This window comes from Haliotis rubra, unplaced genomic scaffold (genome assembly GCF_003918875.1).
Source record: "Haliotis rubra isolate DU_JTF1 unplaced genomic scaffold, ASM391887v1 Scf43, whole genome shotgun sequence".
Lineage (NCBI taxonomy): Eukaryota > Metazoa > Mollusca > Gastropoda > Lepetellida > Haliotidae > Haliotis > Haliotis rubra.
In genome coordinates this window covers 905,818-957,328 of record NW_025767113.1, presented here as the reverse complement: position 1 = coordinate 957,328, position 51,511 = coordinate 905,818, and the positions used below count along the sequence as shown (strand labels likewise).

Here is a 51,511-nt window from a genome sequence, read left to right as displayed (position 1 = left end):
ATGTCACAATTACTCTTTCAATGGAATTCGGTTTTAAACGCATATACAACATGGGGTGTTTACGTGGGGATCATGTGTGTATGTGAAACAACGATATGTCCCAATGCTTCACAACTAACGGAGAGATCATGTGTATATGTGAAACAACGATATGTCCCAATGCCTCACAACTAACGGAGGGATCATGTGTGTATGTGAAACAACGATATGGCCCAATGCTTCACAACTAACGGAGGGATCATGTGTGTATGTGAAACAACGATATGTCCCAATGCTTCACAACTAACGGTGGGATCATGTGTGTATGTGAAACAACGATATGTCCCAATGCTTCACAGCTAACGGAGGGATCATGTGTGTATGTGAAACAACGATATGTCCCAATGCTTCACAACTGGGAATGTGTATGTGAAACAACGATATGTCCCAATGCTTCACAACTAACGGAGGGATCATGTGTGTATGTGAAACAACGATATGGCCCAATGCTTCACAACTAACGGAGGGATCATGTGTATGTGAAACAACGATATGTCCCAATGCTTCACAACTAACGGAGGGATCATGTGTGTATGTGAAACAACGATATGTCCCAATGCTTCACAACTAACGGAGGGATCATGTGTGTGTATGTGAAACAACGATATGGCCCAATGCTTCACAACTAACGGAGGGATCATGTGTGTATGTGAAACAACGATATGGCCCAATGCTTCACAACTAACGGAGGGATCATGTGTGTATGTGAAACAACGATATGTCCCAATGCTTCACAACTAACGGAGGGATCATGTGTGTATGTGAAACAACGATATGTCCCAATGCTTCACAACTAACGGAGGGATCATGTGTGTATGTGAAACAACGATATGGCCCAATGCTTCACAACTAACGGAGGGATCATGTGTGTATGTGAAACAACGATATGGCCCAATGCTTCACAACTAACGGAGGGATCATGTGTGTATGTGAAACAACGATATGGCCCAATGCTTCACAACTAACGGAGGGATCATGTGTGTATATGAAACAACGATATGTCCCAATGCTTCACAACTATCGGAGGGGTGATGTGTATTTGAGAAACAGACATTTGTTTTAAACACTCTGCAGTACGGTATATGGAATTCAGCTCGAGAAACGTGGTAACGTAGACAACATTAAGCTTTCGCATTGAATGTCGCACCTCGTGTCAGTGGCAGGCGATAAACCCACATCGGGTGTAAGCTTGTATATCTAACCATCAGGGGGATATATCAGGTAAAGAATGCGTGCATTGATTCCGTTCTGTCTTTTCTTATATGTATTACATCCTTATGAACGACATCTTGTAAAGATTCTCATTTCATTTCCCGGACGCCCTACTCGTCTTATATCGCGGCATCCCTATGGGTTGGTCCCCAAGTTTGGTCTTATATTGCGGCATCCCTATGGGTTGGTCCCCAAGTTTGGTCTTATATCGCGGCATCCCTTTGGGTTGGTCCCCAAGTTTGGTCTTATATCGCGGCATCCCCCTTATATGGGTTGGTCCCCAAGTTTGGTCTTATATCGCGGCATCCCTATGGGTTGGTCCCCAAGTTTGGTCTTATATCGCGGCATCCCTATGGGTTGGTCCCCAAGTTTGGTCTTATATCGCGGCATCCCTATGGGTTGGTCCCCAAGTTTAGTCTTATATCGCGGCATCCCTATGGGTTGGTCCCCAAGTTGGGTCTTATATCGCGGCATCCCTATGGGTTGGTCCCCAAGTTGGGTCTTATATCGCGGCATCCCTATGGGTTGGTCCCCAAGTTGCCATGTCAACGACTTTGTTCCACATTCACGGAATGAAGCTGATGTACGCACTCGCCTAGAAGGACCTCCATTTCTGGAACATCAGTGTTGTTACTCCATATGTAACCGCCTGTAAATCACAATGCATCAAGAACGATAACTCATATTTTGGTAAGGAAAAGTTATCGTAAGCTTTATATGTTCTTTTGTACAGCTGCATTCTCCTCGTTCATTCTTAGCTGTGACTGACTTTCATTCAGAACGTGTTGAAAAACACACATCTAAAAGGTGTGCACATTCTTAGGTACGTCAGTGTATATACTGACACAGTAGAGGGGCCACGTCAGTTTATATACTGACACAGTAGAGGGGCCACGTCAGTGTATATACTGACACAGTAGAGGGGCCACGTCAGTTTATATACTGACACAGTAGAGGGGCCACGTCAGTATATATACTGACACAGTAGAGGGGCCACGTCAGTTTATATACTGACACAGTAGAGGGGCCACGTCAGTGTATATACTGACACAGTAGAGGGGCCACGTCAGTATATATACTGACACAGTAGAGGGGCCACGTCAGTATATATACTGACACAGTAGAGGGGCCACGTCAGGTATATATACTGACACAGTGGGGCCACGTCAGGTATATATACTGACACAGTAGAGGGGCCACGTCAGTTTATATACTGACACAGTAGAGGGCCACGTCAGTTTATATACTGACACAGTAGAGGGCCACGTCAGTTTATATACTGACACAGTAGAGGGCCACGTCAGTGTATATACTGACACAGTAGAGGGCCACGTCAGTTTATATACTGACACAGTAGAGGGCCACGTCAGTTATATATACTGACACAGTAGAGGGGCCACGTCAGTTATATATACTGACACAGTAGAGGGGCCACGTCAGTTTATATACTGACACAGTAGAGGGCCACGTCAGTTTATATACTGACACAGTAGAGGGGCCACGTCAGTTATATATACTGACACAGTAGAGGGGCCACGTCAGTTTATATACTGACACAGTAGAGGGCCACGTCAGTTTATATACTGACACAGTAGAGGGGCCACGTCAGTTTATATACTGACACAGTAGAGGGCCACGTCAGTTTATATACTGACACAGTAGAGGGGCCACGTCAGTTTATATACTGACACAGTAGAGGGGCCACGTCAGTTTATATACTGACACAGTAGAGGGCCACGTCAGTTTATATACTGACACAGTAGAGGGCCACGTCAGTTTATATACTGACACAGTAGAGGGCCACGTCAGTTTATATACTGACACAGTAGAGGGGCCACGTCAGTTTATATACTGACACAGTAGAGGGCCACGTCAGGTATATATACTGACACAGTAGAGGGCCACGTCAGTTTATATACTGACACAGTAGAGGGCCACGTCAGTTTATATACTGACACAGTAGAGGGGCCACGTCAGTAGATACTGACGACACAGTAGAGGGGCCACGTCAGTTTATATACTGACACAGTAGAGGGGCCACGTCAGTTTATATACTGACACAGTAGAGGGCCACGTCAGTTTATATACTGACACAGTAGAGGGCCACGTCAGTTTATATACTGACACAGTAGAGGGCCACGTCAGTTTATATGACACTGACACAGTAGAGGGGCCACGTCAGTTTATATACTGACACAGTAGAGGGCCACGTCAGTTTATATACTGACACAGTAGAGGGCCACGTCAGTTTATATACTGACATAGACACAGTAGAGGGCCACGTCAGTTTATATACTGACACAGTAGAGGGCCACGTCAGTTTATATACTGACACAGTAGAGGGCCACGTCAGTTTATATACTGACACAGTAGAGGGCCACGTCAGTTTATATACTGACACAGTAGAGGGGCCACGTCAGTTTATATACTGACACAGTAGAGGGCCACGTCAGTTTATATACTGACACAGTAGAGGGGCCACGTCAGTATATATACTGACACAGTAGAGGGGCCACGTCAGTATATATACTGACACAGTAGAGGGGCCACGTCAGTTTATATACTGACACAGTAGAGGGGCCACGTCAGTTTATATACTGACACAGTAGAGGGGCCACGTCAGTTTATATACTGACACAGTAGAGGGGCCACGTCAGTTTATATACTGACACAGTAGAGGGCCACGTCAGTTTATATACTGACACAGTAGAGGGCCACGTCAGTTTATATACTGACACAGTAGAGGGGCCACGTCAGTTTATATACTGACACGGTAGAGGGCCACGTCAGTTTATATACTGACACAGTAGAGGGGCCACGTCAGTTTATATACTGACACAGTAGAGGGCCACGTCAGTTTATATACTGACACAGTAGAGGGCCACGTCAGTTTATATACTGACACAGTAGAGAAGGGCCACGTCACGTTATATATACTGACACAGTAGAGGGCCACGTCAGTATATATACTGACACAGTAGGGGCCACGTCAGTTTATATACTGACACAGTAGAGGGGCCACGTCAGTTTATATACTGACACAGTAGAGGGCCACGTCAGTTTATATACTGACACAGTAGAGGGGCCACGTCAGTTTATATACTGACACAGTAGAGGGGCCACGTCAGTTTATATACTGACACAGTAGAGGGCCACGTCGGTATATATACTGACACAGTAGAGGGCCACGTCAGTTTATATACTGACACAGTAGAGGGGCCACGTCAGTTTATATACTGACACAGTAGAGGGCCACGTCAGTTTATATACTGACACAGTAGAGGGGCCACGTCAGTTTATATACTGACACAGTAGAGGGGCCACGTCAGTTTATATACTGACACAGTAGACGTCAGTTTATATACCACGTCAGTTTATATACTGACACAGTAGAGGGCCACGTCAGTTTATATACTGACACAGTAGAGGGGCCACGTCAGTTTATATACTTTGACACAGTAGAGGGGCCACGTCAGTTTATATACTGACACAGTAGAGGGGCCACGTCAGTTTATATACTGACACAGTAGAGGGGCCACGTCAGTTTATATACTGACACAGTAGAGGGCCACGTCAGTTTATATACTGACACAGTAGAGGGCCACGTCAGTTTATATACTGACACAGTAGAGGGCCACGTCGGTTTATATACTGACACAGTAGAGGGGCCACGTCAGTTTATATACTGAGTAGAGGGGCCACGTCAGTTTATATACTGACACAGTAGAGGGCCACGTCAGTTTATATACTGACACAGTAGAGGGCCACGTCAGTTTATATACTGACACAGTAGAGGGCCACGTCAGTTTATATACTGACACAGTAGAGGGGCCACGTCAGTTTATATACTGACACAGTAGAGGGCCACGTCGGTTTATATACTGACACAGTAGAGGGGCCACGTCAGTTTATATACTGACACAGTAGAGGGCCACGTCAGTTTATATACTGACACAGTAGAGGGGCCACGTCAGTTTATATACTGACACAGTAGAGGGCCACGTCAGTTTATATACTGACACAGTAGAGGGGCCACGTCGGTTTATATACTGACACAGTAGAGGGCCACGTCAGTTTATATACTGACACAGTAGAGGGCCACGTCAGTTTATATACTGACACAGTAGAGGGGCCACGTCAGTTTATATACTGACACAGTAGAGGGCCACGTCAGTATATATACTGACACAGTAGAGGGGCCACGTCAGTTTATATACTGACACAGTAGAGGGCCACGTCAGTTTATATACTGACACAGTAGAGGGCCACGTCGGTTTATATACTGACACAGTAGAGGGGCCACGTCAGTTTATATACTGACACAGTAGAGGGGCCACGTCAGTTTATATACTGACACAGTAGAGGGGGCCACGTCAGTTTATATACTGACACAGTAGAGGGGGCCACGTCAGTTTATATACTGACACAGTAGAGGGGCCACGTCAGTTTATATACTGACACAGTAGAGGGGCCACGTCAGTTTATATACTGACACAGTAGAGGGCCACGGTTTATATATACTGACACAGGGCCACGTCAGTTTATATACTGACACAGTAGAGGGCCACGTCAGTTTATATACTGACACAGTAGAGGGCCACGTCAGTTTATATACTGACACAGTAGAGGGGCCACGTCAGTTTATATACTGACACAGTAGAGGGGCCACGTCAGTTTATATACTGACACAGTAGAGGGGCCACGTCAGTTTATATACTGACACAGTAGAGGGGCCACGTCAGTTTATATACTGACACAGTAGAGGGGCCACGTCAGTTTATATACTGACACAGTAGAGGGCCACGTCAGTTTATATACTGACACAGTAGAGGGCCACGTCGGTTTATATACTGACACAGTAGAGGGCCACGTCAGTTTATATACTGACACAGTAGAGGGCCACGTCAGTTTATATACTGACACAGTAGAGGGGCCACGTCAGTTTATATACTGACACAGTAGAGGGGCCACGTCAGTTTATATACTGACACAGTAGAGGGGCCACGTCAGTTTATATACTGACACAGTAGAGGGGCCACGTCAGTTTATATACTGACACAGTAGAGGGGCCACGTCAGTTTATATACTGACACAGTAGAGGGCCACGTCAGTTTATATACTGACACAGTAGAGGGGCCACGTCAGTTTATATACTGACACAGTAGAGGGGCCACGTCAGTTTATATACTGACACAGTAGAGGGGCCACGTCAGTTTATATACTGACACAGTAGAGGGGCCACGTCAGTTTATATACTGACACAGTAGAGGGGCCACGTCAGTTTATATACTGACACAGTAGAGGGGCCACGTCAGTTTATATACTGACACAGTAGAGGGGCCACGTCAGTTTATATACTGACACAGTAGAGGGCCACGTCAGTTTATATACTGACACAGTAGAGGGCCACGTCAGTTTATATACTGACACAGTAGAGGGGCCACGTCAGTTTATATACTGACACAGTAGAGGGGCCACGTCAGTTTATATACTGACACAGTAGAGGGGCCACGTCAGTTTATATACTGACACAGTAGAGGGCCACGTCAGTTTATATACTGACACAGTAGAGGGGCCACGTCAGTTTATATACTGACACAGTAGAGGGGCCACGTCAGTTTATATACTGACACAGTAGAGGGGCCACGTCAGTTTATATACTGACACAGTAGAGGGGCCACGTCAGTCTATATACTGACACAGTAGAGGGTCCACGTCAGTGTATATACTGACACAGTAGAGGGGCCACGTCAGTTTATATACTGACACAGTAGAGGGGCCACGTCAGTTTATATACTCACACAGTAGAGGGGCCACGTCAGTCTACTACCCCCTGCAGATTCCTGTGTATCATCTGATTCTAACCGGTTACATAATGGACGTACTCCCTGACTTGGCCGACTTAGAGGACCAGATAATAACCCATGTAGTATACATAGCAACCAGCTTGGAAATTCACACAAGTGCCCCCGGACTGACTGACTGAGTTTGGTTTTACGCCGCTTTTAGCATTATTCCAGCAACATCACGGTGGGGGACACCAGAAATGGGCTTCACACATTGTACCCATGTGGGGATTCGAACCCGGGTCTTCGGCGTGACGAGCCAACGCTTTAACCATTAGGCTACCCCACCGCCCCAGTGCCCCCGGAGATAACACGATGACAGTTACGTGAATATTTTGAAATTGAAACATGTTTTCAACTCTTGGTATATTGTACAAAAGGATATCACAGTGGCCTCCTTCTAGGGGACCACCGCCGTGGTGTAGTGGTTATAGAGCGTCCGCCCGGAGAGCGGAAGGTCGCGGGTTCGATACCCGGACGCGTCATACCAAAAGATGTTAACATATGGTACTTGTTGGTCCTTGTCTGGCGCATTAATGGGTAAAACAAGGAATAGTCGGCTCGGAGTCAGTATAATGTGCCTGAGTGGGGTATTCATGCTTAACTGCGGCATGATATTTCAGTGAGCTAGCACTATAAAGCCAGCTTAAGTCTGGGCTTGTACAAACAGCCACAGGCATGCACATCGTCATATGAGCGAAATATTCTTAAGTGCGACGTTAAACCCCATTTCACCTCACCTCACCTTCTAGGGAAGACGAGTCTACTTATAGCTCAGACGTTTCCTGAATGTAAACAAACACACGTGTACATTTGTCCTTCCACACAGCCCGACAATTAGCATCACCCACAAGACACTTTCTCACCACAGGCCCTCGTGTCTTTGCGAGGATTAAAGATTTTATAAAATATATACAAAAATTTGAGATGACCCCGACTCGAAATGCTTCACAGTTCAATACTTTATGACAAGGCCGGACACTTCGGTATACCCCACCCGCCTGCTTTGAGGATCGCTACGCTACCATCGCATGCACTCGATTAAAACTTCATGTGAACATAATCATGGATGATTGGCCTATCGATCATCACTCATGACACCTACCATTTCTTTATTGTCATTTCTGAAGTCGATTGAATCGCGATTTTGACTCTCAACTAAACGATCTTGACACCAATGGATGACGATATATCCGCACAAAATGGGGGTGCGGTCGAAGCAAGCCCTCTGGTTGGTTGATGTTTGTTAAGGAGATATTTACAAATGAAACTTTCTTTCGAGAAGCCATTGCTGGAAAAGAAATCTTACATTTCTTCCAAGTCAAGCAGTCGATGAAAGTAAAAATTCCCGAGAATTTATAAAGAATGTGCAGATTTAGCAGCGTTGACCAACCAGAGGGCTGGCTTAGACCACACCGATAGCGCAGCGATCGGCAAAGCAGTCGGGTGGGTAGTCTGTCTCGCAGTCCCTGAACCACATTAATTTCCCTACTGCCAAGCCCTCTCTGCAGTGCTAAAGCCCTAAATAAAGCAAGTCTAGATTTCCTCAGGTTCTGAATCTCTGGTCTCCCTAGGGCTCCTTTTCAATATAAATGGGCTTGTTTGTTACTATCAAAATTATATATATTCAGAGACTAAGCCTTAGTCTATCGGGTGGGGTGCACCGAAGTGTCCGGCCTTGTCATGATGTATTGTACTGCGAAGCATTTCGAATCGGGGGTCATCTCAAAAACAATATTTTTTAAAATCATTAATCCTCGCAAAGACACGAGGGCCTGTGTTTCTCACATCCGTACTCACTGCAGACTAGGGATGGAGATCTGTAGATTCACAGTATTTTAGAAAACCCGCAAAGAGCTAACATTAATGCAGATATACACGTGATTAAATTGGAGGAAATAACCGGGACCTGACGTGCATTAAGATTGGCTTGCGCCGTTGAGAATGTTGACAGAGAAAGAAGAGACTTCATCGGTTTTATTGGAACATGAATGTGATGACGAATGGCCAGTTTTGCAACGCTGAGGGATAAAGGCAAACATATTAAACAAGTTATATGTGTAATATAGGCATGCAGTGTGGTCTATGTGAGCCTCAGTTTCTAGCAACAGCTGCTTATCTTTGTAATCAGTCTAGAAGATGCACATTTTCCTCCATCGACCGCCAAGTCATTGGTTAAGCGACGTATGTGTGATGTAACAGGATATACGTTGTACAGCAACCTGCACTCGAACCGACTCCTAGTCAATGTTACCTCTGTCAAAAGTGCAAACATCCTTATCGAAGACATGACAGCCCAAATCAGGAATATATCACTGCTGACCCCATACAAAGTGATCCCTCCAATCTTAATGTAAATAAACGCTTAACACCACCTCCCTCACCCCTGGTCACCCCTGGTGCCAAAACCCACCCCTCCCGGCCCATTAATCCACCCTCCTTGAACATCTTCACCAATCACATTCTCCTCATCATCAACAAGTGAACGCCACGGCTCTGACGCCCTATGCTCTGGTCTGCTGGTCTGCGCATGACGAGGGGACCATAGGTTCCCAGGGACCTGTGGGTGCAAACCCTTCCTCACCCCCTAGCGGCGTCCTGGGAGAATTCGTCGGTCACCGATTCATTTACCCCTACAGCCTCAGTCTGGTTCGTGACCCACATACACGCTACCGGTCCCATTCCAAGGTGAGCGTGGTTGCGACAAGAAACCTGTCCGGAGTCTTTGTGGAACACAAGGTAAGATTCCAGTTAAACTCTCCCCTCGATCATTGCAACAGAGGAATCTGCAATATTTACTGGACTTATAACCTGCAGTGATTTCACTGTAGAAATACAAGATCCACATACTACATATCATCACCTTAGACTCAAGACATGTTTATCGTTACACTGGCAGGGGCAAGTTGTGTCGCTGTTTTTGTTGTTGTTTGTATATAAATATTTGCAGCACTGCAAAAGTCATAGCGCATGTGATATTAAGATTATCAGAGTAATGGAGACGTACAGTCAGTGGTATTGCGACAGTTAAACTTCTCCCAGTCCTACCAGTGGCACATTCCGTGAAGTGTATAACAGATGGTTCTTTTCACATTGATATGGAATATCACCAGTTTGAGTTGTCGCCAGGGACTGTGTGTGGGAACGCCAGAGTTTGGGTGTGGAGCAGACTAACGCTTAGTCTCTAAATATATATGATGTTGATAGTAACAAATAAACCCATCTAAATTGAAAAGGACTCCAAGGAAGACCAGGGATTCAGAACCTCGAGAAATCTAGACTTGTTTCACTTAGGGCTTTAGCATTGCAAGGAGGTTTAGGCTGTAGGGAAAATAGAAATAGTTCAGAGACTGTGAGACAGACTAGGTGTGGAACAACTGCTCCCGACGGTTTAACACATGGAGCATCCATAGAGTTGACCCATCTAGCACTTGACAATTACGCGACGATCTGTCCCCGCAAATGTTTTGGGAAGTGTGCCCTTGGTGTCAGCTTAGTTGGATCCCACTGGTGAGCAACGAACGATACACTCATGATGCAGAGTTATCTATATAGACAGAGAAGAAACAACTTACTATGTTTGATTATTCCTAGTAAGTGCTGCGTGACTCGCCTAAATCACGGACTGATCATTCAATAGGTTGGAAATCGATACTGTGCACACACGAGTTGTTTACAGGTCACAATGTTTACATTGCTCGCTGCTCTCAAGGCTGACCTCTGACCTTTGACCCAACCCCCGATGGCAGGTGTGGATGCCCTAGAACAAGTTCCCGCGTTCCCCGTCCCGCATTTATCAGTGTCGTTTACTGATAACAAGTGTTTCTCTCCCGTCTCAACCCTGTCCCCAGCTGGTGGGCTGTTAGACCGTCACAGTTTACAAGGAATGAAAGACGCGACACTTGATACTCTTATTGGTACTACTTTTAAGTTGATATGTCAGTGACAGTATACCATCACGAAGGATCACGTGACAGGCGTAGTTATCTGACCAGTACTAGCTTCTGTCAACCCCGCATCTGTCCGAGTACAGAAGCTGCATACCGAGTAATTAACGATAGAATCAAACCATGAGCACTGTTTAGAAGGACACAATGTGTATGTAACTAACTGTCAGTATAACGCTGAATATTTATTGCAAACTGCTAATAAACCCATTTTAGTTGTACACATTGATGTGAAACAATATGTAAGTACATGTACACGGGACACTGCGTGTGTGTGTGTGTGTGTGTGTGTGTGTGTGTGTGTGTGTGTGTGTGTGTGTGTGTGTGTGTGTGTGTGTGTGTGTGTGTGTGTGTGTGTGTGTGTGTGTGTGTGTGTGTGTGTGTGTGTGTGTTATCCCTGGACTGTTAATGCAGACTGGAGATTCAAATGAAATATTATATAAAACAATATCTGGCTCTGATATCTCTGGCATGCTGCCGCCTGGACTAGCAGGCACCGGGCTGGTGAGTGAGTGAGTGTTTCCCCACTGTCTCGGAGCAAGGTTACCTACTCGTGTCCTCGGTGAAGACAGACAGGTCCATCTATCTGTGCACATCACCATTGATCAAGCATTAATGTTGTATATGCTTTGGAAACTTTACTCTAATTAAAACATAAACAAAACTGAAATTAGAAACAATTTACTTGCAATTTGAGACGATCACAGAAGGCGTGAAATTGAACAATGCCGGAACCTATTGTCACCATGCCATCGATTTGATTGTCACACAAGCAAACTTAAATCCACACAATCAAGTTCTGAAATAGTGATTGTTGTGATTATATGAACCGCGACCACATCACTACGTTTTATAGCCACCCCTCGCACAGATAACATCTGCATGTCGCACTGTCACACTATCAGCGCCGGCACCGTCTGCCGCTCCTCATAGAGTGGCTGTGTCTGTTCCTGAATTTTTAGAATAGGCGGACCTCCAGTTCGAATTTGGCGTCCAGGATAGTCCCAAAGATGTTCGATGGGGTTCATATCTGTGCTGCCTGTGAAAGATGGTTATGTTTCGATGGAGTAGTTCTGCAACTGGGCTATGGCGGCTCCAGAACGGTCAGGCGGTGCCATACATGGATATTTGGAGATCTGACAAGGGAATGATTATCAAAGTGTTCACGGTATACCGTACTTCCTGTTGATAACGTTGACCATATTTGAGTGTCCCGGTTAGTGTTATGAGATCCTACTTGCAGTCATAGGAGACGGAGCCCCACATCATCACTGATCCACCACCACCAGTAGGTTCAGCTGCGTGGATCTCCTGGTGATATAACTCGGTAATCGACAACGGCTTGAGGTAAGGTGTAGAACACAGCGACTGTCGTCAGCACGATGAACCATACCTTATATCCGCAAGTTGCCGTTTTCTCAGAGTCTGCACCGCGTCAGACGTTTCTGCGAGAGCCTGTCTGTGAGGAACGGACGACAGATCGGACAACTTGCCCTGAGATGAGCAGCCTCTTCTGGTGGTAATGGATGAGAGTCGGACTCTCACTGTTCAGTGCTAGCGCACTTAGGTCATGGGGCTGCGTCTTGAAAGACGAATTAGGACTCGGTCTTCACGGTCATTGGTCTTTCTCGGACGATTAATAACTGTGTGATTAATGTTCAAGTACCGATGCTTTCTCATGCATACCAATAACTAATCATCGTGTACTTTCTGAAAATCTACAGTAATATCAAAGATTACCTGTGAATTCCGGTGTGCGCAATGTGTATATTTGAATAGCAAGAAAGGGAATTAATGAACTCAATAACGTTTGTGGAACTGCTGGAACAAAGGCTGTTTTCAGTGTGATATGAATGGTGTAAAAGCGGTACACACTGGAATCACTGCACAGTGTACGGAACCGAATGCAAGAGCAACCGAACACATTCGGTGGATTCCGTTGAATTACACGTCGATTTATTATTGACATATTAGGGCTGATAAAGCAAGCAACTAGCATATGTATTTCATACACAGATACCATTACAAAGTCATAATGTGTTATGTGGACTACCACACCGTTGTCAGGTATGCTGAGTGGAAGGACCGATATGTCAGACAGTCAACTCGACCATTCCATAAACTCAGTCTTGTCCGACCTGTTCGGAGACTAAACCCGACTGCTGCCCGTATCTCACGCGTTAGATATTAAATCTGATGCACGTGACGTTAGTTCAATGTCATGGCCGACGTTATGCATTAAAGTCAAAATTTCGCGTGAAAAGGGAATTTCAAACTAAAGAGAATTTCTTGTTTTGTGGCTTTTGTTTGTCCCGCAATTTTTCCCCCCAGATATGGTGGTGGTGTTTATCGTCAACGATCAGTTTGTGTTGGATACAGCCACTCACCGACTTTCACATACAGTCTGTGTATGTCCAATACACGGAATATTTTCTTGATATCCTAGAAGCATTTTACGGTATCAGTAATTCTGTTTTCGATATCCTAAATTAATAAAAGATATTTTTACTGATATCATACAAAACATTATTGATAACTACAAATACGATACAGATATCTTTAAAACAATTGATGTATTAGTAAATGTGAAAACGGCTTGCCATGAAATCACACGTTATGCAGCTATCTCGGATTCAGTTGAATGAATACATTGCAAGTTTTCATTCAAAGAGCTAAGCAGCGTGGCAATGGTGGTGGTAGTGGAGGTAGGGATGGTAGTGGTAGGGTAGTGGGGATGGTAGTGGTAGGGTAGTGGGGTTGTCTACATCAATCCGGCATTAGTCGTGAGATTCCTTTGTCTACATCACCCCGACCTCACCGGCGGTGTACATACTGGGTTATGTTCCCCCTGAGTCACCGACAACACGATGGACGCTTGGTGGGACGTGTATGGCGGTTATCTCTACAACATGTCAGCTAAACCCCTTTAGTATCTGCTTGAGATACATCTGGCATTTTACCACATCTGAGTCATCAGTTAAAAGTCAGATACTCTCGTCGTTGATTCATTCTTTGAAGGATTCTGTATCATCAAACGTTTTTGTGTTCTATTTTTTATCATGTATAAAATATATAGCTTGAACGCTTTCCAACACACAGTGTCCTTTTAAATGACCTTCACGGCACGAGAGGGTTTTGCAATGAAAGGGAATGTATAGATTGTGACCTTCATGGTGCTGTATTATATCGTGAATGTATAGATTATGACCTTCATAGTGGTGTAGTACATCGTTTATAGTGCTGTAGTACATCGTGAATGTATAGATTGTGACCTTCATGGTGCTGTATTATATCGTTTATAGTGCTGTAGTACATCGTGAATGTATAGATTGTGACCTTCATGGTGCTGTAGTACATCGTGAATGCATAGATTGTGACCTTCATGGTGCTGTAGTACATCGTGAATGTATAGATTGTGACCTTCATGGTGCTGTATTATATCGTGAATGTATAGATTGTGACCTTTATGGTGCTGTATTATATCGTGAATGTATAGATTATGACCTTCATAGTGGTGTAGTACATCGTTTATAGTGCTGTAGTACATCGTGAATGTATAGATTATGACCTTCATAGTGGTGTAGTACATCGTTTATAGTGCTGTAGTACATCGTGAATGTATAGATTGTGACGTTCATAGTGCTGTAATATATCGTGAATGTATAGATTGTGACCTTCATAGTGGTGTAGTACATCGTTTATAGTGCTGTAGTACATCGTGAATGTATAGATTGTGACCTTCATAGTACTGTAATATATCGTGAATGTATAGATTGTGACGTCCATAGTGCTGTAGTATATCGTGAATGTATAGATTGTGACCTTCATAGTGCTGTAGTATATCGTGAATGTATAGATTGTGACGTTCATAGTGCTGTAGTACATCGCGAATGTATAGATTGTGACGTCCATAGTGCTGTAGTACATCGTGAATGTATAGATTGTGACGTTCATAGTGCTGTAATATATCGTGAATGTATAGATTGTGACGTTCATAGTGCTGTAGTACATCGCGAATGTATAGATTGTGACGTTCATAGTGCTGTAGTATATCGTGAATGTATAGATTGTGACGTTCATAGTACTGTAATACATCATGAATGTATAGATTGTGACGTCCATAGTGCTGTAGTATATCGTGAATGTATAGATTGTGACCTTCATAGTGCTGTAATATATCGTGAATGTATAGATTGTGACGTCCATAGTGCTGTAGTATATCGCGAATGTATAGATTGTGACGTCCATAGTGCTGTAGTACATCGTGAATGTATAGATTGTGACGTTCATAGTGCTGTAGTATATCGTGAATGTATAGATTGTGACGTTCATAGTGCTGTAGTATATCGCGAATGTATAGATTGTGACCTTCATAGTGCTGTAATGAATGTATAGTGAATGACCTTATAGATTAGTCGATAGTGCTGTTACATGAATGTAGCTGTGACCTTCATAGTCTGTAATAATCGTGAATATAGATTGTGACCTTCATAGTGCTGTAGTTTATATGCTGTAATACATCGTGAATGTATAGATTGTGACCTTCCATAGTGCTGTAACATATCGTGAATGTATAGATTGTGACGTTCATAGTGCTGTAGTATATCGCGAATGTATAGATTGTGACCTTCATAGTGCTGTAATATATAGTGAATGTATAGATTGTGACCTTCATAGTGCTGTAGTATATCGCGAATGTATAGATTGTGACCTTCATAGTGCTGTAATATATAGTATATCGAATGTATAGATTGTGACGTTCATAGTGCTGTAGTATATCGTGAATGTATAGATTGTGACGTCCATAGTGCTGTAGTATATCGTGAATGTATAGATTGTGACCTTCATAGTGCTGTAGTATATCGTGAATGTATAGATTGTGACCTTCATAGTGCTGTAGTATATCGCGAATGTATAGATTGTGACCTTCATAGTGCTGTAATATATCGTGAATGTATAGATTGTGACGTCCATAGTGCTGTAGTATATCGCGAATGTATAGATTGTGACCTTCATAGTGCTGTAATATATAGTGAATGTATAGATTGTGACCTTCATAGTGCTGTAGTATATCGTGAATGTATAGATTGTGACCTTCATAGTGCTGTAATATATCGTGAATGAATAGATTGTGACGTTCATAGTACTGTAATATATCGTGAATGAATAGATTGTGACGTCCTTAGTGTTGTAGTATGTCGTGAATGTATAGATTGTGACCTTCATAGTGCTGTAGTATATCGTGAATGTATAGATTGTGACCTTCATAGTGTTGTAATATATCGTGAATGAATAGATTGTGACCTTCATAGTGCTGTAGTATATCATGAATGTATAGATTGTGACGTTCATAGTGCTGTAATATATCGTGAATGTATAGATTGTGACGTTCATAGTACTGTAATATATCGTGAATGAATAGATTGTGACGTCCATAGTGCTGTAGTATATCGAATGTATAGATTGTGACCTTCATAGTGCTGTAATATATCGTGAATGTATAGATTGTGACGTCCATAGTGCTGTAGTATATCGTGAATGTATAGATTGTGACGTTCATAGTGCTGTAATACATCATGAATGTATAGATTGTGACGTTGATAGACGTGTAGTACATCGTGAATGTATAGATTGTGACGTTCATAGTACTGTAATACATCATAAATGTATAGATTGTGGCGTTCATAGTGGTGTAGTACATCGTGAATGTATAGATTGTGGCGTTCATAGTGTTGTAGTATATCGTGAATGTATAGATTGTGACGTTCATAGTACTGTAATACATCATGAATGTATAGATTGTGACGTTCATAGTGGTGTAGTACATCGTGAATGTATAGATTGTGGCGTTCATAGTGGTGTAGTACATCGTGAATGTATAGATTGTGGCGTTCATAGTACTGTTATACATCATGAATCTATAGATTGTGACGTTCATAGTGTTGTAGTACATCGTGAATGTATAGATTGTGGCGTTCATAGTGGTGTAGTACATCGTTCATAGGCTGCAAGGTTTAGCTGTGTCATTCCACTGTAGTGTGTCATTCATTATACTGCAAGGTTTAGCTGTGTCATTCCACTGTAGTGTGTCATTCATTATACGTGGAATGAGGAGGACAGCGATTAGACTGCAAGGTTAAGCTGTCATTCCATTGTGTGTCATAACCCGTGAGTCCACTGCATGTGTGTCTCGACACCGTTGTAAAGTTTCTCGAGAAAATGTATTTAGCAACAAAACCTAGTGAAATTGGACGTGCAGCCTCGCGTTGCCACCAGTTATCATCAGGAACGTCATACCGATTATGGAGTCATGTCCGTGACTCCTCCACACCTTGACCAATTCATTCAGGGTATGTGTGCATGTGCGTGTGCGTGCGCGTGCGTGCGATCATGCGTGCATGTGTCTCTCTCTCACCTCATATTGAATACGGTGGCCGACGTGTGTGTACGTATGTGTGTCCATGTGTGTGCTTGTCCGTTCCACTCACATTGAATTAGGTGGCTGACGTGTGTTCCTGTGTGCGTGTGTCTGCGTGCGTGCATGTGTGTGTGAGTGTGTGTGTGAGTTCATCTCCAAGTGAATATACTGGCTTATGTTTGTATTTGTATGTGTGCGTGTGCGTGTGCGTGTGCGTGTGTGTGCCCCTTACACTGATCGTGCATATATATACCGAGACCATATTCTCAGTGGTGCTGAGGCGAGGACAGGTGTATATATTCACAAGCTTGTTAACAATGACACATCAAAATATAACCTTTGATTACAATAGTTAAATAGCCTGACTTGGATACATAATCTAATCTGCTGTACGTCCGCCCGGTGACAGTCCCTTGTGATACCCGCTCTCAGCGACACAGGCGCGCACAGCCTCAAACATCAGTGACTATTTGTGGTAAGTCTGCCGAGCAAGTTTACATGCAGATTGAGGTCAGTTGTTAGCCTGTGAGTATTATGTATAAGACAAGGTATATATAACTGTACGCGTGCAACTGTAATTTTGATATATTATATAGATACCGAAAGGTACTATCATGTCGACATGGCTCAAACATACGGAGGAAGGCAGAACAAACACTTTCAAAGAGCCACCAGCAGGAATACTGAATCTCAGCAAATACGGTTACCTAAACAACAACAACTACTGCAACAACAACTACTACAACAGCAACTACTACCACACTAATTACAACCACTGCCCCAACCGCTACAGTAAACTCAACACATCCGCTACAGTAAACTCAACGCATCCACTACAGTAAACTCAACGCATCCACTACAGTAAACTCAACGCATCCACTACAGTAAACTCAACGCATCCACTACAGTAAACTCAACGCATCCACTACAGTAAACTCAACGCATCCACTACAGTAAACTCAACGCATCCACTACAGTAAACTCAACACATCCACTACAGTACACATCCGCTACAGTAAACAACCAACCACTACAGTAAACTCAACGCATCCACTACAGTAAACTCAACGCATCCACTACAGTAAACTCAACGCATCCACTACAGTAAACTCAACACATCCACTACAGTAAACTCTACACATCCACTACAGTAAACTCAACGCATCCACTACAGTAAACTCAACGCATCCACTACAGTAAACTCAACGCATCCACTACAGTAAACTCAACGCATCCACTACAGTAAACTCTACACATCCACTACAGTAAACTCAACACAACCGCTACAGTAAACTCAACGCATCCACTCACAGTAAACTCAACGCATCCACTACAGTAAACTCAACGCATCCACTACAGTAAACTCTACACATCCACTACAGTAAACTCAACACATCCACTACAGTAAACTCAACACATCCACTACAGTAAACTCAACACATCCACTACAGTAAACTCAACGCATCCACTACAGTAAACTCAACGCATCCACTACAGTAAACTCAACACATCCACTACAGTAAACTCAACGCATCCACTACAGTAAACTCAACGCATCCACTACAGTAAACTCTACACATCCACTACAGTAAACTCAACACATCCACTACAGTAAACTCAACACAACCACTACAGTAAACTCAACACATCCACTACAGTAAACTCAACGCATCCACTACAGTAAACTCAACGCATCCACTACAGTAAACTCAACACATCCACTACAGTAAACTCAACGCATCCACTACAGTAAACTCAACGCATCCACTACAGTAAACTCTACACATCCACTACAGTAAACTCAACACATCCACTACAGTAAACTCAACACAACCACTACAGTAAACTCAACACATCCACTACAGTAAACTCAACACATCCACTACAGTAAACTCAACGCATCCACTACAGTAAACTCAACACATCCACTACAGTAAACTCAACACATCCACTACAGTAAACTCTACACATCCACTACAGTAAACTCAACACATCCACTACAGTAAACTCAACACAACCACTACAGTAAACTCTACACATCCACTACAGTAAACTCAACACATCCACTACAGTAAACTCTACACATCCACTACAGTAAACTCAACACATCCACTACAGTAAACTCTACACATCCACTACAGTAAACTCAACACATCCACTACAGTAAACTCTACACATCCATAACAGTAAACTCAACACATCCACTACAGTAAACTCAATACATCCACTACAGTAAACTCTACACATCCACTACAGTAAACTCAACACAACCACTACAGTAAACTCTACACACCGACTACAGTAAACTCAACACAACCACTACAGTCAACTCAACACATCCACTACAGTAAACTCAACACAACCACAACAGTAAACACAACACATCCACTACAGTAAACTCAACACAACCACTACAGTAAACTCAACACATCCACTACAGTAAACTCAACACATCCACTACAGTAAACTCAACACAACCACTACAGTAAACTCTACACATCCACTACAGTAAACTCAACACATCCACTACAGTAAACTCTACACATCCACTACAGTAAACTCAACACATCCACTACAATAAACTCTACACATCCACTACAGTAAACTCAACACATCCACTACAGTAAACTCAACACATCCACTACAGTAAACTCTACACATCCACTACAGTAAACTCAACACAACCACTACAGTAAACTCTACACACCGACTACAGTAAACTCAACACAACCACTACAGTAAACTCAACACATCCATAACAGTAAACTCAACACATCCACTACAGTAAACTCAACACATCCACTACAGTAAACTCAACGCAACCACTACAGTAAACTCTACACACCGACTACAGTAAACTCAACACATCCACTACAGTAAACTCAACACATCCACTACAGTAAACTCAACACATTCACTACAGTAAACTCAACACATCCACTAAAGTAAACTCAACACATCCACTAAAGTAAACTCAACACATCCACTACAGTAAACTCAACACATCCATAACAGTAAACTCAACACATCCACTACAGTAAACTCAACACAACCACTACAGTAAACTCTACACACCGACTACAGTAAACACAACACAACCACTACAGTAAACTCAACACATCCACTACAGTAAACTCAACACATCCACTACAGTAAACTCAACACAACCACTACAGTAAACTCTACACACCGACTACAGTAAACTCAACACAACCACTACAGTAAACTCAACACATCCACTACAGTAAACTCAACACATCCACTACAGTAAACTCAACACATCCACTACAGTAAACTCAACACAACCACTACAGTAAACCCTACACACCGACTACAGTAAACTCAACACAACCACTACAGTAAACTCAACACATCCACTAAAGTAAACTCAACACATCCACTACAGTAAACTCAACACATCCACTACAGTAAACTCTACACATCCGCTACAGTAAACTCAACACATCCACTACAGTAACCTCAACACATCCACTACAGTAAACTCAACACATCCACTACAGTAAACGCTACACATCCGCTACAGTAAACAACACATCCACTACAGTAAACTCAACACATCCACTACAGTAAACTCTACACATCCACTACAGTAAACTCAACACATCCACTACAGTAAACTCAACACATCCACTACAGTAAACTCAACACAACCACTACAGTAAACTCAACACATCCACTACAGTAAACTCTACACATCCACTACAGTAAACTCAACACATCCACTACAGTAAACTCTACACATCCACTACAGTAAACTCAACACATCCACTACAGTAAACTCAACACATCCACTACAGTAAACTCAACACAACCACTACAGTAAACTCAACACATCCACTACAGTAAACTCAACACATCCACTACAGTAAACTCAACACAACCACTACAGTAAACTCTCTACACACTGACTACAGTAAACTCAACACAACCACTACAGTAAACTCAACACATCCACTACAGTAAACTCAACACATCCACTACAGTAAACTCAACACATCCACTACAGTAAACTCAACACAACCACTACAGTAAACTCTACACACCGACTACAGTAAACTCAACACATCCACTACAGTAAACTCAACACATCCACTACAGTAAACTCAACACATCCACTACAGTAAACTCAACACATCCACCAAAGTAAACTCACCACATCCACTAAAGTAAACTCAACACATCCACTACAGTAAAACTCAACACAATCACTCCAGTAAACTCAACACATCCACTACAGTAAACTCAACACATCCACTACAGTAAACTCAACACATCCACTACAGTAAACTCTACACACCGACTACAGTAAACTCAACACATCCACTACAGTAAACTCAACACATCCACTACAGTAAACTCAACACATCCACTACAGTAAACTCAACACATCCACTACAGTAAACTCAACACATCCACTAAAGTAAACTCAACACATCCACTACAGTAAACTCAACACAACCACTACAGTAAACTCAACACATCCACTACAGTAAACTCAACACATCCACTACAGTAAACTCAACACATCCACTACAGTAAACTCTAACACATCCACTACAGTAAACTCAACACAACTACTCACAGTAAACTCAACACATCCACTACAGTAAACTCAACACATCCACTAAAGTAAACTCAACACATCCACTACAGTAAACTCAACACATCCACTACAGTAAACGCTACACATCCGCTACAGTAAACAACACATCCACTACAGTAAACTCAACACATCCACTACAGTAAACTCCTAACACATCCACTACAGTAAACAGCGTCCACATCCACACATCCGTCACAGCTACAGTAAACTCTATCCACGACCACTACAGTAAACTCAACACATCCACTACAGTGAACTCCCAACACATCCACTAGAGTAACAGCAACACATCCACTAAAGTGAACTCAACACATCCGCCACAGTAAACTCAACACATCCACTAAAGTAAACTCCACATCCACTACAGTAAACTCAACACATCCACTACAGTAAACTCGTCCACATCCACTACAGTAAACTCAACACATCCACTACAGTAAACTCTACACACTACAGTAAACTCTACACATCCACTAAAGTAAACTCAACACATCCACTACAGTAAAACTCAACACATCCACTACAGTAAACACGTCCACATCCACTACAGTAAACTCAACACATCCACTACAGTAAAACATAACACATCCACTACAGTAACAACGTCCACATCCACTACAGTAAAGCAACGTACCACATCCACTACAGTAACAACGTCCACATCCACTTTACAGTAACAACGTCCACATCCACTACAGTAAACGTCGCATCCACACATCCACAATAACAGTAACACACATCCACTGCGCCAGTAAACCTACGGTAACAACGTCCACATCCACTACAGTAAACTCAACACATCCACTACAGTAAAACTCAACACATCCACTACAGTAAAACCGTCCACATCCACTACAGTAACACTCAACACAACCGCTACAGTAAACGTCAACACATCCACTACAGTAACAACGTCCACATCCACTACAGTAACAACGTCCACATCCACTACAGTAAACTCAACACATCCACTACACAGTAAACTCAACACATCCACTACAGTAACAACGTCAACACATCCACTACAGTAAAACGTCCACATCATCTACAGTAAACGTCACATCCACTACAGTAACAACGTCCACATCCACTACAGTAACAACGTCCACATCCACTACAGTAACAACGTCATCACATCCGCTACAGTAACAACGTCCACATCCACTACAGTAACAACGTCCACATCCACTACAGTAACAACGTCCACATCCACTACAGTAACAACGTCCACATCCACTACAGTAACAACGTCCACATCCACTACAGTAACAACGTCCACATCCACTACAGTAACAACGTCCACATCCACTACAGTAACAACGTCCACATCCAGTACAGTAACAACGTCCACATCCACTACAGTAACAGCAATCCACACCCACTACAGTAACAGCAATAACCACAACCAGTACAGTAACAACGTCCACATCCACTACAGTAACAACGTCCACATCCACTACAGTAACAACGTCCACATCCACTACAGTAACAGCAATAACCACAATCAGTACAGTAACAACGTCCACATCGACTACAGTAACAATAGCCACAGGCACCACATACACAGATGCAGCTACCACTATCTCAAAAGCTATACGACTAGCTCACCAGTTACCACTATCTCAACAGCTATACCACTAGCTCACCAGCTACCACTATCTCAACAGCTATACCACTAGTTTACCAGTTACCACTATTTCAACAGCTATACCACAAGCTCACCAGTTACCACTAGCTCAACAGCTATACCACTAGCTCACCAGCTATACCACTAGCTTACCAGCTATACCACTAGCTCACCAGTTACCACTATCTCAACAGCTATACCACTGGCTCACCAGCAGCCACTAGCTCAACAGCTATACCACTAGCTCACCAGTTACCACTATCTCAACAGCTATACCACTAGCTTACCAGTTACCACTATCTCAACAGCTATACCACTAGCTCACCAGTTACCACTATCTCAACAGCTATACCACTAGCTCACCAGCTACCACTATCTCAACAGCTATACCACTAGCTCACCAGTTACCACTATCTCAACAGCTATACCACTAGCTTACCAGTTACCACTATCTCAACAGCTATACCACTAGCTCACCAGTTACCACTATCTCAACAGCTATACCACTAGCTTACCAGTTACCACTATCTCAACAGCTATACCACTAGCTCACCAGTTACCACTATCTCAACAGCTATACCACTAGCTCACCAGCTACCACTATCTCAACAGCTATACCACTAGCTCACCAGCTACCACTACCTCAACAGCTATACCACTAGCTTACCAGTTACCACGATCTCAAAGCTATATCACTAGCTTACCAGTTACCACTATCTCAACAGCTATACCACTAGCTCACCAGTTACCACTATCTCAACAGCTATACCACAAGCTCACCAGTTACCACTATCTCAACAGCTATACCACTAGCTCACCAGTTACCACTCTCTCAACAGCTATACCACTAGCTCACCAGTTACCACTATCTCAACAGCTATACCACTAGCTCACCAGTTACCACTATCTCAACAGCTATACCACTAGCTCACCAGTTACCACTATCTCAACAGCTATACCACTAGCTTACCAGTTACCACTATCTCAACAGCTATACCACTAGCTCACCAGTTACCACTATCTCAACAGCTATACCACTAGCTCACCAGTTACCACTATCTCAACAGCTATACCACTAGCTTACCAGTTACCACTATCTCAACAGCTATACCACTAGCTTACCAGAACTTACACTCGCCATTGCCTGGACATGCTACAGGCTTCATGTCGGGACGGCTTCTAGCATTGCACCATAGACCTCCCTCGTGGGGACAAAGGGTTAATTGTGTGCCCTGTCTATTATCACAGTGAAGAGCAAGCGTACAGCCAGGCTGTAAAGTATCTATGTCACTTGTTCCAGCAATCTCGTGTCAACATTGCTACAAAACAGCGTAATTCGAGTGGCTTATTGTATTTCTGAGAACTTCTAGAATGCCAATCAAAGAAGTTATTGCATTTCTGTCTGATGTCTGAAACATGTAATCTAGGTCGCCATTCAGTTGGTACGATGTCATGAGGAACACGGTGCTGTGTTTCTGGTGGTAGTTTGGTCGTACATCACGGTGATATGTTTCTGACGGTAGTTTGGTCGTGCATCACGGTGCTATGTTTCTGGTGGTAGTTTGGTCGTACATCACGGTGCTATGTTTCTGGCGGTAATTTGGTCGTACATCACGGTGCTATGTTTCTGGCGGTAGTTTGGTCGTACATCACGGTGCTATGTTTCTGGCGGTAGTTTGGTCGTACATCACAGTGCTATGTTTCTGGCGATAGTTTGGTCGTACATCACGGTGCTATGTTTCTGGTGGTAGTTTGGTCGTACATCACGGTGCTATGTTTCTGGTGGTAGTTTGGTCGTACATCACGGCGGTATGTTTCTGGTGGTAGTTTGGTCATACAACACGGTGCTATGTTTCTGGCGTTAGTTGGTCGTACATCACGGTGCTATGTTTCTGGCGGTTGTTTGGGCGTACAACACAGTGCTATGTTTCTGGCGTTAGTTTGGGCGTACAACACGGTGGTATGTTTCTGGTGGTAGTTTGGTCGTACATCACAGTGCTATGTTTCTGGCGGTAGTTTGGGCGTACAACACGGTGGTATGTTTCTGGCGGTAGTTTGGTCGTACATCACGGTGCTATGTTTCTGGTGGTAGTTTGGGCGTACATCACGGCGGTATGTTTCTGGTGGTAGTTTGGTCGTACAACACGGTGCTATGTTTCTGGCGTTAGTTGGTCGTACATCACGGTGATATGTTTCTGACGGTAGTTTGGTCGTGCATCACGGTGCTTTGTTTCTGGTGGTAGTTTGGTCGTACATCACGGTGCTATGTTTCTGGCGGTAATTTGGTCGTACATCACGGTGCTATGTTTCTGGCGGTAGTTTGGTCGTACATCACGGTGCTATGTTTCTGGCGATAGTTTGGTCGTACATCACGATGCTATGTTTTTGGTGGTAGTTTGGTCGTGCATCACGGTGCTATGTTTCTGGCGGTAGTTTGGTCGTACATCACGGCGGTAAGTCTCCGGCGTTAGTTTGGTCGTACATCACGGTGCTATGTTTCTGGTGGTAGTTTGGTCGTACATCACAGTGCTATGTTTCTGGCGGTAGTTTGGGCGTACAACACGGTGGTATGTTTCTGGTGGTAGTTTGGTCATACAACACGGTGGTATGTTTCTGGCGGTAGTTTGGTCGTACATCACGGTGCTATGTTTCTGGTGGTAGTTTGGGCGTACATCACGGTGCTATGTTTCTGGTGGTAGTTTGGTCGTACAACACGGTGCTATGTTTCTGGCGTTAGTTGGTCGTACATCACGGTGCTATGTTTCTGGCGGTTGTTTGGGCGTACAACACGGTGCTGTGTTTCTGGTGGTAGTTTGGTCGTACATCACGGTGATATGTTTCTGACGGTAGTTTGGTCGTGCATCACGGTGCTTTGTTTCTGGTGGTAGTTTGGTCGTACATCACGGTGCTATGTTTCTGGCGGTAGTTTGGTCGTACATCACGGTGCTATGTTTCTGGCGATAGTTTGGTCGTACATCACGATGCTATGTTTTTGGTGGTAGTTTGGTCGTGCATCACGGTGCTATGTTTCTGGCGGTAGTTTGGTCGTACATCACGGCGGTAAGTCTCTGGCGTTAGTTTGGTCGTACATCACGGTGCTTTGTTTCTGGTGGTAATTTGGTCGTACATCACGGTGCTATGTTTCTGGCGGTAGTTTGGTCGTGCATCACGGTGCTATGTTTCTGGCGGTAGTTTGGTCGTACATCACGGCGGTAAGTCTCCGGCGTTAGTTTGGTCGTACATCACGGTGCTATGTTTCTGGCGGTAGTTTGGTCGTACATCACGGTGCTATGTTTCTGGCGATAGTTTGGTCGTACATCACGGTGCTATGTTTCTGGCGGTAGTTTGGTCGTACATCACAGTGCTATGTTTCTGGTGGTAGTTTGGGCGTACATCACGGTGCTATGTTTCTGGTGGTAGTTTGGGCGTACAACACGGTGCTATGTTTCTGGTGGTAGTTTGGTCGTACAACACGGTGCTATGTTTCTGGCGGTTCCCCGTAACCCAATAAACGATTAAACGATTATTTATATGTCTATTCCCGGTGCTATGTTTCTGGCGGAAGTTTGGTCATATATCAGGGATATATGTTTCTGGCGGTTCCCTGTAACCCAATAAACGATTAAACAATTATTTATATGTCTATTTACGATATGTCTATTCACGGTGCTATGTTTCTGGCGGTAGTTTGGTCGTACATCACGGTGCTATGTTTCTGGTGGTAGTTTGGTCGTACATCACGGTGATATGTTTCTGGCGGTTCCCTGTAACCCAATAAACGATTAAACGATTATTTATATCACCGTTTTTGACTTTGCTCGAAAATGGTTTGTTTATTACATATCACGTTTTCAAATATTTCAGGTCTGACGTCATGACTGAACTTCAGGAAAAATATCGACGGAGTATCGGTAGATGGCGCTGTGCTGCTATAGCCTTGTTTCTCATAGCTCTGGCATTAGTCGTGGCTCTTATTGCCGTCTCCATGATGAAGGACAGGAGGTTTGAACGCCAGGCTGCGGATGATTGTGGAGAAAGTTTTGGGAAGCCCGATATTGACACATCTGAGGCAGAGGAACCTGGGCTGTATGATGACCTTACCGTGAAGGAGCTGAAAGCCATCCAGGACTACCTGTACAGCCTGAAGACGCAGTTAAACCTCAAGAAGCCCGATAAAGCTGCAGTCAACGTCAGCTATATATATGTGTCAGATCTTCACCCCCACTGAAATCAGAAGCACTGGCCTACTTAAGTGGGTCCGGACCTAAACCAGAAAGGAAAGCTCGAATTGTGATCTTTAGAGGAGACGCTGTTCCGCCAGTGTCAGAAGAATATATTGTTGGTCCTCTCCCTAACCCCAACAGTTGCAAGTTGTTGACGGTTCCTGGCCGCTTGAATCCGGTTCCATATGCTTTCCGACCTATAGGAAACGTGGAGTTTGGATCATACTACAAGAAACTATTCCCAGAGGTAGACAAAAAGATTGGTTTTATTTTGAAGGAGAGTTATGGTGCCACATTTACAGACTGTGGAGACAGATGCCTCAATTTCTACCCAACACCTGTGGGTTCTGGTATTAGCAAATCGAGAGTGAGGAAGATGTGGTTGACAACAAGTCACTTCGTTGAGTATTACGACCTTAACCCTGTTGATCTGATGATGCTTGCAAATATCAACTCCCAAGATCCTGCAAAATTCTATATTGAAAAACTAGTATATGCTGATCAGGAGTATTCCAGTCTTGATGACCTCGCCACCCAGTACAGAGCTGGTTCAATCCCAAAATCCAAGATACCATTCCCGGAAACGTCAAGGAATTGAAGTCTTCATTACACAGAAGAGGTAATCCTGTCCCAAAGAAGCCACAGAGGCCTCCCCGAATGTACGAACCTGACGGTAAGCGATACAGTGTGCACCATCGCCACGTGGAATACATGCAGTGGGCCTTCAACTTCAGAATGTCCACTTTAAGTGGTCCACAAATTTACGACATCCGCTTCAACAATGAGAGGATTGCATATGAAGTTGGCCTACAAGAGATAGCTGTCTTTTATGCGTCCAATAACTCTGCTACACGGAGTGCTGATTTCATCGATAGTGGTGCTCTCATTGGCACCCACTCCCAATCTCTGGTTCCTGGTGCGGACTGTCCAGAGACGAGTACATTCTTCAACTATTCCTATTTGGGTGAAACTTCCGAGGAGCCAGTTCTTCTTCAGAGAGCTTTCTGTCTGTTTGAACTGAACCAAGGAATTCCTCTTCGTCGCCATCTTTCATACAGCCAGGTTGAGGGTGGCTTCTATTCCGGAATGGAGGACAATGTGTTAGTTCTGAGAAGTATCATGACAATAATTAACTATGATTATGTGATGGACTTTATATTTCACCAAAGCGGAGCTATGGAAGTTCGAGTTCTATCGACAGGGTATATATTCGCCTCCTTCTATACCCCCAAAGAAGATCCATATGGCTTCCAACTGAAGCAAAGTACTATTGGTAATATTCATCACCATCTGTTCCTCTTCAAAGCTGACGTTGACATTCATGGACCGAACAATAGATACGAAACTCTTGACATATCACGTGACGTTTCCCCCAACTCACAAACGACAGACGACCCTAACTCCAAGTACTACCAGATCAAGTATGAGCGTTCTCTCAAGAGGGCAGAGATGGATGCAGCCTTCAAGTTCAACTTTGAGAAGCCAAAATACCACGTCTTCCACAACAACGAAAACCCAACCAAATTTGGGGCAATCAAGGCTTACAGGTACTAGACTTGACTAGGAAGCAACTTTGCCGAAAGAAGGAATATTTCTTCGAGCGATGATAATACATACTTAAGTACTCGCTCAAGCACAGATTTACAATACAGTATAATATGGCACCGTGATCAGTGTAACAGTCGAGGTGTCTGATACAGCAAACAATGATTGTCTCAGTGCATCTGTAGGATTCAGGAACCTCATTAATCCATGCATGTTATTTCATAGCAAGTCTGAAATGAGGATAGATCTTGGGGATTTAGTGATTGTGTATAAATGATGGCGTAAGTGGTATTTTGACAAGAGTAGCATTCACTCGCTCGCTGTTATCTATAGTGTACTTTGTCGGTACTGTTTGTAATCACAACCAATATCGGCATGAGGGGTAATAGGTGTATACGTTGGCTGTATATACATGTGCTGTTGTTTTTTGTATTCTCCTAGAATCCACCTGGACGGAATGACAAAAGTGCTTATCCCTGAAGACAAAGGTAACGAGCCCGTTGTTTCATGGGCGAGGAACCAAATGACTGTCACCAAGTTCAAGGACGACGAAAGAGATGCCAGCTCCGTGTACGGACTGTTCGATTCCTTGGAACCCACAGTCAACTTTACGTCGTTCTATGCTGATAACGACGACATTGTTGATCAGGTAAACATTTTTAGTTTTGCTTTTCTTATAATGGCACATCCTCATCCCGTTATAAGTAGCCATGGGAACTGCAACCAGGTTAGGTAGAGAGACAGTCTGTCGCTCCTCCTACAACATGGGACATGTACATATTGTCCAACACCAACGTCATCACATTTATACTGATAGGAGCACATGTTTTGACAAAAAGGAGTTCCCGAAAATAACCGTTAGTGCACATCAATTGTAATTAAGACAATGAGGGACATCTGACTTCTCGGTTCAAATTTCTTCTACCATGGACATTTGCTTCAACAGGAAATGGTGTCATAGAACCGGATGTGTTCATGAATTTGTGACTAGTGGTCGTCATTGTGTTACGTTATCGTGGCAGCTAGATGTATACGGCACAGGAAAAAGTTGTAAATTCATTTGATAACATTAATTATCAAAGGAATATATAAAGGAGGTATCAGGGGTTTCATCACATGTGTAACAAATAAACATTAGCGACCCTTGATCGACCACGGCGATACCTTAGTTGCTGTAGACACTGGAAGCACGACCTTCCTGACATTATATATCTGCATAGTGATCTGCAGATGATGCAGCGGATACTGTTTTTCATCTTTTGGCTTGATACTGCTCTGGAACCTAACCATGGTTTGACAAATATTGATATTATTGTGTTGAGGTGTCGTCTTCAGGAGATAAAATATAATAATGTGTTATAGCCTTCTTAGTATAAACCGTTGGGACATGGTTACTAGTTAGTTAGTACTGAGGAAGGATTACAGTTATAGCCTTCTTAGTATAAACCGTTGGGACATGGTTATTGGTTAGTTAGTACTGGGGAAGGATTACAGTTATAGCCTTCTTAGTATAAACCGTTGGGACATGGTTACTGGTTAGTTAGTACTGGGGAAGGATAACAGTTATAGCCTTCTTTAGTATAAACCGTTGGGACATGGTTACTGGTTAGTTAGTACTGAGGAAGGATAACAGTTATAGCCTTCTTAGTATAAACCGTTGGGACATGGTTACTGGTTAGTTAGTACTGAGGAAGGATAACAGTTATAGCCTTCTTAGTATAAACCGTTGGGACATGGTTACTGGTTAGTTAGTACTGAAGAAGGATTACAGTTATAGCCTTCTTAGTATAAACCTGGGACATGGTTACTGGTTAGTTAGTACTGGGGAAGGATTACAGTTATAGCCTTCTTAGTATAAACCGTTGGGACATGGTTACTGGTTAGTTAGTACTGGGGAAGGATTACAGTTATAGCCTTCTTAGTATAAACCGTTGGGACATGGTTACTGGTTAGTTAGTACTGAGGAAGGATTACAGTTATAGCCTTCTTAGTATAAACCGTTGGGACATGGTTACTGGTTAGTTAGTACTGGGAAGGATTACAGTTATAGCCTTCTTAGTATAAACCGTTGGGACATGGTTACTGGTTAGTTAGTACTGGGAAGGATTACAGTTATAGCCTTCTTAGTATAAACCGTTGGGACATGGTTACTGGTTAGTTAGTACTGGGGAAGGATTACAGTTATAGCCTTCTTAGTATAAACCGTTGGGACATGGTTACTGGTTAGTTAGTACTGAGGAAGGATAACAGTTATAGCCTTCTTAGTATAAACCGTTGGGACATGGTTGCTGGTTAGTTAGTACTGGGGAAGGATTACAGTTATAGCCTTCTTAGTATAAACCGTTGGGACATGGTTACTGGTTAGTTAGTACTGGGGAAGGATAACAGTTATAGCCTTCTTAGTATAAACCGTTGGGACATGGTTACTGGTTAGTTAGTACTGGGAAGGATAACAGTTATAGCCTTCTTACTATAAACCGTTGGGACATGGTTACTGGTTAGTTAGTACTGAGGAAGGATTACAGTTACAGCCTTCTTAGTATAAACCGTTGGGACATGGTTACTGGTTAGTTAGTACTGGGGAAGGATAACAGTTATAGCCTTCTTAGTATAAACCGTTGGGACATGGTTACTGGTTAGTTAGTACTGGGGAAGGATAATAGTTATAGCCTTCTTAGTATAAACCGTTTGGACATGGTTACTGGTTAGTTAGTACTGAGGAAGGATAACAGTTATAGCCTTCTTACTATAAACCGTTGGGACATGGTTACTGGTTAGTTAGTACTGGGGAAGGATTACAGTTATAGCCTTCTTAGTATAAACCGTTGGGACATGGTTGCTGGTTAGTTAGTACTGAGGAAGGATAACAGTTATAGCCTTCTTAGTATAAACCGTTGGGACATGGTTACTGGTTAGTTAGTACTGGGGAAGGATTACTTTTATAGCCTTCTTAGTATAAACCGTTGGGACATGGTTACTGGTTAGTTAGTACTGGGGAAGGATAACAGTTATAGCCTTCTTAGTATAAACCGTTGGGACATGGTTGCTGGTTAGTTAGTACTGAGGAAGGATTACAGAGTTATAGCCTTCTTAGTATTATAAACCGTTGGGACATGGTTACTGGTTAGTTAGTACTGAGGAAGGATAACAGTTATAGCCTTCTTAGTATAAACCGTTGGGACATGGTTACTGGTTAGTTAGTACTGAGGAAGGATTACAGTTATAGCCTTCTTAGTATAAACCGTTGGGACATGGTTGCTGGTTAGTTAGTACTGAGGAAGGATTACAGTTATAGCCTTCTTAGTATAAACCGTTGGGACATGGTTGCTGGTTAGTTAGTACTGAGGAAGGATAACAGTTATAGCCTTCTTAGTATAAACCGTTGGGACATGGTTACTGGTTAGTTAGTACTGAGGAAGGATAACAGTTATAGCCTTCTTAGTATAAACCGTTGGGACATGGTTACTGGTTAGTTAGTACTGGGGAAGGATAAAAGTTATAGCCTTCTTAGTATAAACCGTTGGGACATGGTTGCTGGTTAGTTAGTACTGAGGAAGGATAACAGTTATAGCCTTCTTAGTATAAACCGTTGGGACATGGTTGCTGGTTAGTTAGTACTGAGGAAGGATAACAGTTATAGCCTTCTTACTATAAACCGTTGGGACATGGTTACTGGTTAGTTAGTACTGGGAAGGATAACAGTTATAGGCTTCTTAGTATAAACCGTTGGGACATGGTTACTAGTTAGTTAGTACTGGGGAAGGATAACAGTTATAGCCTTCTTAGTATAAACCGTTGGGACATGGTTACTGGTTAGTTAGTACTGGGAAGGATTACAGTTACAGCCTTCTTAGTATAAACCGTTGGGACATGGTTGCTGGTTAGTTAGTACTGGGGAAGGATTACAGTTATAGCCTTCTTGGTATAAACCGTTGGGACATGGTTACTGGTTAGTTAGTACTGGGGAAGGATAACAGTTATAGCCTTCTTAGTATAAACCGTTGGGACATGGTTACTGGTTAGTTAGTACTGAGGAAGGATAACAGTGATAGCCTTCTTAGTATAAACCGTTGGGACATGGTTGCTGGTTAGTTAGTACTGAGGAAGGATAACAGTTATAGCCTTCTTAGTATAAACCGTTGGGACATGGTTACTGGTTAGTTAGTACTGGGGAAGGATTACAGTTATAGCCTTCTTAGTATAAACCGTTGGGACATGGTTGCTGGTTAGTTAGTACTGAGGAAGGATAACAGTTATAGCCTTCTTAGTATAAACCGTTGGGACATGGTTACTGGTTAGTTAGTACTGGGAAGGATAACAGTTATAGCCTTCTTAGTATAAACCGTTGGGACATGGTTACTGGTTAGTTAGTACTGGGGAAGGATAAAAGTTATAGCCTTCTTAGTATAAACCGTTGGGACATGGTTGCTGGTTAGTTAGTACTGAGGAAGGATAACAGTTATAGCCTTCTTACTATAAACCGTTGGGACATGGTTACTGGTTAGTTAGTACTGGGGAAGGATAACAGTTATAGCCTTCTTAGTATAAACCGTTGGGACATGGTTACTAGTTAGTTAGTACTGGGGAAGGATAACAGTTATAGCCGTCTTAGTATAAACCGTTGGGACATGGTTACTGGTTAGTTAGTACTGGGGAAGGATTACAGTTACAGCCTTCTTAGTATAAACCGTTGGGACATGGTTGCTGGTTAGTTAGTACTGGGGAAGGATTACAGTTATAGCCTTCTTAGTATAAACCGTTGGGACATGGTTGCTGGTTAGTTAGTACTGGGGAAGGATTACAGTTATAGCCTTCTTGGTATAAACCGTTGGGACATGGTTACTGGTTAGTTAGTACTGGGGAAGGATAACAGTTATAGCCTTCTTAGTATAAAACCGTTGGGACATGGTTACTGGTTAGTTAGTACTGGGGAAGGATAACAGTTATAGCCTTCTTAGTATAAACCGTTGGGACATGGTTGCTGGTTAGTTAGTACTGGGAAGGATTACAGTTATAGCCTTCTTAGTATAAACCGTTGGGACATGGTTACTGGTTAGTTAGTACTGGGAAGGATAACAGTTATAGCCTTCTTAGTATAAACCGTTGGGACATGGTTACTGGTTAGTTAGTACTGGGGAAGGATAACAGTTATAGCCTTCTTAGTATAAACCGTTGGGACATGGTTACTAGTTAGTTAGTACTGGGGAAGGATAACAGTTATAGCCTTCTTAGTATAAACCGTTGGGACATGGTTACTGGTTAGTTAGTACTGGGGAAGGATTACAGTTACAGCCTTCTTAGTATAAACCGTTGGGACATGGTTGCTGGTTAGTTAGTACTGGGGAAGGATTACAGTTATAGCCTTCTTAGTATAAACCGTTGGGACATGGTTGCTGGTTAGTTAGTACTGGGAAGGATTACAGTTATAGCCTTCTTAGTATAAACCGTTGGGACATGGTTACTGGTTAGTTAGTACTGGGAAGGATAACAGTTATAGCCTTCTTAGTATAAACCGTTGGGACATGGTTACTGGTTAGTTAGTACTGGGAAGGATAACAGTTATAGCCTTCTTAGTATAAACCGTTGGGACATGGTTGCTGGTTAGTTAGTACTGAGGAAGGATTACAGTTATAGCCTTCTTAGTATAAACCGTTGGGACATGGTTACTGGTTAGTTAGTACTGGGGAAGGATAACAGTTATAGCCTTCTTAGTATAAACCGTTGGGACATGGTTACTGGTTAGTTAGTACTGGGAAGGATAACAGTTATAGCCTTCTTAGTATAAACCGTTGGGACATGGTTGCTGGTTAGTTAGTACTGGGGAAGGATTACAGTTATAGCCTTCTTAGTATAAACCGTTGGGACATGGTTACTGGTTAGTTAGTACTGGGGAAGGATAACAGTTATAGCCTTCTTAGTATAAACCGTTGGGACATGGTTGCTGGTTAGTTAGTACTGAGGAAGGATAACAGTTATAGCCTTCTTTAGTATAAACCGTTGGGACATGGTTACTGGTTAGTTAGTACTGAGGAAGGATAACAGTTATAGCCTTCTTAGTATAAACCGTTGGGACATGGTTACTGGTTAGTTAGTACTGGGGAAGGATAAAAGTTATAGCCTTCTTAGTATAAACCGTTGGGACATGGTTGCTGGTTAGTTAGTACTGAGGAAGGATAACAGTTATAGCCTTCTTAGTATAAACCGTTGGGACATGGTTGCTGGTTAGTTAGTACTGAGGAAGGATAACAGTTATAGCCTTCTTACTATAAACCGTTGGGACATGGTTACTGGTTAGTTAGTACTGGGAAGGATAACAGTTATAGGCTTCTTTAGTATAAACCGTTGGGACATGGTTACTAGTTAGTTAGTACTGGGGAAGGATAACAGTTATAGCCTTCTTAGTATAAACCGTTGGGACATGGTTACTGGTTAGTTAGTACTGGGGAAGGATTACAGTTACAGCCTTCTTAGTATAAACCGTTGGGACATGGTTGCTGGTTAGTTAGTACTGGGGAAGGATTACAGTTATAGCCTTCTTGGTATAAACCGTTGGGACATGGTTACTGGTTAGTTAGTACTGGGGAAGGATAACAGTTATAGCCTTCTTAGTATAAACCGTTGGGACATGGTTACTGGTTAGTTAGTACTGAGGAAGGATAACAGTGATAGCCTTCTTAGTATAAACCGTTGGGACATGGTTGCTGGTTAGTTAGTACTGAGGAAGGATAACAGTTATAGCCTTCTTAGTATAAACCGTTGGGACATGGTTACTGGTTAGTTAGTACTGGGAAGGATTACAGTTATAGCCTTCTTAGTATAAACCGTTGGGACATGGTTGCTGGTTAGTTAGTACTGAGGAAGGATAACAGTTATAGCCTTCTTAGTATAAACCGTTGGGACATGGTTACTGGTTAGTTAGTACTGAAGAAGGATAACAGTTATAGCCTTCTTAGTATAAACCGTTGGGACATGGTTACTGGTTAGTTAGTACTGGGGAAGGATAAAAGTTATAGCCTTCTTAGTATAAACCGTTGGGACATGGTTGCTGGTTAGTTAGTACTGAGGAAGGATAACAGTTATAGCCTTCTTACTATAAACCGTTGGGACATGGTTACTGGTTAGTTAGTACTGGGAAGGATAACAGTTATAGCCTTCTTAGTATAAACCGTTGGGACATGGTTACTAGTTAGTTAGTACTGGGGAAGGATAACAGTTATAGCCGTCTTAGTATAAACCGTTGGGACATGGTTACTGGTTAGTTAGTACTGGGGAAGGATTACAGTTACAGCCTTCTTAGTATAAACCGTTGGGACATGGTTGCTGGTTAGTTAGTACTGGGGAAGGATTACAGTTACAGCCTTCTTAGTATAAACCGTTGGGACATGGTTGCTGGTTAGTTAGTACTGGGAAGGATTACAGTTATAGCCTTCTTGGTATAAACCGTTGGGACATGGTTACTGGTTAGTTAGTACTGGGGAAGGATAACAGTTATAGCCTTCTTAGTATAAACCGTTGGGACATGGTTACTGGTTAGTTAGTACTGGGGAAGGATAACAGTTATAGCCTTCTTAGTATAAACCGTTGGGACATGGTTGCTGGTTAGTTAGTACTGGGGAAGGATTACAGTTATAGCCTTCTTAGTATAAACCGTTGGGACATGGTTACTGGTTAGTTAGTACTGGGGAAGGATAACAGTTATAGCCTTCTTAGTATAAACCGTTGGGACATGGTTACTGGTTAGTTAGTACTGGGGAAGGATAACAGTTATAGCCTTCTTAGTATAAACCGTTGGGACATGGTTACTAGTTAGTTAGTACTGGGAAGGATAACAGTTATAGCCTTCTTAGTATAAACCGTTGGGACATGGTTACTGGTTAGTTAGTACTGAGGAAGGATTACAGTTACAGCCTTCTTAGTATAAACCGTTGGGACATGGTTGCTGGTTAGTTAGTACTGGGAAGGATTACAGTTACAGCCTTCTTAGTATAAACCGTTGGGACATGGTTGCTGGTTAGTTAGTACTGGGGAAGGATTACAGTTATAGCCTTCTTGGTATAAACCGTTGGGACATGGTTACTGGTTAGTTAGTACTGGGAAGGATAACAGTTATAGCCTTCTTAGTATAAACCGTTGGGACATGGTTACTGGTTAGTTAGTACTGGGGAAGGATAACAGTTATAGCCTTCTTAGTATAAACCGTTGGGACATGGTTGCTGGTTAGTTAGTACTGGGGAAGGATTACAGTTATAGCCTTCTTAGTATAAACCGTTGGGACATGGTTACTGGTTAGTTAGTACTGGGGAAGGATAACAGTTATAGCCTTCTTAGTATAAACCGTTGGGACATGGTTACTGGTTAGTTAGTACTGGGAAGGATAACAGTTATAGCCTTCTTAGTATAAACCGTTGGGACATGGTTGCTGGTTAGTTAGTACTGGGGAAGGATTACAGTTATAGCCTTCTTGGTATAAACCGTTGGGACATGGTTACTGGTTAGTTACTACTGGGAAGGATAACAGTTATAGCCTTCTTAGTATAAACCGTTGGGACATGGTTACTGGTTAGTTAGTACTGAGGAAGGATAACAGTTATAGCCTTCTTAGTATAAACCGTTGGGACATGGTTACTGGTTAGTTAGTACTGAGGAAGGATTACAGTTATAGCCTTCTTAGTATAAACCGTTGGGACATGGTTACTGGTTAGTTAGTACTGGGGAAGGATAACAGTTATAGCCTTCTTAGTATAAACCGTTGGGACATGGTTACTGGTTAGTTAGTACTGGGGAAGGATAACAGTTATAGCCTTCTTTAGTATAAACCGTTGGGACATGGTTACTGGTTAGTTAGTACTGGGAAGGATAACAGTTATAGCCTTCTTAGTATAAACCGTTGGGACATGGTTACTGGTTAGTTAGTACTGGGGAAGGATTACAGTTACAGCCTTCTTAGTTTAAACCGTTGGGACATGGTTGCTGGTTAGTTAGTACTGGGGAAGGATTACAGTTATAGCCTTCTTGGTATAAACCGTTTGGACATGGTTACTGGTTAGTTAGTACTGGGAAGGATAACAGTTATAGCCTTCTTTAGTATAAACCGTTGGGACATGGTTACTGGTTAGTTAGTACTGGGGAAGGATAACAGTTATAGCCTTCTTAGTATAAACCGTTGGGACATGGTTGCTGGTTAGTTAGTACTGGGAAGGATTACAGTTATAGCCTTCTTAGTATAAACCGTTGGGACATGGTTACTGGTTAGTTAGTACTGGGGAAGGATAACAGTTATAGCCTTCTTAGTATAAACCGTTGGGACATGGTTACTGGTTAGTTAGTACTGGGGAAGGATAACAGTTATAGCCTTCTTAGTATAAACCGTTGGGACATGGTTGCTGGTTAGTTAGTACTGGGGAAGGATTACAGTTATAGCCTTCTTGGTATAAACCGTTGGGACATGGTTACTGGTTAGTTAGTACTGGGGAAGGATAACAGTTATAGCCTTCTTAGTATAAACCGTTGGGACATGGTTGCTGGTTAGTTAGTACTGAGGAAGGATAACAGTTATAGCCTTCTTAGTATAAACCGTTGGGACATGGTTACTGGTTAGTTAGTACTGAGGAAGGATTACAGTTATAGCCTTCTTTAGTATAAACCGTTGGGACATGGTTACTGGTTAGTTAGTACTGGGGAAGGATAACAGTTATAGCCTTCTTAGTATAAACCGTTGGGACATGGTTGCTGGTTAGTTAGTACTGAGGAAGGATAACAGTTATAGCCTTCTTAGTATAAACCGTTGGGACATGGTTACTGGTTAGTTAGTACTGGGGAAGGATAACAGTTATAGCCTTCTTAGTATAAACCGTTGGGACATGGTTGCTGGTTAGTTAGTACTGAGGAAGGATAACAGTGATAGCCTTCTTAGTATAAACCGTTGGGACATGGTTACTGGTTAGTTAGTACTGAGGAAGGATAACAGTTATAGCCTTCTTAGTATAAACCGTTGGGACATGGTTACTGGTTAGTTAGTACTGGGAAGGATAACAATACGTGGATGAACAACTTGATTATTACAGAAAGAGCGACGTTTCGGTGTAGGATCTAACACCGTTCTCAAGCAAATGATGAACAGAATGAGGGTGGAGTAACATATATATGTTACAGTCAGATTGTGAAATCAGTCATTTCGTGAAATGACTAAAAATTTCAGTCATTTGAGGATCAGCCAGTTCGCTATTGGCTATATAAATAGGTTTGGACGTTTGTATCAAATGTGATGTAAATGTGCTTGATAACGATTGCCAATGTTCGTGATGCACGAAACAAATCGCCAAAACGCATTTTGTGGCCCTGACTCTCAGAAACACGAAACACATGTCTTAGTCGGATACATGTGAAAGATCGTGCGAAAAATCAGTATGGCCGGTCCAACACTGCAATATCACTGCACATAAATTCACACAGAGAGAATGCCAAGGTTAACCCAGGAAGAAAGAGAACGAGCAGTAGGGATAGTTGAAATGCTGACCCTCTTCGTTATTTCATGAAATAACTGATTTCACAATCTGACTGTAACATATACAAGTGTGAGGGAGATGTTTGTACAGTACAACTGAGACTAGGACTGCAGAAGCACAGGGAAGCCAGTTAACAATAACAACACCGAGCATGGTGTAGATGGAAGCGTTTATGCGTGAAGTCTTTTGATGTAGATAGCTTCTCGGAGTTTCCTGATTTTAAGTCTCATCCAGTGGGACAGAGACAAACCTTCACGACCAATCTCAACGATTAAAACCGGGAAACTCCATAAATACGCATTATCTCGGAAGGTAAATCATCATCATCATCATCATTCTGTTCACCACTTGCTTGATAACGGTGCTGGTACCTACAATGGAACGTCGCTCTCGCTGTAGTCATAGACGTTGTTCATCCATATATTCTTATCCGTTCTTAGTGCTCCAATTTCTAAATGCTTCTCAAATAAGTTGGTTGGTGCCAGTCTGACCCTACTCACCATTGTGTGGATACTGACTGATATCATTAACGTTAATGTGAATATAACAATTCTAGAACATGTTGCTTTGTGCCAGAGAATTGTGGCTGAATCGAATCGATAGTGTTCGTCCCTGGAACATCGTTATAGTCTTGATCAACGCCATTTGTTCTTTGGCAAATCTTGTGTCACATGTCCCGAAAAACACTTCATGAAGTGTTAGATAACAACTGATATCCTCATGATGTTTCAGGACCTGGTGGCCTGGATCAGCATGGGCGTCCATCACATCCCCACACTGAGGACATGCCCATCACCCCACCCCCGGGGCACATCTCAGCTTTGCCCTGCTTCCCTACAACTACTTCGAGGAGTGCCCGTCCTCCCAGTCACGTGACTCCATCAGGGTGGAGTATAAAGACAGCCACCACCCCGAGAAGGGCGCCCGGGTGGTGAGATACGGTAATGCGGAGAAGCCACGCTGCATCCCTAAAACTCCAGACTATGACGCCATGGTGGAGCGGAATCCGTCGTGCGCTATAGAAAGTTCGTACGTTCATCACGACCAAGAAGAGCATGTGTCCGCCAACGGGAATGACGAGCACCATTAGACCGAGATCAATGATGGTGTAGAAGTTGTGGAAAAGATATTAACAAGGAAAATTAGCAGCATCAAAGTTTTAGGCACAAAGTATTCTTCAAGTACCGTTATGTTGTGAAGTGGTTTGTGTGAGAAGCTGTGTTTGTGCTGGCCCTGCCATGTTGGCTGGGGGGAGTGAAGCTTTGCTGGGCTTATAATCTAACTTGTTTTGGAACCTTTACGTGTCAACAAACATTCTGCAAAATAGGACATCAACGGTATTCTTGTATGGCATATGAACCTCCAGTTAGTATCAGGCTATAAGCAGTATCTGGATGTCCAATTTAAAACTTCTACTTGACAAATTTTACTAAAAGGTCCTTAGGAATACATGTAGTTTGAAATTGATGATTCTTGTCAGGAGGAGTTTACTGATGTCGTATTGACATGGAGCTCCAAGCTGTATTCAGATCTGTCTCGAGCTTTATCGCCCCAATGACACACTGTGGCACGGGCGTAGATACCAGGGTGTACTCAGTCTGCTATCTCTTTACGTTGCCACGTGTCTTCACGTGTCATGTATGTAAATATTCTGCTCATGAATAATCATATGTTTTACACGTGTACACCGGAACATGTAGCCGATGGTATATAGTTACGGAATGACTTCATCACCGTTTACATGTCTAAATACTGGTTGTGATGTATTGTCATATCACGTGATTCTGTCCGTACCCAGTCCCCAGTGTTCCTAGTGGGACAGACAGACTCATGTAAGGTCTGTGGATGCCTAGGGTCATCTGGTGCATGCTTCATACATACTCACTGGACTCCAACATACCAAGCAGTCGGGTATGGGAGCCTCTATAATCTCCATGCTTTCTGATCGTGGACTAGTTACCCACTCCATCATATAGTCTACAGAAACAATTCCTGCATGTGGCCTCACAGGCTCAACTATCGATTGCCTGATACTCGTGTGCTCAAGTTTTGATTTCCGGTATTTGAGGTAACACCATGCACCTCTCGGATGGGTTTCTGGTAATATGTATCTAAACTGTCATGTTTCAATGATTCTTTAAGATGAATGCTTTATGCTGATGAATCACTTTGAATGTATTTTGAAATAAGATTTGTCAAACGAACCAAGTATTGTTTCCTAAATGTCCGTCTGAAACGTCAGCATAAACCCCAGCCTTCTCGCCAAACTCCGATCAAATTAATATTGACGAATCTCGACCGTAGTTCCGTCCAGGTACCCTCCTAAGGCCCGCTGACAGCGGTCTCCTACAAGGAGCCGTACTCGTTGTTCATGCTTTCAGTCACTAGTTACTCGGTGGCTTTCTGTGAGCGACGGTGTAGCTGGAATATTGCTATCTGCGCCCCAACATAGTGGCACAGCAATCGTCAGACAGACTGTCTTCGTGTTCCAGTTGGTTTGTTTAGAAGGTCGCTAAGAAGGTCGCTGGAGTATATGACTGACTGAGTTTGGTTTTACGCCGCTTTTAGCAATATTCCAGCAATATCACGGCGGGGACACCAGAAATGGGCTTAACACATTGTGCCCATGTGGGGAATCGAACCCGGGTCTTCGGCGTGACGAGCCAACGCTTTAACCACTAGGCTACCCCACCGCCCCTCTGCTGGAGTATATGACGACGGAAAGTCACTCACCCTGTTTTGGTCACGGACAGTATGCGCTGTCCTGGTAATGGCATACCTTGAGTGACCTGAGTGATCTGAATAATCTGAGTGACCTGGAGTAATCTGAGTGACCTGCGTGACCTGAGTGATCTGAGTGATCTGAGTGACCTGAGTGATCTGAGTGACCTGAGTGATCTGAGTGACCTGAGTGATCTGAGTGACCTGAGTGACCTGCGTGACCTGAGTGATCTGAGTGATCTGAGTGACCTGAGTGACCTGCGTGACCTGAGTGATCTGAGTGACCTGCGTGATCTGAGTGACCTGAGTGATCTGAGTGACCTGCGTGACCTGAGTGACCTGAGTGACCTGAGTGACCTGAGTGATCTGAGTGACCTGCGTGACCTGAGTGACCTGCGTGACCTGAGTGACCTGAGTGACCTGAGTGACCTGAGTGACCTGAGTGGCCTGAGTGATCTGAGTGACAGCTTGTGGGTGATGCATCAGACATCTCACGACACCTCCGTGATATCTCGATGTGATATACTGACAGTGTTGTCTTGAGCAGACATGATCAGAAACACCCAGGCATTTAGAAGTTGGTGTAGTAATACAAGACAAATCTCATGGATAACAACTTCTTGACGTATTTTCACACCGTTTCTGGGCTAGTTCTTGCCCCTTCTTGAGGTGGATAATTGTGATAGTGAACAGTACAGTATATATATAGATGTACAGGAAGCCAGATATGTAAATCGAGTATATACAAGCGCAAACTCAATCTGCTTTAGCCACTCTGCTATGTTAACACACCCTAAACCCTTATTGTAAAGCATGCTTTATCATTGTATTCTGCTCTTTGATCTCACTGCATTGTTTGTACATGCTTAATTATACCTCCTTCTTCCCTTGCGCTTATATATACTTAGTTTACATATCTGGCTTCCTGTACATCTATATATACTGTACTGTTCACTATCACCATTATTCACCTGAAGAAGGGGCAAGAACTAGCCCAGAAACGTTGTGAAAAATAAATCAAGAAGTTGTTATCCATAAGATATTGCCTGACTGCCACGCCATGCAAAGTAGTACCCAAGATTTGCTCAGCAGTACACAAGCCATGCTCAGCAGCACCCAAGCCACCGCATCAGTATTTAAACCACGCTCAGCAGTATCCAAGCCACCGCATCAGTATTTATACCACGCTCAGCAGTATCCAAGCCACCACATCAGTATTTAAACCACGCTCAGCGGTATCCAAGCCACCGCATCAGTACTTATACCACGCTCAGCAGTATCCAAGCCACCGCATCAGTATTTATACCACGCTCAGCGGTATCCAAGCCACCGCATCAGTATTTTAACCACGCTCAGCAGTACTCTAGTCATGCATATCGATAAACAAGCCATGCTCTAAAAGTACCATAGCCACGAACAGCGGTACCGAAACCACGCACAGCAGTACCAAAGTCACGCTCAGCAGTACCCAAGCCACGCATAGCAGTACCCAAGTCATGCAGTACCCAGTACCCAAGCCACGAATAACAGTACCCAAGCCATGCTCAGCGGTATCCTAGCCACGCACAAGTACCCAAGCCACGCACAGCAGTACCCAAGACACGCACTAGTACCCAAGCCACGCATAGCAGTACCCAAGCAACGCACAGCAGTACCCAAGTCATGCACAGCAATACCCAAGTCATACACAGCAGTACCCAAGCCATGCTCAGAAGTACTCAAGACACGCATAGCAGTACCAAAGTCACACACAGCAGTACCCAAGTCATGCACAGCAGTAACCAAGTCATGCTCAGCAGTACCCAAGTCATGCACAGCAGTACCTAAGTCATGCACAGCAGTACCCGAGACACGCATAGCAGTCATGCACAGCAGTACCCAAGTCATGCTCAGCAGTACCCAAGCTATGCTCAGCAGTACCCAAGACACGCACAGCAGTACCCAAGACATGCACAGCAGTACCCAAGTCATGCACAGCAGTAATCAAGTCAGCACAGCAGTATCCAAGTCATGCTCAGCAGTACCCAAGACACGCACAGCAGTACCCAAGTCATGCACAGCAGTACCCAAGTCATGCACAGCATTACCCAAGTCATGCTCAGCAGTACCCCAAGTCATGCACAGCAGTACCCAAGTCATGCACAGCAGTACCCAAGACACGCACAACAGTCATGCACAGCAGTACCCAAGTCATGCACAGCAGTACCCAAGTCATGCATAGCGGTACCCAAGCCACGCAACAGTACCCAAGTCATGCTCAGCAGTACCCAAGTCATGCACAGCAGTAACCAAGCCACGCCATGCCCAGCAGTACCCAAGTCATGCACAGCGGTACCCAAGTCATGCAGTATCACAGCAGTACCCAATCAGTGCCCAAGTCATGCCAAGTCATGCACAGCAGTACCCAAGTCATGCACAGCAGTATCCAAAGTCATGCAACATGCAGTACCCAAGTCATGCACAGCAGTACCCAAGTCATGCACAGCAGTACCCAAGTCATGCACAGCAGTACCCAAGTCATGCTCAGCAGTACCCAAGTCATGCACAGCAGTACCCAAGTCATGCTCAGCAGTACCCAAGACACGCACTGCAGTACACAGTCATGCACAGCAGTACCCAAGTCATGCACAGCAGTACCCAAGTCACGCACAGCAGTACCCAAGTCATGTAGCAGTACCCTGCCACGCACAGCAGTACCCAAGTCATGCTCAGCAGACACCCAAGTCATGCACAGCAGTACCCAAGTCATGCTCAGCAGTACCAAGTCATGCACAGCAGTACCCAAGTCATGCTCAGCAGTACCCAAGTCATGCGCAGCAGTACCCAAGTCATGCTCAGCAGTAACCAAGTCATGCCAGCAGTACCCAAGCCACAGCTAGTATCCAAGTCATGCTCAGCAGTACCCAAAGTACCATGCACAGCAGTACCCAAGTCATGCTCAGCAGTACCCTAGAGACACGCATAGCAGTCTAGCAACGCAATATGCACAGCAGTATCCAAGTCATGCTCAGCAGTACCTTAAGCTTATGCTCAGCAGTACCCAAGCCACGCACAGCAGTACCCAAGACATGCACAGCAGTACCCAAGTCATGCACAGCAGTAACCCAAGCCATGCACAGCAGTATCCAAGTCATGCTCAGCAGTACCCAAGACACGCACAGCAGTATTTTAAGTCATGCACAGCAGTACCCAAGTCATGCACAGCATTACCTAAGTCATGCTCAGCAGTACCCAAGTCATGCACAGCAGTATTTAAGTCATGCATAGCAGTACCCAAGACACACAACAGTCATGCACAGCAGTACCCAAGTCATGCACAGCAGTATTTAAGTCATGCATAGCAGTACCCAAGCCACGCACAACAGTACCCAAGTCATGCTCAGCAGTATTTAAGTCATGCACAGCAGTAACCAAGTCATGCTCAGCAGTACCCAAGTCATGCTCAGCAGTACCCAAGTCATGCACAGCAGTATTTAAGTCATGCAATCAGCAGTACCCAAGTCATGCTCAGCAGTAACCAAGTCATGCTCAGCAGTACCCAAGCAGTACCCAAGTCATGCACAGCAGTATCCAAGTCATGCTCAGCAGTACCCAAGTCATGCACAGCAGTACCCAAGACACGCACAGCAGTACCCAAGTCATGCATTGCAGTACCGAAGTCATGCTCAGCAGTACCGAAGTCATGGACAGCAGTACCCAAGTCATGCACAGCAGTACCCAAGTCATGCTCAGCAGTAACCAAGTCATGCTCAGCAGTACCCAAGTCATGCACAGCAGTATCCAAGTCATGCTCAGCAGTACCCAAGTCATGCACAGCAGTACCCAAGACACGCACAGCAGTACACAAGCCATGCATAGCAGTACCCAAGCCATGCACAGCAGTACCCAAGCCATGCACAGCAGTACCCAAGTCATGCACAGCAGGACCCAAGTCATGCTCAGCAGTACCCAAGTCATGCACAGCAGTACCCAAGTCATGCACAGCAGTACCCAAGCCACGCACAACAGTACCCAAGTCATGCTCAGTAGTACCCAAGTCATGCACAGCAGTATCCAAGTCATGCTCAGCAGTACCCAAATCATGCACAGCAGTACCCAAGACACGCACAGCAGTACCCAAGTCATGCATTGCAGTACCTAAGTCATGCACAGCAGTACCCAAGTCATGGACAGCAGTAATCAAGTCATGCACAGCAGTATCCAAGTCATGCTCAGCAGTACCCAAGACACGCACAGCAGTACCCAAGTCATGCACAGCAGTACCCAAGTCATGCACAGCATTACCCAAGTCATGCTCAGCAGTACCCAAGTCATGCACAGCAGTACCCAAGTCATGCATAGCAGTACCCAAGACACGCACAACAGTCATGCACAGCAGTACCCCAAGTCATGCACAGCAGTACCCAAGTCATGCATAGCAGTACCCAAGCCACGCACAACAGTACCCAAGTCATGCTCAGCAGTACCCAAGTCATGCACAGCAGTAACCAAGTCATGCTCAGCAGTACCCAAGTCATGCTCAGCAGTACCCAAGTCATGCACAGCAGTACCCAAGTCATGCACAGCAGTACCCAAGTCATGCACAGCAGTACCCAAGTCATGCACAGCAGTACCCAAGTCATGCACAGCAGTACCCAAGTCATGCTCAGCAGTACCGAAGTCATGCTCAGCAGTACCGAAGTCATGGACAGCAGTACCCAAGTCTTGCTCAGCAGTACCCAAGTCATGCACAGCAGTACCCAAGTCATGCACAGCAGTACCCAAGTCATGCACAGCAGTACCCAAGCACGCACAGCAGTACCCAAGTCATGCACAGCAGTACCGAAGTCATGCACAGCAGTACCCAAGTCATGGACAGCAGTACCCAAGTCATGCACAGCAGTACCCAAGTCATGCACAGCAGTAACCAAGTCATGCACAGCAGTACCCAAGTCATGCACAGCAGTATCCAAGTCATGCTCAGCAGTACCCAAGTCATGCACAGCAGTACCCAAGACACGCACAGCAGTACACAAGTCATGCATAGCAGTACCCAAGCCATGCACAGCAGTACCCAAGTCATGCACAGCAGGACCCAAGTCATGCTCAGCAGTACCCAAGTCATGCACAGCAGTACCCAAGTCATGCACAGCAGTACCCAAGCCACGCACAACAGTACCCAAGTCATGCTCAGCAGTACCCAAGTCATGCACAGCAGTATCCAAGTCATGCTCAGCAGTACCCAAATCATGCACAGCAGTACCCAAGACACGCACAGCAGTACCCAAGTCATGCATTGCAGTACCCAAGTCATGCACAGCAGTACCCAAGTCATGGACAGCAGTACCCAAGTCATTCACAGCAGTACCCAAGACACGCACTAGTACCCAAGCCACGCACTGCAGTACCGAAGTCATGCTCAGCAGTACCCATGCCATGCTCAGTAGTATCCTAGCAACGCACCGTAGTACCCAAGCCATTCTCAGCAGCACCCCAGCCACGCACTAGTACCCAAGTCATGCACTGCAGTACCTTAACCATGCATAACATTACCCAAGCCACGTACTAGTATCCATGTCATGCTCAGCAGTACCCAAGCCACGCGCTAGTACCCAAGCCATGCTCAGCAGTATCCTAGCAACGCACTAGAACCCAAGCCATGCTCAGCAGTATCATAGCAGCGCACTAATATCCAAGTCATGCTCAGCAGTACCAAAGCCACTCACAGTAGTACCCAAGCTCACTCCTCAGCAGCAGCCCTAGCTACGCACGGTAGTACCCAAGCCACGCACTAGTATCCAAGTCATGCTCAGCAGTACCCAAGCCACGCACTAGTACCCAAGCTATGCTCAGCAGTATCCTAGCAACGCACTAGAACCCAAGCCATACTCAGCAGTATCCTAGCAACGCACTAGTACCCAAGCCATACTCAGCACCACCCCAGCCACGCACGGTAGTACCCAAGACCATGCTCAGCAGTATCATAGCAACGGACAGTCAGTGCCCAAGTCATCGTCAGCAGCACAATATCCTAGCAACGCACAGTAGTACCCAAGTCACAATAAGCCGTTCCTTAGCCATGCTCTACAGTACCCTAGCCATGCTCAGCACTACCAAAGTCACACACAGCAGTACCCAAGTCACACACAGCAGTACCCAAGTCACACACAGCAGTACCCAAGCTACACACAGCAGTATCTAAAGCGCTGTCGGAAATGCTAGAAATATGCTTTTTAGCCTAAATACTTTGATAAAGGTGATAAATGTACAATGTTGTCAATATATCAACTCGCTTATAGTGTACCTAATATTTATTTCAATCAATTTAACATTCCCATGCATTTAAAGGGAGAGAATATGGTACCAAAACAACAACTTAAGATTTTTTCAGAGTTCAACAACAGAAATCTGAAATAGTCTTTACATTTATGCTAATAATACATGTGGTGTAAAAATATGAATCAACGTGTTTCTTTCACAAATAAATGTTGAATGTGTGTGTTACTTTACTTAATTATCGTTTCTTTATTGAAGAAATATTAATATGAATGTCTTGATAAATAAGTTTCCCGTCATGCATGCACATCTTTATCACAGCGTCCACTATGGCCAACTATTTGCAGTCGATCTTTGCAAAGGTTTATAAGTTTTTTGTGCTTGAAAAAGACAGAGGTAAACCTTTCATTAGTTTAGAAAGGGTTTATTACAGAACTTGTAGAGCTGTTGGTATGTCTTACCAACAAGTTTACAGTATTGTAAACAAATCAGACAAGACAGGGGCCGTCTCAAAAGCAAAACCGGGACGTAAAGCCATCCTTGACAACTTTGACAAGGGAGTACTTAGACGGGCGGTCTACAAACTTTATGAGAAGAAGAATATTTATATTCTAAAGAAGCTACACCAGTGACTTCTTTAAATCTTTGGCCAATGTTCACAACTAGAATAAACTGACCGAATTACATCCATATTTTTGCAATGAAATATACTGTTGACATGCAAAACATTTATTATAATGTTTCACATTTCTACAATCAATCGATAAGATAACACAAGTGATAGGATTCTTTCCAATGTACAGTAATTCGTATGGTTATTTCAAAACAAACACACATACACACATACACAAATGATCCCTTACATAACCAATACGTATACTATACGTACACATATTCAACATTTTGAAGAAAACATCTATTGAGATGACCCCTCCCCCGAGCGTGTGCTCAGGTGTCAATTTCACCTGTCGATACCGTGCATGCTGATGACGTAACACAGGCAGTTAATGTTTGTATCAAATAACGTCCCACTACCCGTTATTTTTCTAAGTTTTTGGTATTTTCATCAGTTAAAACATATTTTAGGGCATGTCTCAAAATTTATTCTCTCGGCCTACATTAGGTAGATGTTTCTTAAAGTGATATTTGTTATTTAAGTAACTGTAATACCTCTGAATTTTAAATATAAGTCAAAAAGCATTTTTCTAGCATTTCCGACAGTACTTTAATCGATGCTCAGCAGTACACAAGCCATGCGGGTGGGAGGTTCATTTTTAAGATTTCTTGAATACTTTGCCAGGTAACAAGTAAGCTCAGAAGGATGTATGTCTTCTATACATTTGAAGAAACTGTTTATTTTCCTTCATTTGGCATAATCCAAGGACATTCGAGTTTAGATGATTCACCTGGCCAGCAAGGAAGGTCATTTAGTTGGACATCTAATTAGAAGAAAAGGTTTTATGTTTATGTGGGCACACTGATTACGCCACGTGTCTGGAAGCATACACAAAACACGGTTATCTCCCTTCTATTGACTTCACATATATACGAGTGGCCATTCGAATCGTCCTTCCAATCACTCTACCCGGAGAGTGGAAGGTCAGTGATTCGATCCCGTGTTATACCAAAGACGCTGAAGGGTGATACTTGATGTTATTCTGCCTGGTGCTTGGCATTGGTGGGATTAAATCAGAGACTGACCGGCTCAGTCTGTGGACACGGTATACAGTTGCTTGTGTACCTGAAACAGCGCTTATACACAAACTAGATGGACAAGGAAGTTGGGTCAACCTGTCAATTTTACGAGTGTTTACGGGGAATACGATATCTCACTCGAGTAAACCCAATGCTGGTACGTCTTCGGTTGTCTCACTGAAACAAGCATTGCTTTGAAGCTGACGACATGACGACGTCGTTGTTGACCTGCCTCCTATGCCTGTGGTACACGGGGCTATTGTAGCCTCAGACTTTCTGAAATTACTGCGCAAGTTAGATGCTAAACATCAAAGCTTGTTTGTGAAGAGGAAAGTGTAATCGTTTCGTGTAGTAGTAATAGAGTGGGCATCAGATGCGGCTTAGAGGCTTATTTGTGGGAATCAAGCCTCCCAGCCCCCCTTAAAAAATAGCGATAACCATCCTTCGATGTGTCTCCAGCCAAGACCCAAAGTACCAAATCTTCATGAAGAAGTTAAAACCCAAGGGAAGACAGACTATGACAAGCTATACTGAGGGAATCAAATAAGGGAACACCACTTCATGGCAGTGTTCCTTTATATACTCTCCCAAAAAAGAAACGCATCTTTAAATAGCAATTTCATGTAGCAATCAATTAAAACATGATTCATTATACAAAAGGGTTTGCTCTGTTTATGAGTCCTATGGTGTTTATGTTTTGAAACATCACAACAAAACGCACCATCCGTAAAATACCCGTATTTAACAGCATGATTTTCAATTTCGGCGTGATGTGTCCCAAAATACACAATTCACATGCAATGCACGTGAAAGTTGGGGATCAGATAGTCTCAATGATGGGTATAAAAGGTTGA

General features: G+C 43.6%; 1 protein-coding gene across 1 annotated transcript; it reads left to right on the top strand.

Moving 5' to 3' along the window:
• The first annotated feature begins 9,582 nt into the window (after positions 1–9,582).
• Positions 9,583–42,190, top strand: LOC124288964 (putative amine oxidase [copper-containing]). Its single transcript, XM_046725557.1, has 4 exons — positions 9,583–9,836; positions 27,578–29,483; positions 29,923–30,130; positions 40,719–42,190. The coding sequence occupies exons 2-4, from the start codon at positions 28,594–28,596 to the stop codon at positions 40,860–40,862; spliced, it is 1,242 nt and encodes a 413-aa protein (XP_046581513.1). The 5' UTR covers positions 9,583–9,836; positions 27,578–28,593; the 3' UTR covers positions 40,863–42,190.
• Positions 42,191–51,511: the final 9,321 nt, after the last annotated feature.

Excerpts from the sequence above, each read along its gene's own strand:
- LOC124288964 (XM_046725557.1), top strand. The coding sequence starts at position 28,594 with ATGTACGAACCTGACGGTAAGCGATACAGTGTGCACCATCGCCACGTG. Across the intron at positions 29,484-29,922 it reads GGGGCAATCAAGGCTTACAG|AATCCACCTGGACGGAATGA; the intron begins GTACTAGACTTG and ends GTATTCTCCTAG. Across the intron at positions 30,131-40,718 it reads ACGACGACATTGTTGATCAG|GACCTGGTGGCCTGGATCAG; the intron begins GTAAACATTTTT and ends ATGATGTTTCAG.